Below are 72,089 nucleotides of genomic sequence, written 5' to 3'. Positions count from 1 at the left end.
TTTGTTTTGTTTTGTTTTGTGTCAAATAAATTTTTTGTGTGTTTTCCCTTTAAAACCCTTTCTTCCTCAGTGATATGTCACTTCTGAGAACTGTCACTTTTGGACCCAACTATATATGACTAGAGGAGAACCTAAAGGAGAACACTAGGAACAAGTAGAGACTTTCTGAAGTGCTGCTTATGCTAGTAGAGGAATGTGCATTGACTGGGAGTTCTTTCTTCTAGAGCTGTTTGAGAGGAAAATAGAATCTGTATTAAGGCAGTTGCCACAAAGAATGTAGTAGTGGGTAAAGAAAGTGTTTGGCTTATGTTGCAGCATGTAAAATTTAGGTCAGACACTGGAAAACACTTCAACAGTAGGGATGTTTGAGCACTGAGAGACATATCTACTAGAAATTGTAGAATTCTTGTGACTGAGGTTTACATAAATGTTTGAGTGTTTTAATAAGCACTGATTTTGATCTGGTGAGAGTGAAGTACAAGACCTTTTTGTCTTGTACAATTCTGATATCTCAAATTTGACTATGAAGGTGCAATACATTTATACACAAAGAAAAATATTTACTTCCTAATGACTATTTTATATGTGCAGTTTTCCTTCTAGCTTACAAGCAACTGTACATGAGCTGAACAGAACATCAGCTTATAAAATCAGAAGCATTATCATGTATACACTGCAAATCCTAGAGATCTGATGAAAAGAAGCCAAGCCCGAGCTTATGTTAGTCATTCTCTTTAGTGTAAACAAACAAGTGCTCTGGCCATTGTGCAGGTTTACAGCATGTTCATTTTATGACTTAAAGAGAAGAATAATATTAAACAATAGAACATAAGTGAAATTCTATCTTTTTTTTTTTTGCCTGTGAAGAAATCATTGTTGCTGAGGTATTTCTAGTGAGTCCCATAGGACATATTTCATCTAGGAAGATGTTGAGTTTTGTAACAGAGTCATAGAATGGTTTGGGTTGGAAAGAACCTTTAAGATCACCTAGTTCTAACTCCCTGCTATAGGCAGGGACCTCCCACTGGACCAGGCTGCTCAAAACCCCATCCAGCCTGGCACTGAACAACTCCAGGGAGGGGGTGTTATATAATAAACTCAGTGTTAGCTATCTTCATGATGAGGCTTATCAGAAAGAAATAACATGGCAGGGTAGAAGTTACCTTGATTTACCATGATTTATGTTTTTTTTTTGTTGTTGTTTTGGGTTTTTGTTGTTGTTTTGTTTTGTTTTCATGGTGCAAAGATCATAGGGCAGATTGTAAGAACTAGTCCCCCCTCCCCCCCAAAAAATAAAAAGAAAAAAGGAGTAATCTTCTTCACAGGAGTACAAGTGTATTTGGTTAAATCCTGTAACAGACTGTATTCCCAGAAAGGCTGCACAACATAAATAAATAAATAAATAGATCAAGGACTGTAATTAGGGTTTGTCCCTGTGAAGTGCTGAGCACAACATTTATTTGTCAGTGCAATTCAGTGAGTTTGAACTTCTTAACCTGGGATTGCCATGTGCCAAAATCGAGGAGTTATAGCACTAGCAATTGGCAAACTCTAAACACAGAAATGTCATAAAAGTGATTGGATCACTAATATGAGGGTGGCTCTGAAAGTAACGCTTCCTGTTTCATGGTGTTGGCCTACAACATCAGAAGCAGATGTTGGTGGTATGACAGTAAGGGCTAAACCTTCCCACCAGTACCCCAGCACATTTTGTTGCTGTGTGACAGATGGCAGCACAGGGGCAGCCTGATAGAATGGTGTCTGACACAGAGGTGCGTGTGAAGCAAAGGTGTGTCACTGAATTCCTCCATGCTGAAAAGAAGTGTGTCCACTGACATTCGTCAACATTTGCTGAACATCTGTGGAAAGCAAAGTGGATGTGAGCACAAAGAGGCAGTGGGCAGTGTGTTTCAGCAGTGACAACAGCAGCTAAATAATGCCTGGCTCTCTGAGATGAACTCAGCATTTGGACTTTTTGCAACATCAGTTTTCATGAGGATTACAGTTCTGAATAAGGTGTGCAATATATTTTTCCAGTACAAATATTATCTACAGAGCATACAAATATTTATCTCTTATGCTGGAACTGTTTTGCTGTTTTACTGGATAAATCAATTGAAATAATGCAGTGACACCATGATCTTTGCTCAAATGTTATCTGTGGCTTTTGCCTTTGATTTTGACAACATGAAGAGAATTTAGTTATCTTCAAGGCCAGAACTAACATTGTGTTCCAGATTTATCTCTAGCATCGCTTGAGAAAAAGTATTGCGAGTCTCAGACTAGCACGTGGACTGGTTTGGAATCTAATTCTTAAGACCTTCCATCTTCCCATTTCATCTTAGCAAATTCATGTTTCTCAGACCTCCTCAAACCATAGTCTTGTGAAAGTGTAAAAGACAATGCATCCTGGTCTACATGATACTTTTGTTGTGTCTGGAAGTTGACACTGATCATCCTGCAGGTCTGCCTGCCTGAAGGAGTGCAGTTCTTTAGTTAAAGCTGTGCAAGGACTTGGAACATAGATCTGACTGTTGCTAGTATCTGTCTTCTTCACTATAAAAGAGCAAGATTAAGGACATGTATGAATTGGTGAGAAGAAATATGAAGTGTCAAAGCAATTGATTGAACAAGCAGTTCAGAAGCAAAATGAATTGTATTTTGCTTATGACCCTGTATTTCAAACTTACATTCAACGTGTCGACCCACCTTGTATATTTTAGTTTTGCATCTTCCTTATGTTGCAGATACTGTATTAGGCGTCTGGCGTCGAGATCGGGATGTGACGTCAGGAGTAGGCATTAACGAGGCGATGTCAGGATGTGACGCGTTAGGACCTCCCCTGCTCTGTGATGGATGTATGACGCGTGCTTTAGGGGCGTAGACGAAGCACATAGGGAATATAAGCTAGAGCTCACTTGTAATAAACGCCATTTTGCTGTTCACCATATTGGTGTGAATGTCCAGTGATCTGGCCCTGGCCCTATCATGGCCGGTATCATAGATCCTTAACACTGCATCCTTATGAATTGCATGTTTGAGAAAAACCAACGTGCCTATGAACTTATACAACTTAATTTTTTATGCAGTCAAAATATAGCATTTATTGAGGATGTGCTCAGCCAAGTTTATGTCTATCAATGGAAATGACCATTTCATCTCTCCTCAGAAATAATGAACATAGTATACAAAGCTGTGGATGTTTCTATATTTTAGCTTGCTCTCTGGGGAGACTTAAATGTAAGTAAGAGGTAATCTGTTGATATGTATCTTTATGGAAGAAATGAAGACAGAGCTAATCTATGTAACATATGTTAGAAGAGAAATTATGGCATAGTAATACTTATGTTAGAGTTTGAACTCCAGTTACCACTTCATACAAGAATAATGCTTTCATTTTGTAATTCATGTTAACTAATTGAAGTTTTGCAGGCATGTGAAAACAAGTCATGATTAAACCTGCAGTTTGCTGTGTAGTGTATCCTTAGGAGCTCTCGTGTTTCTTTAAAGCATATCCTGGGGTAGTACTGATTAAACTGTTCAGATGCTTTGTAGTATTTCTACTATTAATTAAAGTATGCAATTGATACCTAAGCATGCCCATCAGCATACAGCTGAAACAGGATTGAAAAGCAATATCAGAGCATAAGAATCTGGAAACAAATCTTAGCTGTAGATTTGAGGCCCACAGGAAGTAACAAGCCTTGAATTCTGTCAGTCCAGAAGGAGAATCCTGCACTGATCAGATTTGTTTACAAAAAGGATTATAACTCAACTACTTTTAGCAGACATGGAAAGTGGGAAAGGTTATATCAACTGCATAACATTTGAGAGAATTTCCATTTAGCATAAAAGTACAAGGAAAGTAGTATAAGGAAATATGGGCCAACGTACTAATTTCTGAGGAGGGGGAAAAAGGAAGAACAACCATAAACCAACCAAAAAATATGTAGTGTGAAGAAATTAGATACTGTGAATTAAAATCAGCAAGATACTTAGAAAGTCTTGGAAATCATTTAGCTCCAAATGATGTGTCTCAATTGCAACTGTTCCTAAGGTATGGTTTTATAGGTATAATTCTGTGCATCTGAAGTTTGAAGAAGGGACATGCCAAATGAATCCACGTGAATCAAGTTCATGCTTCCCCACTAGTACAGTAGATGTAACCTTAAACTGAAATATTAAGAAAATAGCAGTATACTAGAAACATGTCACTTAGCAGGAAAGCAAATTTGTGTAACAGAGGGCATTTACTTTCTGCTTTACATGTATCTCTGTACTGGGACTTTTATGTAAACAGTTTGCTTTTTCAAATTATTTATCTGACTCCTTGGCTTCCAGCTCACATATACAAATACGGATGGCATCTATATTGTAGAAATAACATGAATTGAAGGTAATAAAAATGTATTTGAAGTTCCAGGCCTTCTAGGTTTGGGAGCTTCCGCTATGTATTTTTGTAACTACCTCTACCTTCACACCAACTACTCATGTACAGTTAGTGCCTTTGAAATGTAACTGGAGGTATTCAGTACTAGTTATATTGTTTTCCCCATAAAGCAGACTGGTTGACTACTGTCTACTCTACAGATGCTTTATTTCATATAAAGTGGTTTCAGCACTGGGCCCATTTATGTGAGAAAGTTAGGGTGGTTTGTGTTGAAACAAGCTTCCTTAGGTGTCTTTTCTAAGGTTATAATGTATAGTAAAGGTTGAATGCAGCAGACTTTATACCTTACAGCCCTTACAAAAGCTGATTCAACAGATGCTTAAGCATGTAGTTCAGTTACAAGCAGACCTTAGTTTAAGTGTTTACAGAAACAGAATATCAAGTAGGTGTTTCGCTTCATCTTCCTTTTGGAAATCAATGGCTTAAATTCCCACTGTATGTTTTGGATCACAGATTAAGAAATTATTCTGATAGCATGAGTGTAAGTGAAAAGAGATCCCTGGGGATGATCCCTGCAAGTATGAATGGGTGCTTGTTCTGAAATTATGTGCAGAAAGCTACTTATAAGCAATATTGATATCCTCAGAATAGTCTCTGCAAATTATAGCAATAATAAGAACATGTATTCCATTGCAAGACTGGACTGTCTCAGGAAAAGCAGTAAGTCTCTGTTTGCAAAGGTCCAAGCACTTGCCTTGAAGACCCAAATAATTTTCCTAACAAAAACAATAGCTTTATTCCTTGTACTTTCAACAAGAGCAAGACATTGATTATTTGCCCTTTGCATTTGCTTCAGAGTTCTTCCCAGTAACTGAGCTGTAATCACTCATCTTTACAGTAGGCAGACTATCACTCTGAACACGAAATACAGTTCTTGAATTCCTGGCTGTCCAAAATTTATATATTCTTGAGTATTCTGAGCCATGCTGTATCATGCACGTGTTCCCTCTAATAGTTGTATACCTCATCCATGGCCAAGAGGAAAATGCAAAGCAAACAAGTGAAGTAGCTTTGATATATCGGTCTAGTCAAAATTACATAACCAAAGTGACATGAAGCAGTTATTTACACATCACATAATTAATCAGGAAATGCATTTCACACTTTGAAACTAATTGTGTAGCCTGTGTGTTTTTGGAATATGTATCTTACTTTTGATTTTTGGCTAAATTAACGCTGCAAGACGCTGTTAGTCTGCATGGGGAAGTTTCCAGTGAGAGAAAACAAAACACTGTCTGTTGGGAGACAGCCAGCTGACCCTGAAATACTGTCACTCTGACTGCTTTCTGTACTGCGTCTTGATCTTTGCTCAGAAGATCCTTCCAGTAATATTGTTTCAGAATAACTGGAAACCACAATCCAAGAGTGAGAGTGGATATTAAAGGCACACACTGGGGCCTTGGTATATTTTATATATAGGCGTATGGCAACAGATCAAAGTGTGATGCTATGTGCTGGGGTTCTGTCTGTTTAAATGCCCTGACTTATTGAATTCCAGAGGAGGAATGCGATCAACATTTTTGTTTTCAGGCCAGAATAGGCACCTGGTGGGAGTCAGAAATAAGACTTTTCTGGAGTCTCAGAAGCTCGCAACTGATCAGCAACAAATAGAAAAATCAATCTCACGTTCTGGAGTGGTGGAGAAAAGAAGTGGAAGGGCTCGGGAGGTATTTTTGAGGATTTTGTTATTTAGAAGTGATTAAAAGCAGGAAAGAGAAACTGGAAATGAGTCTGCAGGGCACTAAATAGGAAGGATGACTGAAAAATCATATCAGTCTGTGGAAAGAAGTGAGACTATAGAAAGAAGAAAGAGAAAGACCAGAGAAGTTCTGAGGCATCGTGTAATTTCTCGACACACTCACCATCGTGCCTTCAGTTAACAGGACGAGGAAAATTCCACCTGCCTTCCTTGCTTCTTCCTCCTTGGCCTCTTCTTCCTATGCACCTACCTCCTCGACAGGAGCTAGGTGCTTCTTCCTTGCAACTTTCTTCCTCTGATTCTATGCTTGTCCACTCTCACCCTCCAGAGAGGCGTTGACCTGGCCCTGCACAGACTGGATGGGAAGGATCAGCTGGAGCAGCTGGACGCCAGTTCTCACACAATAGCCCAACTCTTCACACTCTGCAATTGTTTCACCTCCAGCAGCAAATTCAGTTTCCCTAGATCTTGCAAAACAGTTATCAAGGTCACATGCTATTGTTTACTTTGGCTGTGCCTAGAAGTTAAACTTGCCAATGGCCACTGCTATTGGTGAAAAAAGCTGCTGATTTCACTGAGTAAAACTTGAACAGCTTCTTAGCAAACCTCATTTTCCTTGGGTGTTCAAACAAGGTCAAAGAACTCATTACCATTTTCTTGCAGAGCTGTTTGGGTGTTGGTAGTATTTGTACAATTTTAAGATGCCTGCTTCAGCTTTTAGACAATACAACAATATATACATTGCTAGGTTCTTCTCTATTGCTCCCTGCACATTAATTTATTTAAGAGATTTTCCTTCCCCTCTCAAACAAAGCATAATTACAATCAGGATAAACCACATGTAAACCTTTTGGGAACATTCTGTTGTAGCAAGAATTAAGGACATTATTGACTGAACCAGATGGGCAGCATTATGCTATTTGAACAATTTCATTTGCATATGTATGCTGTGCAAAATTAGGTGTAGAAAACACCTAGAGGCAAAGCTGGCTGTAACCTTGTAGTATATTAACTGTCATTCAGGCTTTTTAAGTGTAATAAGCACATAATGAATTCTTGATATGAAAACATAGGCTGAGGCTTATTGCCATTTAACAAAGGGACAACAACTTAATTGCCCCAGAGCATAGTTCATTGTCAGATAAGTGTTCAGTCTAGGAAGAACAGAGTGTGCTGTGCTATCCTGTCTTGTTCATACTGGAATATGTACCAATTTAATAAAGATGTTAATCAGCTATTGTAGCAAATGTTGAATTTGACCTTTCTGTGGGCAAGGGCAGATCTGTGTTAACTGTTGGTGTATGAGATAATTACAATTAGCCACCATATTTAAAAAGATACGGTGTGTTACTACATTAAAGGATAAGTTCATTTAGTATCTTTTCACCAAAGAGATTCAAAGGAACGCAGGGTTTCTCAAATAGCTGACTTTAAATATCAGCAGGGAATCGTAAAAAAGATATTCAGTTGGAATGCACAAGTGAGTTGTCTCGAATCAGGGCATCTGCTAGCACTCCTCACCACTGCCTCTCACTCTGTTAATCTGCTTTGGGACTAACAGTGGAGAAACTTGTAACCAGTTTTCTGTCAAGATAATTGTCTCTCCTGATGGATCTTTTGCAATGTGTCTGTATCATTAAATATTCATTAATAAATTGGAGACATTAAGAAACTAGACCAATTCCCTATACTTTATAGTAAAACCTAATTACAAACTAAGAATAGAGAGAATGTTTATCTCCTTTATGGTCTCATTTTATATAATCCATAAGCATCTAGCTACTATTCCACGTTATTACTCAGTGAAAATTGCAGGCATGTAGTTAATAGAGAAAGTATCAGTTTTTATGTCAGCTCTACTTATTGCAATCCTGGATAAAACATTTGTTGTACACTCTTCAGATGGCACTCACATTCTATCTTAGCCTGAAAGTTCCTTATAAACCAGTTGTTACTTAAGTTGTTGTACCTAATCACAACACCTGTGCTTCCGTTCAGTATTGTTCTGTTTTGTATTGTATTGTATTGTCAGTTGCCGACAACAGTTCTGTATTGAGTTGCCCTTAAATATAAATGCCAACATTTTTCTTAGAGATAACTGAAAGCATAGATCTACATATTTCATTGACATCTGGGACATTTGCCTGGTCTGATATTATGTCACGCAGTCTCTTCTTTTGAAGAACTGGAAAACTTCTATCTGGGAGTAAATAGTATAGGAAGAGCCACCATTACCAGCCAAAAGAAGCACTATGAGAGTTTTGATTTCAATTAGTGTGGAAATTTTGTACTACCACTCAGCTATTTTGACTCTTCTGCATGTAATCCGGAAAAAACATCAGGGCAATCCAAAAAAGTTACAAGACGGGAAGGAACACGGTTTTTTATGCATGCTCCTTGGAGAGATTTGCAATATAAAAAAAGTAGTAAGCTTTTGACCATTTGGTCCAAAGACATAAACAGACTCCCACTGATTTTAATTAACCTTTGATTAAGTCCTGAACTACTGTAGCTTCTTACTGGTTAATGAGGTGGAGTTAGGATTTTCCAGTACTCACAATATGTTTTATGAGTAACTTGTAAACCAAATGAGTATGAGTAACCTATGTAAACCAAAAGAGAATCTATGCTTTGAAGTCTAATTTTTAAGAAACTTATTACTGAATGAATTTCAAACACCTTATCTTTTCAGATTTGACTTAAAAATAAATAAATAAAAAAATAGAGTTATTACAATCACCAAAGATGTTTTGGGAGATAATCAGTGTTTCCAAGCATGTCAAATAATCAGTGCAATGGAAACAACTACAGTAGAACAGGAAAAACTTTGTATCTCCTGTGACAAAACAAAAAGCCAACAAATTATAAACTTAAGACAAAGACAAAATCTGAGATGTAAGGAAAAAGAGATGCAAGATATAAACAGTAATGTACTTACTAACAAAGATTTTGCTTGGTGGGGATTGCTTATCTGAAATCCAGCTTTTGGGGTTTTTCAACTGAAACAGCTCTATTTATATAATCTGAATGGTAATAACAACAATCACAGTTATATCTGGGTGCATTTCATAAAAACAGCTTTGTATTTTCTTGCAGTTTGTACTCATGTCTGAATTTATTTTTTAAACCTTTGTTACCTTTGTTACTCAGCAGCTATCATATACACACATATATGTGTGAGTTATAATATCTGTGAAATGAGCAGTGTATGTAATATGCAATAAAAGAGATTTCATTGCTCCTGACTGCTTATTGTGCCTCAACCATGCAGGACAGCTGAGGGCTATGCCTAGTATCTGATGTTCTGAGGCAGCTTAAAAAAAATTAAGTTCATCAATAAATTTATTGTTGTGCTTGCATGCTGGCAATTATCCACAAATATACTCAAAATTTTTTACACATATAGCTCCACTCAAGCTGAGAGGGTTGCAATTCTAAAGTAGCACTGGCCCACTTTCCCCACTATTCCTAAGTGTTTTAAGGATGAGAATCCAAGGACAGCAGATAGATTCAGCCACTGCTGCACATTTCTCTATTTTACATGTAATTAATTAAGAGCTACAAAGGAAAAGCAGGATAAGGGTGTGAATATTCTGAGTCCATCTGGGAGAACTCTTGGTTAGGAATAAACTGTATTTCTCCTTTGATCTTCTTTCATTTATTTTTTTAGAATGGTGAAAAATCGTAATTAGCTGAACTGTAAAGGAATGAAGGGAATAATAATTTAAAAGTCAGTGAGTGAGAGATCCCTCAGTCAAACTGAGTCTCAGATCAGGTAAATATTTTTTGAAAACTCATTGACATCTAGGTACTCTGTTGCTAGTCCATAGATTTCAGCTATAGGAGCATGTCCAAACTGTGCTTCATAGGGTCCTTTGACTCTACCTAAAGTGTATTTCTTTTATTCCTTTGGGGGAGAGGGTAAGAAGCCAAAGTATAGGATTCTGCTCTTTAACTCACCTGAACAATATGTGGATAGCTGCTCTATCTTATTTCTATTTTACTTTAACATGAAGAATAGATTTAAATTATGTCTGAATCTTGCAGTCTTGACTAAGTAAGAAACTAAGGCTTTCTTTATAAGTGACATAAAATGTTATCACTTGCTTCTGTGGCAGAGTGTAAGAAGAAAATAAAGGCGTGTTAATTCATCGATATGTTACTATTAATACCTGCTGAGAGAATTAAGGGCAAGTATTAACTTTACTCTGAACATGTCAAAAATCCTAAGCAATGGTACTAAAATAATTAGAGGCTGGAAGAATAATTTTAAGTAGATCCTACCAGCTCCCACCTACCATTCCTGATATCATCCCTGCTAAAGATCAGGAAGCTGCAACAGTGGGCAGAACATACGCTACGGAGTCAGTCTCCAGATGGGGAACTGTCAAGAGTTTTCAGTATACCACAGCAGATGATTTATAGTTCTCATGCAGAAGGGATAGATGGGAACTACAGCGTTGTCAGTTCTAATTTCATTCCAGATAATGTTACATTACTACCTGAATTACTTTCCAAATGTCTGTTTATACATGTCACATCCTCATAGCTAATTATGTATCCTGCTGAAAAAAAAAACAGTTGTAGCTTTAGAGCTATAGAACAGTAAATGGTCAAAACACAACATTAAATCACAGCTGAAATCAGGCACTTTAAAAAATGACAGATATAAGATTTATTGTGCAGCTATAAATCAGTCTGTATGTGCCTATCTGTTATGACTTGCTGTCTAATTATACAACTACGATATATTTTCCATTTGATTGCTATCTTAATCAGTATTCAATTTTCCTTTTTCTTTACTATTATTATTTCTGTGTGTGGCCTCATGTATTATTGACTCACCACTTGTCAAATTCTGTCTGAGACAGAATTATTCATTGCTTTGGCATGTATTTTGATTCTATCTATATCTTCACAGTTATTATTAGTCCATTTTCATAACAATCACACAATTATAGAATCACAGAATCATAGCAGTTGGAAAGGACCTCTGGGTATCATCAAGTCCAACCTTCTGCTAAAGCAAATTCCATACAGGATGTTGCAATCCTTTCAGATGAGAGAATATTATCACATTCAGAAGCAGGAATGAGGCAGAAACAGTTAAAAGTCAAAGGATCTATAGATTTGGGGAATCTAATCTAAGACAGACAGGATTCTGCAATATTTAGTGTTGAGCAGCATCACATCCAGACTGCTTTCACTATTACCTTCAAGAACAGCTCTGAGTGCCCACACTGATGTAGGCCAGGCCTCGACTTTCCAAGTCAGACCTGTTGCAGTTAAACAAAGCTTATGGATTCAGGCACTTCTTGCCTTTCTCCCCACATCTGGAGGTAATGACTGCAGGGGAATTGATTCTGATAGCACAAGGGATCAATCTAGTCATTCTGTAAACGAGGGCAATTAACTCCATATAAGTTTGTGCAAAGGGCAGAGCTGACTTGTAGCAGACTCCTATGGCAGTCCATTCAGAGGCAGAATGCCACCCCTTGGTTAACTGACACACATGTGAGATGTGGACATGAAGGGTAATGGGTTCTGAAAGACAACTGGCAGCATTACATACTGGAGACCTTTAATATCTTTTGCATGTGCAAATGAGACTGAATTTTGCATATAGGCATCTGATATGAATGAGTAGTTGATACGTGGCAAGCATCTTTTTTAATCACATTAGCAAGGTGTCTAAGTGTTTATGTCACACATCGATGCAGATGAAAATAAGACTAAAATAGCTGAAATCAAAGCTGGATCAGTAAATTAAAATTATTATCAGTATATGCAAAGTGACTTCAAGGGCTGAAAGAAATTACATGTCTACTGACTTGCATAATCACAGTAAAGAGCCACAGTAGAACAACTATTAATCAACTCCACAGCTGACAGAATAGTTTTTACATGTACCTTTAGGTAATACTGTCAAGATGCTTCAGTGATTGGGGAAACAAGTAAAATTATAAGAACAGGAAACTGAATGTGATCTATGAAAACGTGAGAGTCCTCTTGCACAATTTAAGTAGCTAACTTTAGAGGCTGCTGCCTTCCTACAGTGCTAGAGCAGTCTCAGAATTATGGGACTACCAGTCATCTGTGGGTTAGTCCCAAATGCCTATTGCTATGCAGTCTTTTCACGTTAGCCCTCCCAGAATTATGGTTCATAAAAGAGCTTAGTTCATTACTGTTGTTTGCTCACTGATTACTAGCTGCTCTCTATGGGTTCATATACCCAGGAAGCATGAAGCATGGTTTGGCAACTGAGGCTTTAATTCTTGCTCCGGAGCAGAAAAGGGGTCTCTCTCTAAATTACAAAGATTCAGGCAGGAGAACTAAATCAAAAGCAATGAACAGATGGTAGCAAAGTGGACCGTGCTACTTTACTTCCCAGGCAGCAATTGGGAAGCACCCCTTTTTCACTTAGGTCATGTGCTTAACTCTGAAGTATTATACATAAAAAGCACAAAACCACTGCCAAAATGAAATCTAACATTGCACCAGTGGAAAAAAAATGTCATAGGCTGTAAACCACTGGCATGTGACTTAATAGTCTCTCATTGTTCTTAATCCTGTTATTGTTTTCTTTGCTATTTTCAGAGCAAAAGTTCAGCAGTGATAGAAAAGGAATAGCAATGAGGGGCGGTGGAGTCCACCCAGAATTGCCTGGTGGTTCTCTCTCCTGGCTTGTTGCTAGAGCAACACTAATTCCTGCAACCTTCTCTTCTCTGATCCCCACTGCATGCTTCAGGGATAGTGCACTGTAGCAAGCAGATGAACCCGGCCACTCATTACTCAATAACCAGCTGCCTTTGGCAGCTGTCAGCCAGTATGTTTTGCTGACTGTTTGGACACTAGTAATCATGTATCGTCAGCTTTAGAACATTCCTCTCTATTCATTACATCTTTCCCTTCCACCTTCTGCCTCAAATTTCTTTACCATCCGTCAGACATTCCTTGTGTAAATGAAAATATTTTGAATTGATAAAAAATGCCAACAACACTAATTCATTTGACCCTGTGTCAGAGTCCTCTCTGTGGCTGCGGTTCTGCTTACAGTTAACTCTTCTGAACAGCCTTCCTCTGGCTTCATCCGTGCCTCACACAGAGAAGCCCTACCTCACTCTATAAACAACAGACTCCATCTTTTTGGCCTTCTCTAAGCAGCTTTGAGTGGCCACAGAAGGAAAACAAAACAAAACAAAACAAAAAAACCCTGCAGTGAATATGAAATAGCTAGTATACTTAGAAATGCCAAGTAAAGATCTGAATTATTTCTGAAAACTTCTCTCCAAGAACAGGTAATCACTTTAAAATCCAGTATTACAAATATGACTTATGAACTATTCTCTTAGCCTGCACAGACCTAATTAACCTAATCAGTATGGCAAAGATTAATACAGAAAAAAGAGCTTCTACTGTGAAAATAGAATAGTTCCTATAACATAGGAGTTAAATCTGACTTTATAAACATTAAAGTGCTCTCATGATCTCTCTACAAATATTTTATTTCTTGCACAACATATTATCTAAACATAAACCTTGGCACAATAAAGTTCAAGTGAGAGTCTTCTGACCTTCAGTAGAACAATACACAAGGAGTATACCTTACACAACTTGAGAAGCAATTCTGCTCTATGAAATTATTTTATTGACAAATATTTGTTGGAAGGAAGGTATTGTAGTAATGGAAAGGAGACACACCTAACAATGAGGCGTCTGGATGAATTTTACAGATGTTTGCAAGTACATAGATCACTGCCTTCAGGGACAGACACAGGCTGAGTGAGATCCTGCCGGTATTGTTGCATGATATTATGATTTTTCTCAAAGGAAAATTAGTCTCCCATCACTTTTTTTCTAACCTGTGTGGCATGGTTTTAAACTGGTGGGATCTTTGCATGTACATCAGTGTACAAAGCAGGACAGAAAATGTTTTGAGATTTTATGTGATCAGAATTTTAAAGTAGGAGAAATAACACTTCTGACGTTTTCAGAAATATGACATTTCTGAAAGTGTAGACTACTCATGACTATGAAATATTTTAGCTGTCTGAGTCTTGTAAAGTAAGACTCAGTAACCTGTGGTATTCACATGTGGCCAGGTACCGTCTTCTGAGCTGAGCTGAGTCTGTACTATAAAAGAACACTCACTTTCAGAACTTATATGGATGATAAATTTAAAATTATCATTGTAAATTCTGCACTGATGTACACATCGTACAACTCCAATAAAGATAAAAGGATTGTGTGGTTCATATATCAGAATTAGGTGCTCGTACATAACTGAAAATCTCTCTACAAAAAAGAACTTTTTACATCTGAGACTTTATATCCTCTGCAACCTTCCAAATACCTCTAAAGTCAAAAAATTAAGAAAGTCTGACAATATTCTTCTACTTCCAATACTGAAAGAAGTAACAATCCTGACATGGAAGCCAAATTCGGGTTGGCTTTCTCCATGTGGATGGGGAAAGTAGTATTTATACAGCTGAATTTTCATTGGCTTTCCTGCTAAGACTGAAGAATTGCAGGAGCTGACTGTGACAAAAACAGGTGGCACACAGAATTGATATTTGACTACCACTGAATTTCACGTCACCCACTGAGTCAGCATACGAAGACAGCAGAACTGGGTCACCATCAATCTACTATCAGCCAGTACAAAATTGTGACTTTGGGGCAAACCTTCAGCTCTCACTTTTTATCCCCTCAGCCTCCAGCAACTCACTCCTTGTCAGTTACAGGTTTTTATAATTTAAGTCAATAGCCAAATACCTTAACATAAAACAGTAAATTTATGCCACTTCAAAAAGGAACTGCTCACCAACCACAGCAAGCTCTTCCTGTAAATCCCTCACACATCACAGCAGTTGCTCTTTATGGACTTTCTGAATGAAACACCTCTACCCTGGAATGAGTGGTATTCAGAGCAATGTGTCAACTATCAGACTTGTTAAATTTAGGACTTGGAGATTCCTGACTTGGCCCTAGAGCCATATTGGTGATGCATGGTAGAGATAACTTTCATAGTATTTGGAGGTATTTGGAGGACTTTTCATGAAATTTGATGCTAAAAAAGAAACTCATGGGACTGATCTCAGTTGTGCCTATAAGAAAGTATGCAGGATGCAGCAACGCAGAATGCCTAAATCGGTGACTTCATTTACCATCCAGTGCCAAAATCAGAAACATTATCTAAAGCCACAAGCTGCCTTCATATCAAGTGCTGTTCAGCTGGTGTTTCATTGTTACCAAATATTCAGAAAATATTGCCTATAGCTCTAAAATGTTCTGCATACATAGGAATTCTCATTCCATATCACAGCTTTTTAGTTTTGAATCCAGCAGTCACACCATAAGAGAATGTTTAAATTGTATGTGCACAATGATGTGTTCATTTGGACCTTTGGTCCCTCCCAACAATTCAATATATTGAAATTTTTAAATCTCAAAACTCAGTTAGCAAGTTGAGTTATCATCTTCCAAACAAATGTTTTGATAAACATACCGAGAGCTTCAGAACATCGTATCTATTCAATTCACTACAGCTACTTAACTTCAGCACAAACTTTGTTTTTGGGAAAAGACATAAAAATTGAGATCAATTTTTCTCTGTGCTATTTATAGGTTAGCATGTTTTGTGTGTAATACAGCTTTTAGATTTACCAGTTCTTATCCCTAGAATTCCTAGACAGTACCTAATTGTAAGCAATGGAAATGTTCCTACTCCCAGGACTTCATAGGTAAGACTTTCAGTACTTCTATTACTTGCAACAAAGTGGTCATCTTCTAAACATGAAATGTTGAAGATCTGATCCTTGGGTTAGGAGCTTCACATTCTACTGAAGACAGTGAGCACTTTCTGTGGAGTTTAAACCAATACAAAATACATTAACCAGCCTTTCTGCTCTAGAGTTATGTAAGGTTGGCAATCTTGTCCATGGCAGGCAGGTTGGAACTAGATGATCTTTAAGGTCCTTTCCGCCCCAAGCCATTCTATGGTTCTGTGATTCCTATTAAGTCTCAAGGCAAGACTTCTCTAAAAGAGAGGAGCAGGAAATCTGAAAATTAGCATTCTTCTTAGAACACTAGTTAATATTTAAGTGGTGATAATGTTCCTCCACCAAGAGTGCATTAGATCCCTCCTTTTAATGGAAAAACAGAGCTTTCAATCCTTAAGCTGCATTATTCTCTTTTAATTGTTCATTTCCTCTCTACTATTTTTCTATATAAAATAACTCAAGAATTTTTGACACAGAGATGCATTTGCCCCTAAGATGCATAAAAATGTAAGCCATGTGAATAAGAGAGCAAATACTTGTGAAGAGTTTCGTGAATTCACTTCAAAACAAATTTTATAGTAACTTGAAATTTAAAAAAAATTATCACACAAGTTACATTTTTATTCCTTCAGTGTTCCATATAGAATCTGTTCCAACAGAAGCATCTGTTGTCCTTTTGTCCTTCATCTGCCCCTCTTTCATCTCAATACATCAAAAAGAAGTTTTGTAATAGTGGATGTAGTGTGTCAAATTAGAAAGGACTATCTTTCTATATGAACAATATTTTTACTAGTTTCCTAAAAAAATAAAAAACAATCAAGTTCTTGAACTTGATTCTTGGTGCAAGAACTGAGATAAGCTTTCCACTTCTTAACAAGCCCCTAAAATCAGGAGATGAAGTTTACAGTTACAAGTGGCATCTGTGCCCTGAAGAGATTTTCCAAGACATTGGGCAGACCCTGTCTTTTCCAGGTTTTGAAGGACATGACTTACAGACCGTAGCCTTCTTTCAGTTAAGCTAACCATGTAACAACATAGCCCTTGTAACCTGCAAGTAGTTTTATAACAGAGCATGACGACCTGCTGCAGAAGATTATGTTATGATTAACTGCCCAATGTAAATAATGGGTGATTACAATTAATGAAAAGAATTATTCAGTATTTCTTGTAAATAGAACATTTGATATACGCTGATGACGCAGTTGCTGTAGTTGTAATCAAGTTTTTGAAAACTTCAAAACTTAAGTATACCCAAATCTAACAATCCAGTTAATAGGACAACTCACAAGTTCGAGAAGTATTGGACTAAAAGTGACAATAAACAAGAGACAATATTTTTCTCACTCTACTGAAATAAATCAAATACCATGTAGAAAATTGGTCTTTACCATATGGTTTCCATGTGTGTCACTCCAAGTTCCTTTCTCCCACACATTTTGTTTCACCGTGTACATTTTCAAAATCACCACAAAGCTTGAACTCCCATATTGGATGTAAGAGAGCCAACAATTCTAAAGGCTGGATAGTTCTGCTTTGTCTTAGGTTTCTTAAGCATTGCCAGGTTTAGTGACAACATCCTTTTTGAATAATGTGTGATCACAAGGGGCACCCTTGATGACTTTGGGTAAAATTAATTGCATTACTCTGTCTAAATCCACTTGGATAATTATATAATTGCATTCGAAGTTATCACATTAGCTTTTGTTAGAAGAGTTCTTTTTCAGTTCATTCTGCAAGGCTTTCCTCTTTTTTTTCCTTTCAGCGATGACTGAATTTCAATGTAGTTGAAGTACATCTCTATGAGAGCTCAAACATGCAAGAGAATTGAAACAAAGCACTCTATTACATTGAAGTTGTTGTCATGTCTCTGTTTCTTTAAAATGTGCACCAAAAAAACCGCTGTTCTCATGATCTCAAGCACATTATGTTTTTCAGTTTACTATAAATCTCAATCAGGATTTCTGCTTTCTCCATTTTCCATCAGTGCAACAGCAATCAAATATTTATTCCCCCCTTCAAATTTCCACTAAACAAACTTATATTAGCTTGTAAATACCCTGTTGTAATTTTAAATCTTGTGGGCTTCCTTTTTTGTTTTGCCTTCTCATGCCAGTATTTCAGACTGGTCTTTTATTTGAGCAGCTGTTTTCCTGTTTCACCACAAGATGTCGGTGTGACACACTTACAACTGACGCTATTTTTCTCATACATAGCTGTTGCAAATTGCCAACGGATGTAATATTTTTCTTCTCTAAAAGCCCGAAATATATATATATATATAAAAATATATTATATATATATATATATATTTCGGACTTTTAGAGAATATATATGTATATATATATACATACTGATACTATACTATATGTATACATACTGATACTATACTATATGTATATATATATACATACTGAAGTTATAAACATGTGCTATCAGAAAGCAAGCATGACAAGTGCAAGGTATCTGTAACAACTTGCCTCACTTCAAACCAGTTTTGCACAGAGCAGTTTTGCAGTACTTTCCAAATCATTCTGTGGTTTTCTGTGTCATGTAAATCAGGCATGATGTGCTCAGTGTGGTAAGTGACACTGGGCAAGTTGTTCAGATTCACCTCTGTGCTTTCTGACACACCTAGGAAAGAAAACCAGAGAGGTGTGAGTTACTGAGCTGGCAATGAAGAACATCCATCCTCTCCTTTTTGCAATTGCTCACTCCCTGCAATATCCTGCTGATTTCTGTTTTTCCCCTCACTTCTGTGCGCTTGCTGTTTCCAAGAGAAGTGTGCCGTGTCCTCTCTGCAGCCCCATTTAAGGTCTTTGGCCCCTGTTCCAGTGGCACCTCTAGGCCCCCATAGGCATTGGCACTGCTTGTGGGCCCACATCATGACTTGTCCCTGTCCATCCCTGTCACTGCCCCACAGTTTCCTGACACCTGGGACTGCCTTCGATGTCCACTCAGTCTGTCCTAGCTCCTTTCTGGTCCTGCTTGGCCACTTCCATCCCTCTCAGGGAGGTGAGTAAGATGGGATTCTGCCATGGGGTGGCTAACTTATGGAGCATGCAGTACCAGCCTCGCACACAAGAGAGCAGGGATGTACTCTTCAGGATGAGGATTTAAAATCGAAGGATCACAGAAGCACAGAACAACAGAATGGTTCAGGTATGAAGTTTGAATTCTCACCACTGTGGGAAGGTTGCTCCCCACCAGCTCAGGATGCCCATGGCCCACCCAGCCTGGCCTTGAGTGCCTCCAGGGAAGGGCACCCACAGCTTCTCTGGGCAGCTGTGCCAGTGCCTCACCGCCCTCTGAACAACTGCCTAAGATAATCTACCCTCTTTCAGTTTAGAACCATTACCGTGGTGTCCGATCACCACTTGCCCTTGTTAAAAATCCCTCCCCAAAATCACCTCAGGAGTCAACTGATATGGATATAAATTGCAGGACTGGTGTGTACAGTGCACATTATACATATTTGGCCTATGCATCAGAAGTCCTTCAGTGTTGTGTAGTCAAAACTGAAAGCCTGGAAATGTATTCCAAGTTAATGGGATGTTTGTATTTTAGGAGAGAATGTTCTGGTTGATGCACTCTCCTCATTACCAGTGAAGACGTGAGAAAGATGGAGTTAATTCCTGAGGCCCTCAGTGGGAAACAGAAATAGAGATTGGAACATAGAAGAAACAAGGATGAGAGAGCACAAAGAAGTGAGGCTACATTACCAAAATCTTTCTCTGCCCCTTAGAGTAGAAAAGAGTCGTATAAAAATTTGTACAGCTTTGCATAAGACATCGATTTTGTGGGGTATTCAAAGCATCTTTCATGCTAATTAGACCAGAAAGACAGTTCCAAATATGCTTAACATAGACATCTGAAGGGCTAACACAACTGTTTCTGGAAACAGATGTAGCTGTCCCACATTAGTTGTTAGCTGTGCTGGAGTTGTTTCTCTTTGCAGCTGAAGCATGAGTAAAGCTTAACTTTTCTCTGGAGAAAATGGGAAAAATAAAAGTAATAATAAAAAAATTAAACAGAGAATGCAGTACTCCTGCATAGTGCATTTATTAATGAAAAGTAAAGCCTAAGTAAAATAAGTGTATCATCAGAGAATTCAGAAGGGACAGCATAACTTTCAGCAGTTTCTAAAAGTATTATATCCTAACCAACCAGGCACACCACTGCACGTGAGGGTTAAATTTTCCTCATCAAGTGAATCACCAGCTTGCAAAACAGAAAACAGCTGCTGAACAGATAATGGGCAACATCCCAGGTTATTTTTATCCCTGCATAGGAAACCATATATTCAGAATTGCATTTTTAAATGATTTCTAGAAGACAGTTTGACAAGACAAAAGCCAGTAGTTGCATAAAGCAGCATGTCTCACTTCCTTCTCACAGTACTCAAATCAATGAGTGAACATTAAGAAAAGTTATCTTGAATGCTTGACCTACCTCTGAAAATTTCCTTACAGTGCAATGCAGCCTTCATGAGTCAAAAATACAACTGCAATCTCAGAACCTTAATTACTGATACATCCAGTATTCCTGCTCTGTTATCTACTCAATACAGAAGCTCATTTGTGATATTGAAATTCAGCTGCCTAATTCTGCATAAACAAATCCATTAGCAAACAAATATGGCACATAAATTGGCTTGCCACTTGCATGATAATCAAAGAGGTAAGATTAAGAGAGAGAGCTCTGAAGAACAAAGCCAAATGAGAAGGACTGAAAGTATTCGAGCATCAGTGCAATTTAGGAAAATAGTGAAGTTTCTAGCAAACAGTAAATTTGAAGGTTCAAGCCAGTAAACCTCAGAAAATTAAAGCTACTGAAACAACATGATAGTATTAAGGATTTGAAGTTTTCTTTATATTCTACCAAAGAAAAGTATCTGCCTTCTGGAAGCTCCGAAACACATGCCTTCAAGCTCCTGGCACTCTAGAGTCTGATTCCATGGCATGCTGTGGAAGACTGCTGTGTTTTTAGGCTACTACAACTGCGACTGTCCTTTGGCTCCCTAGGCAGGGATGGTTATGTTTCCCTCCTTCCTCCAATGAAGTTGTGCACAAAGCACGTATTTTACCTACGTACAACCTCTGCAATAACATCTAATGCACTTTAATTTATAGCTTGCCTAACCAAAAATTTACACTAACAGCATAAATGCTGCTGTGAAGCTAATTAAACTCCCTCCCTTAGTATAATGCAATAACTATGTATTTTCATTAGAAGAAATGTATAGTTAATCTGTATTGCAACATATGCTTTAGAAAAACTGAATAATTAAATGCCCATTTAAATGCCATTTACATTACTTCTCTACTCATTGTTTACAACAACGAAGAGCACTATTGCATTCACCAGAAGAGCACTGCTTTTCTGCTTTTACTACTTACACATGGAAGCACATATGAAAACTGTTGATGCCACTCAAGACCGAAGCACTATAAATAGTTCTCTGTTGTTAGAGGATAGGAGATGAAACAGGTCTCATGGCACTGGAGCACAGCATGTCCTATCAAGTGCCTGTGCTCTGCCTGTGCTAAAAGCGAGAGGTGACATCAAGTGATCAGTTAGCCTGCGAGCAAGGCACACGCCTGGGGAGAGTTTGGTCTAACTGTAGGTTCCCTTAGGCAACAGGAACACAGCAACTTGCCATTTTGCCTCAGCAATGGCAGAAGCTGTTATAAGACACTGGGTGGAAACTCCTGTACGCTATCAAGAGCAGTTTGCTGCCGAGGAGCTGGAAGAACACAAACTGAATCACTCTCTTTATGCCTTGCCGGGACCTTTTACAGCTACCCTGAGCAGAGGAGGGCAAATTACAGAAAGTACAGATGGGGCTGAGGCAAGTGGCCAAGAAGAAAAAAAGACGGGCTTTCAGGTCTTGCTGGATGTTGTGCAGTTTCGCCCAGAAGATATCATTATTCAGACTTTTGAAGGCTGGCTCCTGATCAAAGCTCAGCATGGACCCAGGATGGATGAGCATGGCTTCATATCCAGAAGCTTTACCAGACAGTACAAACTGCCCGATGGAGTGGAGAACAAAGATTTGTCTGCGCTATTCTGCCACGATGGCATTTTGGTTGTTGAAATGAAGAACTCGATGGGAATTAATTAGTCTTGACAATTGGTGAGATAAATTTATTCTTAATATCACAAATGGTATTATTCAAGCAATACTGTGGAGTGTAGAAAGCATGTGGCTGCATTAATATTACAGAAAAGGAAAATAATCGTATATATTTTTGAGTATGCTGAATTTGTTGTTCGATGTGAATGTTAGACTACTTGTCCCCAGCTAAGTATATGCTGAATAGCCAGATTTTTTGAGCTGTAGAAAAGTTAGGCTAATCACAGCATGAGAAAAAAAAAAAAAAAAAAAAGATATATTTGATAATACTGAAAATAAAGCATATTTAAGGGTTCATTTAAGGATTTGTATTTCTAAGCAGTAACTGTTTGTAATATACAATCATAATCATTAAAGAAGCAATGAACAGGTTGTGAGTTTTATACCAAAAATGTGTTTTATAGTTTTTTTAGATTAGTTTTCTCCTGCAAAAGCACATAAAATAAACTATTAAAAAAAAAATCACTGTTCGAATTTATAAACAAATTATCCATGAGAGAGTACGTTTTACATGTGTTACATATTTGAAAGTATACAAAAACAAAATAAACACTGACTACCTTTGTTTGAAAATGCAGTAAGTAGAAGCGATATTTTCTGTCAAGGACAAAGGAAATACTGTAAAAGATTTGAGAAACTGTTTTTGTTTAACACATTGAGATATCTGTTAGCAACTAAAGAAAAAAATATACTGCTTATATAAATCAAAAGGACCAAGCCATTATTTGTGAATCCCTGCTAATAAAAACACACAACTGGAGTATGGATGCCTTGATTATTATTCACTGTCCATCAATCAGTTGAATATTCTTTGTGTTGCTTGGCAATGTAAGCTGACACACCTCAACTATATATTAAAAACTTTTCTGCTAACCTTTTCTCTCACACTCTCTATGGGCTCTAAATGGATCCAATTTTAAGGGATTTATTACAGACACATGTCTAATTTCTCTCCTTGTTTCTCTCATCTAAAAAGAGTGGTAGAAATTAAAAAACATCTGTCTACTATTCCTAGTATCTAGAGTGCTCGACCTTTATAAAAATGCTGCATGTGAATTTGCAAGTGCTCAAATATTTGAGAATATCTGCAGTTGCAAATTGAACTGTCCCACATATTCAGGAGATAAGTCTGACTGCTGTGCTATGAATAGTAGAGGAATGTGGAAAGGAAGGTGCCAAGTTAAATACAGACTCTTTTTGATAGCCATCTGCTTTATGGCCAAATGAAAAACATACTCTAATGAAATTGAATATCAATACAATTTGAAGACTATGAAAAAAAATTTCATGAACAAAACTCTGGCTCTCACCAGCTGAGAGTTCTTTTGAGTTTTAAACAAAAGCCTGAAGTGTGTACTTCTGCACACATCCATTCATTGAAGATTTATGTCGTGACTGCTTAGACTTCAAGGCATTTGAAAACAGTTCACTTAGAAAAGTGAGGAGTCCGATTTCTTGTATTTTATTTCATATTTGTACTAACACGAAATTCATACAAAAAAAAAAGAGAGCAATTATTTTATTGTTGTTGTTGTTTTAGTAGAAGTCAGAAACAGTTGTTTTCTACAAAACTAGGCTAAATAAAATCATATGTCCGTATATTTTCATTCAATCCACGCTTCTAATTTATATTGCCTGTGTTTAATTTAAGGCAACAAAAGGACAATCATATTAGAAAATTAGGTCTATATTTAAATGCTTCAGAGTCAGGAAGCTTCCCCAGCCAGGGATCCCATGGAACACATAGCATGGATTAAATGAATTCTAAATGCAGGTCTGGATTTAAATTTTGCACAACTTTATAAAAGCTCAAATGTTCAGAGCCATGGTTTCCATACAACCTTATGGTACAACTGTTGGGCTGCAGCTCAAAGCAACTAGTTAGTAAACTGCTTTGGTGGCTTTTGTTTACAGAGAATATTTGATCATTTAAAATCACAGACATATATAAAAATGACTCAACTTGTGGTGCTGGTATTTATTGCCCTAGAGATTTTTTAAAAGTATTTTTAAAAGAAACAAAAAACACATAAGTGACTTAATTATTTTAAATTAGATCATGATTAAACTACTGGAAACTTGGCAAGGAGTTTGGTGAGAGACAGCCAAAATCGCACCGTTTGCTCTCTGTGTGTAAATGCCACGGTTACACACACGGCTACACAGCTCTGCTCACAAAACGAGAGAACATTTGACATTTGCCTGCCTCTGTTGTCTCTTCACATCACTCCGTGTCCAGTTCCGTACTTGCTGATGACACTGTCCATCCAAACCCAGAGGAAAGTGCTGACCCAAATGCACGAAGGTTTGTACACAGCTATGTTTCATCTTCTTCATGAATGTCCTTCCTCACGTGTGGGAATAGCAGCAGCATGATGGCAAACTGCGACTATGCTGTAATACAGACCTGACCCTAACTCCCATAACACAAAGCAGAGGGAAGTGTTTCTGTCATTTGTTTAGCTTATTGAAAGCTTTGGGACAAATGATTTCTATACGTTTGCCAGAACAGCCTCTAAATACCTGGCAGAGCTCTTTCTTCTGAATTGTCTGTGAGGAACTGTTTCCATTCATCAAATGTGATGTTTGACTTTAATAACTTGATTACAACTGAATGCAAACATCAAGGAGAGAGCTGTAAATACTGTTCATGCACAGTGAACAGTGAAATTTGTACACAGCAAAAAGATTGCAGAACAGTTACAGCTTACGGCAGGTTTAAGCCACACTGATTTGATTAAATTAAGGATCCTGATATTGGCTATCTGCAAAAAACTGGCCCAGAATAACCAACATAGGCTGTTGCAAGCAGTGCAGAGCAAGTTACTGAGCATTCTTTGCTCCCATCAGTGAAGGATTACCTTTGTAATTGATTGGGCTATTCTTCCAAATTGAGTCAAGATGATTTCATGCATGAATCTAATCACTGTGATAAATGCTCTCATAGAAGAAAATGTCTCAGTATCAGCACAAGTTGCCAAAATCAAGGTCACAAACACATTTCTGGTTGACCCCTATGAGCAAAAAGGCAAAATGTCTTGGGCTTTCAGGAATCACCTTGCCTTTTTATAGAATCTGCCTTTTCCAAGTCATGTGAGACAGTGCTGCACATCCCAATACTTGCAGTGCAGGGAATTGAGTCTGACATGGCACTCATCATCCACTCAATCACAAGTCAGCTACAGCTCTCAATATTGGAAGAGAGGAAAAGAAAACCCTATGGTAACTGTGGTAACAAAATTCCCTTTAGGAGGAACAGGCCTTTCAATCCTTACTCAGTTCAGTGCTGGAAATCAAAATACACTTTTTATCTGAGTCACACAAAATTTATCTTTTAACAGGAGTGGAAGAATTTCCGAAAAATATTAAGTGTGCCTTCTCAGTTGAAAGAGACATTTGCTTTAGTCTTACTAACTGCCATGCATAATGTCTGCCTCCGGTCATCCAGAGGACAGTATCTCAGCAGCCTTACTCTGAAAGAAGGGGAGAAGCCTGAGGGCTTAGACATGTGCCTTACATCTGAGAAACCTGAGCTGGATGTACCCATGTTAACTTTGGGGCCAGAAGTACCACCAGTCTTTGCCAATCCAAGTCCAGAAAGCCTGGATCATCCATTGCTGTGCATAAACTGCAAACAAACAAATAAATAAAATCCCTCATTTTAAATATTTTCATGGATGAAGAGACAGAAGAATCATGGTAGTACAACTTAGGACCCCCATTCAGGTTGACGCCAGATCAAGGCTTTCAGTCTCAGCTCCACTGTGGGTTGCAGCCTTACCACAGTTCCCATCAGTCATTGAAATGCCTTCCTAACCCCGTTAAAATGTTAATTAAAATTAAAGGCTGGTATTTCTCACATACACAACCACACAGTAATAATGCTGATGATCATATTTTCAGGGAAAAATATGTCCAGTAGCCACTTACACACGCAGAACTGATACAAGGAGAGAATCATTTACAGTTTTCCTGACTTCTATTTGCTTACTGTACTTTGGGCTGACACTGGTGAGCAGTCCTGCTCTGCTGATGAAGCATGCCATTCCTCAGCCCTGTAAACTACTATAGAAAGAGAGTGAGCACGCAAAGAGGAGACAGAAAACTGTAGGACATGGTGGGCCCGAAAAGTTCACCAGAGCTGTGTTCAAGAGGGAATAAGGAGCAGGAAAAGCCCTCCAATTAATATGAAATATATATTTACATATTTTAATATTTTAAGGTACAATATTTCAACTTTCTGTGAGAAAAATCTGACTGTTTTTAAAAAGAATGCATCTTTAAATGGCTAAAAAAGACATTTTGAAATGGCTTTAACAAATTTAGGTTATTAATAGAACCAGAATGAGAGAATAAGGCATCCACTATCTTCAGCTATGTTTCCTTCCAATCGCACATTCTGATAATTTTTCCATCCATTAATCCTCCACTCTCTCAGATAATCAGGGATACCATAACACAATCTCCAAAGGTTTTTGCTTAAGTAGAGCTGTATGGCACTGTGGTTACAGTGTGAGTGCCCTATCTAAACCAGCCACTCTGAAGTTATTACTACAGACATAACCTCACCATTGCAAGCTGGTTTGCCAGCTTACAGTAAAGCAGAAAACATGTGCACCTGTCCTTCCCAGTTCTGCTTAGAGGAGCTTTGATCCAAAGCGATGTATCACAGGTGCCACTACACAGCCGACAGGGCCATCTAGTGTCTAGCTCTCACACCGTGATAGCACTGCTCAGACAGCTAATTGAGATATCCCAACAAGCTTCCACAGATGAAAGAGCAGGGGAAACACGACACCAAATCAGCCAGCTGGTGCCATTTGGAGGCAGCTGATATACCACAGCGTTCAGTGTTAGTGCTGCCCGCATTAGTGAGACTCTGACCAAGAGGCAAGACAGGATGAGAAGATATTTTGAGGTTCACTGGCAATAATTACTTTAATATTTTTCCATTTGCCATTTTCAGAAGATGGTCTTGCTCTCTTTTCCTGGATGCTTAGAGCAAAGTGCTCTGCAGATGCTGCAGCAAGTACTAGAAGCAGACATAGCTTTTGTTGGATGTTAGGTTTCAATAAATCTGTGTCTTAACTAAAAGACCTAGTGAGACTGCATCTGGAATACTCTATCCAGTTCTGGGCCCCTCAGTTCAAGAAGGATAAGGAATTGCTTCAGAGAGTCCAGCATAGAGCCACAAAGATGATGGAGTGGAGCACCTCCCTTATGAGAAAAGGCTGAGGGAGCTAGGTCTCTAGCTTGGAGGAGACTGAGGGTTGACCTCATTCATATTTATGAATATGTAAAGGGTGAGTGCCAGGAGGATGGAGCCAGGCTATTCTCAGTGACATCCAATGATAGGACAAGGGCTACAGGTGCAAACTGGAACATAGCAGGTTGCACATAAACAAAATCTGAAAAACCTTCTTCATGGTGAGGGCAACAGAACACTGGAGCAGGCTGCCCAGAGAGTTTGCAGGGTCTCCTTCTCTGGAGACATTCAGAACCCACCTGGATGCATTCCTGTGTGACCTGATCCAGGTGCTCCTGCTCCAGCAGGGGGATTGGACTGGATGATCTTTCCAGGTCCCCTCCAACCCCTGACATTCTGTGATTCTGTTAAATTTATCATTTTGAAAATGTCAAAGTGAAACTGTCTCAGCAATTTGAGACTTACTACTTACATCTTTAATGTAGGAAAATCATCACATCAGTCAAATTTCAGTGCTGATTTCGGTTAAACAGCACCTTCTGATATTGATGATTAGTTCTACCATTTACACTAGCTTCCTTGCATGTGCACATGGAACAGACACATTTCTTTATATACACAGGAAGTCATGCAAACCCATGGAGAAATGAATGCATTTTTTACATAATCTCATTTTCAAAAGATGTTAGTGAAGAACTTTGAGCTTCAGCCTGAAGTGACTACAGTGTGGATACAATCAGTGTTTCCAAATTCATATGCTAAAGGTCAGAATGATTAATAGTGACCTCCAGTGTGATCCCCTGAACAGCTAACTCCACATAACCTCACCTTCTTATTTCCTCATTGCTCATACTGTTTGAGCAAGAACATTTATTTAAAGACTTCAGATGTTTTAAAAACCCATTACTCACTTTCCTAAATTATTCAAGTGTTAATAATCATCATGTTGAAAAAAAGAGTAGATATTCCCCTCCCCTCTTAGATTTGCTCAGTAAAATAATTGTTTCTCCAAAACTGAAAGTATTAGCTTCAATAGCTCCTAGGGCAGTGTCTGTACTATCCTGATGTTGTGATTTACTTTGTGAATCAGAAGACACAAATATGTATTAATACATGTTGCTAAAAACCCTCTTCAGTTGCTAACAGAATTCATTTTCATTAAGAGGCGTGAATGTCACTTTTCCACATAAAAACCAGAAATATTTAATACCTTTGGGTATACATCTCTCTCCTGCATCACAACTGATAATTTTGTTATCACAGAAGCATCTGGATTGAAGCAGGCCTTCAAGATACATGGAGTCCAACCATTAACTCAACCCATCAAGTGCTGTCTTCATGCCACACTCACCTAAACACTGCTAGGGTTTTGTTAATTCCTGAGGAAGTTCTGTCTGTTCCCCTGGCCATAGAATTTTTAGTATACTTATAGCTTTTTCTCATAATGATATCAATATCTTTCTATCAGCTTCCTAATTCTTCCATTCCCACTTCCACATGTCCTTTCAAAATAAAATATTTTAAATATTCCTCTTACATGAATACAATTATGTATGTATGGGTACCCAGTAAAAACTTATAAATGCTTGCAGACCAGAACGAGGTTCTGACACTGCTTCTGTTAGAAGACAATGATCCCTAAAGTTTCTCTAATGGTATGGGATGCCTGGTATGTCTTCCTTTTAGAAGGGTATGAAATCCCTTCTAAAATAAGGATTTTATAATGAATGTACTTGATCCAACAGATCAAGTACAAGAGGAACCTTTCTCACCATCTGCTTGTCAGTATTCAAGGCCCATCTCCTCCAAATCCAGAAGCAGTGCATCCTGAGAAACAGGAAGGCAGATAAGAACACCAGGAGGCCCCTGTGGATCAACAAGGAATTCCTGGACTTACTTAGGCACAAAAAGAAAGTCTACAGGGAATAGAAGCAGGAACGGGTCACCTGGCAGACTACAGAGAAGTTGTGCAAACAGCCAGAAATCTGGTTAGGAAAGCTAAAACTCAGATAAAATTAAATCTAGCCAGGGACATAAAGGACAGCAACAAGAAATTCTACAGCTATATATATCAGTGATAAAAGGAAGGTCAGGGAGTATGTCTTTATCAGTCTTTATCAGCAAGGGGTTGAGTTGTACCACCTAATCTGCAGAAAGCAAAGTTAATAACTATCCACAGGTTCAAGACCATCTAAAGAATCTGAATGCACACAAATCCATGAGACAATGACAGCCATCCACAGGCTCTGAAGGAACTGGCAAGTTAACCACTATCCATCATATTTGAAAGGTCATGGCAGTCTGATGAAGTTCCCACTGATTGGAAAAGAGGAAACCCCCATTTTCAAGACAGGAAAAAAAGAAGATGCAGGCAACTGCAGACCAGTCTCACCTCTGTGCCTAGCAGGATCATGCAGCAGATCCCCTTGAGGGGGATTAAGGCACATGGAAAATAAAGATGAGGTGATTGGTGGTAACCAACATGGCTTCACCAAGGACAAGTCAACTCTGACAAACTTGGTGACCTTTTAGAGAATCAGTTACAGAATCTGTGGATAAAGGAAGAGCAGCTGATGTCACCTACCTGGGCTTATGCAAAGTGTTTGGCACTGTCCCACATTACATCCCTGTTGCCAAACTGGAGAAAAATGGATCTGCTGGATGGACCACACACTGGATAAGGAATTGGCTAGATGGTGGCACTTAGAGAGTAGCAGTTAACAGCTCAATGTCCACATTGAGGTCAGTGATGAATAATATTCCTCAGGAATCAGTGCTGGGACCAGTGCTGTTTAACATATTTGCAAGCAACATGGATCAGTGGGATCGAGTGCATCCTCAGTAAGTTTGCAGATGACACCAAACTGAGTGGTGCAGTTGACACGCTAGTGGGAAAGGATGCCATCCAGAGAGACCTGGACAGGTTTGAAAGATGAGCCCATGCCAACCTCACGAAGTTCAGCAATGCCAGATGCAAGATCCTGCACCTGGACTGGGGCAATCCCAAGCACAAATGCAGGCTGGGTGGTGAATGTCTTGAGAGCAGCTCTAAGAAGGATTTGGGGAGTGTCAGTTGATGAAATCTTAGTATGAGCTGGCAGTATGTGTTTGCAACCCAGAAGGCCGTATCTTGGATTGCAGCAAGATAGGACCAGAAGGTTGAGGGAGGTGATTCTGTCCCCGTACTCTGCTCTCATGGGACCCCACCTGAAGTACTATGTCCAGTAGATCCCCGGATTGGAGCCCCTACACAAGAAAGACATGTTGGAGCAGGCCCAGAGGAGGGCTGCAAAGATGTTCATAAGGTTGGAATATCACCCTCATGAGGACAGACTGAGAGATTGTTCAGCCTGGAGAAGAGAAGGCTTTGGAGGGTCCTTATAGCAGCCTTCAGGTACCTGAAGGGAGCCTACAGGAAAGGTAGGGAGGGACTTCTATAAGGGCATGTAGAGATAAAAAAATGAGGGGAAATGATTCTAAACTGGAAGAGGTAGATTTAGACTAGATATCAGAAATAAATTATTTACTGGGAGGGCAGAGAGACACAGGAACATGTTGCCCAGAAAGACTGTGGGTGCCCCTTCCCTGGAGCTGCTGGGCGGTCAGGTTGGATGGGGCTTTGACCAATCAGGTCAAGGGAGAGATGTTCCTTCCTTCAGGAGGGTTGAAACTAGATGATCTTAAAGGTCCCTTCTAATCCAAACCGTTCCATGATTCCGTGCTCCGATCTCATCCTGTGGAGGCCTTTATATTTGCCAGAAGACCATTAAAGAAAAAGCCCTCCCTGAGAACCCAGAAGCTAAAACATTGTCTAATAGTAACTTTCTGTTGTTTTTAGCCACTGAGCTTCTAAGAAATCCATATGTCTCGAGCTAACAGACAATAAGAACATCTATCTCATCTATCCCAGTCTTTCTGCATACTGCATGTCCTCAGTGTGAGAATCCTTCTGTTTTTTTGGCTCAAAGCTTGCTTCCTGAGGTATTTCTTGTGATAAGACCTATAACTGATTTATTGAGGAGGTAAGTGATGGGTGCTACCGTGTGACAATCAACATTGCTTTGTGGACATTTGGAAGCCCCTTCCTCCAGAGTTGTTTGCCTCCAGAAGAGAGTGCTCAAGACTGTTTACTGGTGGAAGATCTGGCCTGTGACTAAATAGCTCTAGGGTGGTATGGGAAAACTGGGGAATAATACCATCGTGTCCTGTGAAAAACAGGATGCAGGTGGGCATCCCTGCTCCCTCTTATCTGCTGACAAGGCCTGGAAGATGAGAAAAAAAGGAGTTTCTGCTGAGATCCCAGAGCCAGAAGCTGCCTCTTCAAGGAGAGCTGACTCAACCACTTTGTATTTGAGCTGTTATTTCCAAGGAGAGCTGACTCGACCACTTTGGACTTATAAATTGGTACTACCATTGAAAATTGTCGTCATCAACGGAACGACAAGGAACAACAACACCCAACGACCCACCACTACTGAGGATCGATGACTGAACTACGAACCACACTGCATCCATGGTGGTGACTATCTCCTTCTTGCTTCCTACAAAGACTCCTTGCTTTTATTTCCTATCTTTTCTATCACCCTTCTCCCCTTCCCCATTTCCCTGATTAAGATTTGTAATAAACTAGTTGGACCAACATTTGAACCGTTGTTTCTTAATCTCACACCAGGTGTACAGATATCAAAGAACCTCCTCTCCCTCCTATAATTTGGAATGAGACACTCAGTAAGAAAGACAAGGTGAAATTCCTTTGAAATGTGATATCAGTATCACTTAAATTTAATGTCAGTGCTTCCTGCTAGCAGAATATGCTGTCTCATACTAAAAGCAAGTGCTAAGGTAATGGAAAATACCTCTGCTTGATGCCAACTGCTTGTTGCCTAAGTTAGTGAGAACTTCCTTTGGTTTCAGGCTGAGACAGAGAAATCATTCTCAAGATTCCACAGTGGCCAGGGAAAATCCACAAACATGTAAGGTTAAATTTAAACTCATCTATCTTTATCAATGGAGAGGTACAACTGAAGAGCTGCTGGTGACTCTAGCTCTACTTTCTCATGCTGGCCTCTGCCAGCCACATTCCTGCACAGCACCAGAGCAACTTCAGTTCAATGGACCCAAATCTCACAGATTTCCAGAACTCGTGGCACTTATTTTCCCAAGTTAAATGCCTGTTGGGAATGCCCAGGGTTAGCAGAAGTGCAGAACCCTATGAGGAAGTCCTTTGTCCTTCGCCTTGAATGAATGCTCAATTCTTCATTTTTGCTATGCTACACTTAAATCATTGTTTACAATAGTTCTACTGCTGAAGTTATTCTATTTTCATGTCATATTTATGACACAGAAACATAATGCTGGCTTTACCTGGATTTCCTTGGCTGTTACCCATTTCATGGCTCAGAGTCTTGTTTATTTATACAATCTTTGTCACATAATGGATTGCTATATACTAAATCAGACATTACTCCTCAAAGACTTGTGCAGTCTGGGCTAAAGCCCCCAATGCCACAGCATGGTGTCAACGTTTTACGGGCTGGTTCAGCCCAGTTCCATGACCAGCGGGACGGAGGCATTTCACAAAATCCGCGCCTCCAGAAAAAGGGAACAGGGGACCCCAAAATAATTAAAAACAACAGCAAACTGAGGAGAAACAAACTAATTTATTAAACATAGTATCGGAATGCGATATAACACACCATAATACAATATAATCAGAATTGAAGCTAATAAATCAAATATAATGAGAATGTCTGAAAGGTGGAAAGGCCTTACCATAACACTGAGGTGAGATGCGCAATCCAGTTGAGCAGCAGGGAGAAGGGAGCAGTGCCCACGATGAAGAGCAGACGAAGAAGAGCCCATCAGTTGACCTTGCCAGGAGTTGTATCTCCTCTCCGTGACTTCAAAGTCCCCTTGGGAATGTAGTTCTTCTTCTCTTCTGGGCAGGTACCCAGGACTTGAGCATTAACAGTTAAACTCCCAGTTTCCCATGTGATGTTATGATGTGGAATACCAAGAACCAAAAATCAAAAAACCATGACACATGGAAAGACTCATACATAGTGGATTTATCTTGAAAGCATATTTGTATTTTGGTAAAATGTTATCCCTGCAAACAGAGAGCAAAGGCATGTATTCCAAGCAAAATCAAATGCAGGACTAAGAATTTCCCCATAGAAGTCATCTTTTAAGCAGACAGAGGCTGAGATAACTAACACATACTGCAAAAAAACCCTCAATTTTCTAATCAATTATTTCTGATTTTACACAACATAGCTTAAGAAAAAAAGAAAAGAAAAAAGAGAAGTTATGCAATTTCTGATGAATTTATGTTACTGTTTGAAAACACTGTTTTATTTTCTCCTAAATTCCACCATATATTTTTCCTAAATTCTATAGCATGGTATAAAGCGTCTTCATTTCTCTTAGACCAATGACTTGTGTTTAAAATCATTTCGTGCCCTCTAGTGGCAGCTCTGTTTGGCAACGGCTGATCTGAGAAGTCTCTGCCTGCTTCCACCTAGATGTTGCAGTTACAGATGAAGTAGAAAATGGAAGAAACCCATTTCATATACATTTTTTAAGTGAAATTTACCATGCATCTCTACAATTACAAAAACTGAAGTCATTTCTAGTTATGACAAGATAGTACCGCTGGCAAAGCAAAATCATAGAATCACAGAATCATAGAATGGCTTGGGTTGGAAGGAATTTCAAGGATTACCAAGCCCCATCCTCCATGCCGCAGGCAGAGCCATCAACCTCCATATTTAATACCAGATCAGGCTGCCCAGGGCCGCATCCAACCTGGCCCTGAACACCTCCAAGGATGGGGCATCCACAGGCTTTCTGGGCAGCCAACCCGTTCCTTACCACTCTCTTGGTAAAGAACTTCTCTTTGATATCCAGCCTAAATCTTTCTTCCTCCAACTTAAAACCATCTCCCCTTGTCCTGCCATTATTTATCCTTGTAGAGAGTTGACTCCCCTCCTGTTTGTAGGCTCCCTTTAGGTATTGAAAGGCTGCAATGAGGTCACCCCACAGCCTTCTTTACTCCAGGCTGAACAAGCCCAGCTCCTTCAGCCTGCCTTCACAGGGGAGGTGCTCCAGTCCCCTGATCATCTTGGTGGCCCTCCTCTGGACCCTCTCCAACAGCTCCCTGTCTTTCTTGTACTGGGGGCTCCACATTTGGACGCAGTGTTCCAGATGAGGCCTCACAAGAGCAGAGTAGATGGGGACAATCACCTCCCCGTCCCTGCTGGCCACCCCTCTTCTGATGAAGCCCAGGATACCATTTGCTTTCCAAGCTGCAAGGGCACACAGCTCATTCATGTTAAGTTTTTCATCCATCAGGACCCCCAGATTCTTCTCTGCAGGGCTGCTCTCAAATACTGCTCCTTCCAGTCTGTATGGATGCCTGGGATTCCTCCAGCCCAAGTGCAAAACTCTGCACTTTGCCATGTCGAACCTCATCAGGTTCACACGGCCCACTTTTCAAGTCTGCTGCGGCCCTCTGAGTGGCATCCCTTCCTTCCGCTGTGTCAACCGCTGAGGGTGCACTCGATTCCATCACTGATGTCATTGATACAGATGTTACAAAGCACTGCCCCAAGAGAGTCCCCTGGAGGACATCACTCATTGCTGGCCTCCACCTGGTCACAGAACCATTGATCACCACCCTTTGCCTGTGGCCTTTCAACCAACTCCTTATTTACCAGGTGGTCCATCCATCAAATCCACGTCTGCAATTTGGAGATAAGAATGTGGTGGGGACCACGTCAAGGGCCTTGCATATCCATGTAAATGACATCATCTAAAATCATCTAAAGATGAAACATAAATAGGAACAATAAAAACTCACTCTGTAGGCATTTGACTCAGTTTGCTCTCAGAAATGATATTTGGCCTATTTGTATCCATTTCCTACCACAAAGCACTATCCTGTGTGTTTCCTACTAGGCATTACACAATAACCAGACACATCGTTTTTCCAGGGAGGAATCCTCATAATGGTAAAAGTGAAAAGGCTAAACACTACCAGAGCTTCATCTTTGCTCCTGGAAAATCACTGTGTTTTCCTTCCTAAAGGAATGAAGTGATAACACAGAGGAAAATCAACAAAAGAAAGAAAGAAATATTTGAAAGTTTTGAGGAAAAAATATATTTGGGTTGATACACACATTATTTTTGGTTGTAGGGTCTCTATTCACTCACATTTTTAAAGAAGGATAGCTTAATATTCTTACCTTCTCCTTCATGTTCTCAAATTGTTGATAATAAGCTTCTGACCTGAGAAGAAATTGAATTACAATGCTTCATACACTTCTTTCAGCACAGATTATCAGGAGTCTTGAGATGCTCAACTCCAAATGAAAACAACAGATTAACCCACACTTAGACACTGCATATTTTCTTTTTCACCCCCCCATAGAGCATGCAGTCCTCTTTACTGAGTTATGGGTTCTGAGCTCAGTTGGATCAGAGCAACATAATGACATTCATTTTGACTCTGAAAATTTATTTCAGATTGAAGATGGTAGAAATTCCCTATCAAGCAAAGCATTCAGGTACATGTTTCAGGCAGATAAAATGCTATAAAACAGTATGTGTGATTCTGATTTAGAATCCCTTCCCTCTGGTACTCTGAAGAAGAAAGAAAGCTCAATAAATCCAGCTTTTTTACTTAGCAGTACAGGTGGTTACTGAGGTCCTCAGAAGCTGGCATTTTCAAACTTTCAAAAATATTTATAATGGGTGGTTTCTAATTTTGCAGGTTAGTTTTCTGGAAAACGATGTTTTGTTGCTGTTGCTTTGTTTTGTTTTTTTAAACATTGATTTTAAAACCCACAACAGTGTGCCTGTACACACAACTGCTACCAGAGCTGGCTCACTGATGGAAGACAAATAGAAAATGTAATTTCATGCTAGTTATCATTTTAAGTTCTCCTCTTGGTTTTATCCACTAGGGAAATAGTTTTTCTTTTCATATTTTTGCTTCATTGTTTGTTTAGAGCCTGAAAAGCCATGAGAATTTCATGTAACTTAGTTTTGGTTAATATCAGAGAGCTGAAATACTGTAGAGAATAACATGTAAAAAATATTATTTTTATTAGCTTTGCAGATGTTATGCCTTCAAAACCTAACTGTGTCAGTTCTGGCGCTTTCTGAAGTTGATACCTTCGCTTGTGTTCATTTAAGTTACAAACAATGAGCCAGAAATTATTAAGAAAAAAGCAGTGGGTGGATATAAGAGAATGCAGGACAGCTCTCCACAACTGGGCATACTGAAATACAGTTTGACCCCTTCCCATCCCTTTCCTTCCCCCTTCCCTTCCAGGGACAGAGACAGACTTCCCGATACTGAAAGCACAGCTCCTCTCCACTTGGGGCAGCAAAATCCAACTCCTCAGCTGGGTTTGTGGCAGGGAAAGGTATCTCTCTGTCACTCCAGGCTGTTCAATGAAGGCAAATTTAAAACCATCTATCTAGTAGGTCAGCATTATTTCCAGTATTGATCGAATTATGTAGAAAAATTTAAAAAAATCAGAGAAAACAACAATAACAGCTAAGAGAATTGAAAATTAAGATTAAAATAAAGTTCAGGAGAGAAATACAATAAGATGCAGTAAAACACATACAAAACAGTGGTATAGAAAAGGCAGATCAGGAACTATTTTCCTGTAGTTCAACCTGTCAGGATTCCTCTGAATGCAAAGTTTACCCAGACCAAACTATGATCAGTTTTAGGAGTGACTTTGAAGGAATATAAAACCCTGACAACTTCTCTTGATTTGCAGTGAAAACCAGGGATGAAATCTGAGACAGAGATTAAACTGATCCATACCTCCTCTTACTGTGTTCAGTTCTCACTCTGAGCTGGCCACAGGCTGAGGACAGCACAGTGGGCCTCCTGCATACTATGAAGTTTCTGTGTTCAGAAGATGAAAATCCTGACACTGACAGCAGGTTCTGAGTGTGCAGCAGTAAGATCACAATGACCAGCTCATGTGGAACATCAGCTGCAGTTCTCTGATCAGTACCAGAATGGGGTAAAATTAAGGCAGACTTCCACAGCCAGGCGGGAAGGAATGTTGGGTAACATCTTGGCTGGAGTCGTGTGATGCATGCAGAATATACTAAGCAGTGGTAAATGAAAGCACTGTGACAATATGTGCAGTCAAATGGGGAAAATGAAGGCCAGAAGAAAACAGCAAGCAAAAGCAAAACCCAGGTGCCAGACAACATTAAGTACAGTATTGAAAGCAAGCAGTGAGTCAGTAGCATCACTATGAATTGCCCACATCATCTGACACAACAATCATTGAGAACTGACATAGACTTCGAAATAAGAGAAATGTTAGAACTCAGTGTCTGACCAGGTGATGGTGGAGGGTCAAGAGCGGCCACCAAGGCCTGTGAAAGCAGCTCTGCCCTCAGGAGAAACACAAAGGGTAGGAAGAGGTACACAGCCAGTGTGTAGACCACTTGCTTTCTTTCAAATGGTGGCACAGAGATGACCCACTAGGAAACATTCTTACCACATCTGTGTCATATCCTATACTGGAAAACTCAAGGACTGATGGCATAAAAAACCTTCCTTCTCACAACACCCTGTGAACACTCTCCCCTTCTGCAGTACTGCATCCAGGCCTGGGGCCCCCACTACAAGGACATGGAGCTCTTAGAGCGGGTCCAGAGGAGGGCTCAGTGGCCTGGAGCACCTCTCCTATGAAGAAAGGTTGAGGGAACTGGGCTTGTTTAGCTTGGAGAAGAGAAGGCTCTGGGGAGGTCTCATTGTGGCCTTCTAGTACTTGAAAGAAGAGTATATAACTGGAGGGATAACGGCTGTTTATGAGGGTGGATAGTGATAGGACAAGGGGGAATGGTCTTAAACTGAGACAGGGGAGGTTTAGGTTAGATACTAGGAGGAAGTTTTTCACACAGAGGGTGGTGAAGCACTGGAACAGGTTGCCCAAGGAGGTTGTGGATGCCCCATCCCTGGAAGCATTCAAGGCCAGGCTGGATGTGGCTCTGGGCAGCCTGGTCTGGTGGTTGGTGACCCTGCACATAGCAGGGGGTTGAAACTAGATGATCTTTTAGGTCCTTTTCAACTGAGGCCATTCTATTCTATGATTCTATGATTCTATGAATGAAATACAGGCTTTGGGGAGCTGCATACATCTGGCCTGACCAGGTGGAGCACTGACACCTTTGTGAAACAGTGCTTGTGCCTGAGTTCCTGCTAGTGTAGGTACCTCACAGGCCTAGGAAAAATCACTGAGGGATTCAAGAGAGTGAACCTGGGAGTACTAAAGTCTGTACAGTGCAATAGGTGGCATTCAGAATATGGAGGTTCGTTTTATCAATAAGGAGATGTTACAAAATCACAACATATTCCTATCTTTGTTGGTTGCTCTGAAATTAAGGCCTTCTATTTATTTCCATGAAAACTACAATGGATGCAAAGAACATAATAACACTATTTCATAAGAGGAAATTCTCAGCTATAAAACAATATTTTGTAATACTCACCACCATCACTTATTCGTGTTCACCAGCAATGAATACTTGCAGCAATCTGCACCAGCAGAGGTGACCAACTGTCACTGTTGCCACGGCTGAAATGCACACCACCACCTCACTGTGCTCCCATTCACTGCTTGGTCTCCATCAACTTCCACCCCTTCATTTCATGATTTTCTGGTTCATATATACTTGCATGTCAGACGCCATTCTGTCAGACTGCTGTCATCTGTCATATGGCAACAAAATACATCAGAATCAAAGAATCACAGAATCGTTAAGAACAGAAAAGACCTCTAAGATCAACAAGTCCAACTGTCAAGCCATCGCCATCATGAACACTACGTCCCTCAGTGCCACGTTCACACAATTCTTGAAAACCTCCAGGGATGGTGACCTCACACCTCCAGCTGAACTACGACAGCAGAGGTCCAATCTCTCCCACACCACCATACCATGACCATCCACCTCCGATATCGTGGGCCAAAAGATAATCTAGGAGGCACTATTTTCAGAGCATCTTTCTTAATTACGTTCATAACTTCAAAGTGTGCACATCACATCTCCCACTCTGTCTCTGCTGGTAGCACTGAGAGGACCAAAAATACCTCCCTGAATCATCAAAGACGCGAGTCTTCGCACAGCGAGCACAGCCTGGCCCCGCAGACGCCACTTGCTTCCACCATCGCCGGCAGCGCCCCAGGGGCCCAAACGGCGCGGCTGACATCGCCCGTCTCGCGGGCAGCCCCGCGCCAGGACAGAAGGGAATGGGCGGGAAGGGGCGGGCCGGGCCCATCGATGGGGGCGGCCGCTCTGCACTCGGCTCCTCCGCCCTGCCTCTCGGCTCTGGATTAGCGAAACTGGCGACGTGGGACGGTCCCCGGCCCGGCCCCGCGCCCTGCCTCGCCCGCCGGGGTGAAGCCGGGACTCGCTACCCGCCGGCCGAGCCACAGCGCAGTGCAACGCAACGCATCGAGGAGCCGAGGGCCACCGCACCGTTCCCTACGGGTGGGACGCGGGGTCGGCGCCGGGCGGCAGCGGCGCGCTCCTCCCGCAGCCCCGTGGGGTGAGAGCGGGCGGCGGGTCCGGGTCCGGGTCCGGGTCCGGGTCCGGGTCCGGGTCCGGGTCCGGGGGGCGACGGGCGGGCGCTCCGCGGGGCCATGGCGCTGCGTGCGCGGGCGCTCTACGACTTCAGGTCGGAGAACCCGGGGGAGATCTCGCTGCGGGAGCACGAGGTGCTGAGCTTGTGCAGCGAGCAGGACATCGAGGGCTGGCTGGAGGGCGTAAACAGCCGCGGCGACCGCGGCCTCTTCCCGGCCTCCTACGTGCAGGTGATCCGCGCCCCCGCCGCCGAGCCGCCGCCGCCCGCCCGTTACGCCAACGTCCCCGCCGGCGGCTTCGAGCCGCTGCCGCCGCCCGCCGCCTTCAAGCCGGCCGCGCAGCAGCCCGAGCCCTTCCCGCTGCCGCCTGCCGCCGCCGGGTACCCCTTCCCGCCGGCGCCCTACGGCGGCTCCTACCAGCCCAGCCAGGGCAGCGATGACGACTGGGACGACGACTGGGACGACAGCTCCACGGTGGCGGACGAGCCGGGCGCCCTGAGCAGTTCCTACCCCGACTACGAGGCGGCGGGCGGCGGCGCGGCGCCGGGCCGATACCGGCTGTCCACGCGTTCCGAGCTGTCGCTGGGCTCCCGCGGCGGCGGCCACCCCGCGGGACACCCACACCCGTCCGGCGGCGGCGGGGCCAAGAGCTCGGCCACCGTGAGCCGCAACCTCAACCGCTTCTCCACCTTCGTAAAGTCGGGCGGGGAGGCCTTCGTGCTCGGAGAGGCGTCGGGCTTCGTGAAGGACGGGGACAAGCTGTGCGTGGTGCTGGGCCCCCGCGGCCCCGAGTGGCAGGAGAACCCCTACCCCTTCCAGTGCTCCATTGAGGACCCCACCAAGCAGACCAAGTTCAAGGGCATGAAGAGCTACATTGCCTACAAGCTGGTGCCCAGCCACACCGGGCAGCAGGTGCACCGCCGTTACAAGCACTTTGACTGGCTCTACGGGCGCCTGGCTGAGAAGTTCCCTGTCATCTCTGTGCCCCACCTGCCTGAGAAGCAGGCTACCGGCCGCTTCGAGGAGGACTTCATATCCAAACGTCGCAAAGGCCTGGCCTGGTGGATGGACCACATGTGCAGCCACCCCGTGCTGGCGCAGTGTGATGCCTTCCAGCATTTCCTCACTTGTCCCAGCACAGATGAGAAGGCCTGGAAGCAGGGCAAGCGCAAGGCCGAGAAAGACGAGATGGTGGGTGCCAACTTCTTCCTGACCATCAGTGTCCCCACCGGCCCTGGGGCTGTCCTGGACTTGCAGGAAGTGGAAAGCCAGGTGGATGGCTTCAAAGCCTTCACAAAGAAGATGGATGAGAGCGCCCTGCAGCTTAATCACACCGCCAATGAGTTTGCCCGCAAACAAGTCACTGGATTCAAGAAGGAATATCAGAAGGTGGGGCACTCCTTTAAGTGCCTCAGCCAGGCATTTGAGCTGGACCAGCAGGCCTTCTCTGCTGGCCTCAACCAAGCTATAGCCTTCACTGCAGAAGCCTACGACACCATCGGGGACCTGTTTGCAGATCAGCCCCGACAGGACCTAGATCCTGTGATGGATTTGTTAGCGCTGTATCAGGGGCATTTGGCCAACTTCCCAGACATCATCCATGTCCAGAAAGGTAACATCCTTATATATTTTATAAAATGGTAGTTACATAAATTGGTGATATGCAGACAGATGTAGGAACCAGCAGCTAAACATGCTGCGTCTGGCTTGCTGGCCTTGGGTTAAATGTTTATGTGTTTACTCAGGTAAGCTGTTGCTAAAAAATACCCAAAACACATCAGTGACAGCTTTCATTCTTTGCCAAGAGGTGCACACTTTGTTGGGAATTTTATTGGTCAGAGGTTACTCAGTTTGGCAGCGGGTCACTGAAAGAATCCACATCTACCTTTATGGCTGATACATTAAGGATCACTGAGCTTGTTTATAACCCCCAGTATTAGAAAACATCTCTTCCCGTTTGATGTGCGTTAGGTATCTTAGATCTCCAATGTTGCAGATAGTAAATCAGGAGCAATCTAAAGATGCAGATACTGCAGTTGAGCACCTAGTCTGAGGTATGCATAGTATTACTTTCTTTTTGCAGCATCAGATGTTTAGATGAGATGTTGAAAGCTGTTGGTATTTGTCAGTTTAGCCTTGCATTAAATCTCTTTTCATGCCTTTGGTGGGGATAATGATCAGTGTTCATAAGAGTTTTTCATACGTTGTCCTAGTTATCATGGAAAAAACATTGCTCACCTGTTATCCTGTCAGCAACTTTCTGTCTCAAACTTGCTTCTGAAGTTCACATTGCTGTTCTTGTAACACCCTGTGATCCATCGGAGGGAGAGAAACACCAAGCATGAAAGAATTGTCTGCTGGATAACTAGGGTCACGTGTTCAGAAAACAGAAGCGTGGAGCACTGTGTATGTGTAGGTGATAACCCTGCTGTGAACTTAATGCTATTCATATCTTTGTCACCATTGTGAGAAGAATAGCCCATTGTTCATTCTTCTTGCTGTTATATTCTTGACCTGTGGCTTTCCAGAGGCACAGAGACTTAGAAAAACATCACCTATCATGTAAAGAAATTGGCATGCTTAATATTTATATGACAAAATGAAGAGCTTCTTTGCAGGAATTAATTTTGTAGATTTGTAAGAGTTGGTCTGTATACTGAGCAGCAGAGCTTTATCTGTGGCCCATGTCTCTGGCCCTTATGAGACTTTTTCAAGTGCTAGGAATCTTGAGTTTTATGATAAAATCATCAGAGAAATTTTTTCAATAGATTAAAAAGGTAGACTTTCTGGAGGCATGCATTATTGCTGGAAATCTGAGGAGGAAGAGTTAATAAAATGTATACAGTTTGTTGTTTAAGAGAATGTTTCACTTAAAAGTACGTGCATTAAGTTCAGATTTTTGTTCTCCTGTTGAAATTTGAAATTATTGAGTGGAAACTTCAATAATCCTGACGTTATTTTGAGGAGAAAATGGAAGAGTGCAATCTGACCTTTCATGATTTGTTGTGCTAGCTGGTGTGTCATTGTATTCTGATAACAGCTCTTAAATATTTTAAATTTGGAGAGAAAGGGGACTTGGCAATGTCTCATGTTTGGAAGTAGACTACTTTAAAGTGAGATTTCAAATAATGGTAGGATTGTCTGTAAGTTTCTGCAAGGAAAAGATTATTTTATTGGGTCAAATAAAACAGTAGAAGATATATACTACTTAAATCCATATCCTAAAGTTGTTAGATACTGTAGAGGTTCACACAGTAGGTTTTTTTGGAGGCTTTACCTTGAGAAGAGAATGGGGAATAATATGATATGTGCTTGACTCAACCCACATTTCCTACAGATTGCATATTGCTGTTTCTTTTTCAGTTCTGTTTGAATTTACACGTAGTGGTTATATTTACCTTCTAAAACTGGGGAAAAATCATCTAAATGAGCTTCCACCAGAGCAGTGCATGAGCGTGACATATGTTGAGTTGATGTTGTGCCAGAAGACTGTCCTGGAGCTGGTTGGAGGAACGTACAGCCAGTCTGTGTGCGTGTGTTAATGTTCCAGCACCCCTGGGCCAACGTTGCCTTCGACAGAATGTTATCCCTAGTACATATTTGTTATTAGGAAATGGCTTGGGTTTGAAAGGTTGGTCTCCTGAGTATTCATAATCGCCTCAAGAATAGGGTTAGAACTGGGTTATGCATGTGTTGTTGTTCCCTGTACAAGAGATAAACTGAAGAAAAATTGAGTAAAAATACTTTTTTAACCCAATTTATTGCTGTTTTATTACTCTTAAGAGTTGTTTGTAACAAGGTATAGCTTCTCAATTTCAAATTGTGAACTCTGATGAAAACACGAACCATTTGGTCTTTTTGCAATAAGACCTTTCTTTTAAATTTAAATAAACCTGGGATAGTTGCCAGTATTTGAGAATTATTATTGTCTTTATGTACCAAACAAAAATCTGTTGGTGAAAATAGATGAACTGAAAGCAGAGTTGTGTCCTTTCAGTATTGTATTTTCTGTTGTACAGTATTTGTGCAGTGAAATGTCCCAACAGTGACCTCTGAAGTGGTACACACAGCAGCCTTTGGATTGATACATTGGCAACGTGGGCATGGCTGTAGAAAGAATTTATGAACGCTCCTCCATTTTTTCCTACCTAGTGCAAATATATTGTTCATGTATATGAAGTTGTTTGTAGATTCCATTTCTGTATTCGTTTGGATCTAAGAAGGACCAGAAAGAAAGGCAGCTGTGCCCAAATCATATATTAGAATGCATTGCTTATTAAGGATTTGATTTACTGCAGATGAGCAGCTGCTTGATGTGATTTGGACGTGTTTTGTGCTGTGAACTGAGAAGTCTGCATGTCTGGGTTGTTTAATAATTTCTACAAATTTTCTTCTGCAAGAAGGCCAAACAACTTTAACTGAAGGCAAGAATCTTCCTCCATTTGGTCTTTATGTATTCTAGAATTAAGAACCAAAGCCCCATAAACCCACTGTTGCTTTGTCTGTGCATCAGCAGGTAAATATATTATCCCTTGTGCTTATAACTGCTCAAGGATCCAGATCTTTATACATCTTCTGTGAGTACATCATGCATTGATCTGAAATCTGCAAAAAGAGATTGTCATTTTGCTCACTTCAGTGTAAACATGAAATCCAATGGAATATTTTCAAGTTTTTGTTATTACTATATTTTAAGTATTTAGTTAAATGGCAATAGCTTCAGTGAGGTATTTTTTAAGGCTCCTCTTTCTGTGTCTTCTTGCTGTTGAGTACCCAGTATTAAGGGATTTTCTGTGAGGGAAGGAGGAGTTAAATTTCCTGCTCCAAAAGAAATGGAGGAGGGATTTGAACTTCATTCTCCCATCCTCCAGCTGAGGACCAGCTTGGCAGTGCTTTATGAGAAACCTTAACCCATTTTGTGTGTGCTCCAATCCAGGTCTAAAGGTTCATTGGATTGAGCCCTACAGTGAAGAACGTAATGGGATGGAAATGCTGCAGTTCCATCTGGAAGTGCTCAGGAAGAACTTCCCACTGAGACTGGAAGCAGAGCATTTCTGTCCCAAGACACAGATTCCTTACAAACAAGTTGTTGAGATACATTTTATTTTGAAAACTAAGCGCTTATGGGAAAAGTGACCTTTGTAGGAGGAGGTGGTGGTAGAGTGTGGTCTCTGAGCATCTAAGCACCCAAACTTCTAAAAATCTAGTCCTCAACCCCTCATAGGAAAGTTTGTCTAGCATGCTTATGTGAAATATTCCTGTGCATACCTGTGTTTTTTGGAATGGAAGATGCAAGTAGTTAGACAGATGTACTTAGTTTTCTTTTGCCTCTGGCAAAACGTTTGTAAACAGGAACATTAAGTTCAGTAGGCATGATAACTGATCTGCACCTTTGCTCATCATTGTCATTTTGCAGAATTAGCGTGTCTTTCAAGAAGTAATACATTCAATTGCTTTAGTCTTGAGAAGAAAAACATCCTGTCATCTTTATTTATGTGTTTTTAAGGTCTACTTGTGGAAATTCCCTAGGCAATTTTGGCAAAATAATTCCTAAACAGTAATTACTGTATCTTCACTAAACTGATGAGATTGCTTTACTTCCATAATCTTCAGCACATACGCTCACTGCAGGCTGGTGCAAGTTTAGGTTCAGGAAATGTATGCACATGTAAGAATTTGAAATGGTGTATGTGTGTATGCAGTTGGTGTAGTGCTTTCTTGTCTGGCTGTCTCATTGTGATACTTGCATAGTGAGAGTAGAGAAGTTATTGGGGTTTGTTTGTTTCCAATCCTCTTTGAGGAATTACTATAATCAGACTTTTTTTTTTTTTTTTTTTTTAATTTCTGTCAGTGGAAGAAACACTGGCTGACTTTGTTTCATTTCTACTTTCTAGAACCATTCTTTATCGTATTTTGTTAACACTAAATAAATTTCTGGTGACAATTTTTGCAAAACGCACTTGATATAGTGGTTTACAAACTCTCTGAGATGTAGGTGGTACACCAGGATCTAAAATAATTATTTTAAGAATATCTGAATGATGCAATTACTTTTTGATCACTGTTTGTGAAAAGTAAAATAAAGCAAATATCCTTATTTGCTTGAAGCAAATTTAATTCTGCACATTGGCTCTAAAAATGTGCTGGGTGTTGTTTTAGAATAACTTTAATGGGGTGAAAAAGCATTCCGGCTGTTAACACATTGAAATTTCAAGCATGGAAAAGCCCCAAACAGCACTGAAACCTGGAGTTCTCTATGATGTTTTCTGCAGTTCTTGTGGGACGGGGAGGAGGGAGAGGGAAGAGGGCTTGGTGCATCACTGAGCGAATAAGGCTGGTCAAAATTCATGCCTAATTGTTAATAACAATGTAAAAGCAGTGCCCATTTCTCTTGCTTGCTTTCTAGCTCATTAAATTTGTTGTAGAGACTTGTTCTTTTCTCTGTCTCTTATTTTTCCTTTTATCCACCTTCTTCTGTCTCTGGTACACAAACACATACACCTTGCATGGAGTTCAGCTCGGTTAACTTAAGTGCCTGAAAGCGGGGCATGTAATCCTAGCCAGATGACCCCTATAGCAGTAAAAAGAGATGGATACCAATGTTTCAGGTGCTTAAGGACTTTGATGAACAAGAATGGATTGTCTTAGGATGTCTGCTGCCATCTCTCTCAGCTTCCCCATTGTTATTACAAGAAAGATGTGGCATTTTTATACTTGCTGCCTGAATCACCCAGTTTCAACCCCCCGCTACTTGAAAGTGGCCTAGAAGAAATAAATGTTTAGGTGTCTAAATCCTGAAAGAATCCTCACAGTTAGTATCAGTGTAAAGTTACAGTTTCCTTTGTGTGTGTAAATCACACATCAACCAAGAACGGGCAAGACTGAAATTGAGCAATGCCCTTATATGAAGGGGCTTAAACAGAAATCAGAACTTTTGTGTCCTATCTGCCAAAAAGTTGCATTTGTCTTTTTAAACTATTGTCTGTTTGCTTGTTTTTTTTCTTTTTTTCCTTCCTCTCCCTTATCTCTTCTTACCTTATCTTTCTGAATGAACAAGATTCATGCAAGTAAGATGTTTCTCTTTCCCGGTACCTTTTGGAACTTCCTAGCCTGATATCATTCAAGTTTGATGGTTGTGGGACATTTCAGGAATGATAAAATCTCAGTGATTATTTTTCAGCAAACAGCTGGTAGCACAGGAAGGACTGCATGCGTTACTGCACACCCCCAGGTCTGCATGCTGCAGGACAACCATTTAATACCAACAGGCTAGAAGATGTTGACCCAGGCTCACACTTTCAGTTTTGAATGCAGGCGGTGGATATTCTTGAGTTCTTGCTAAATATATGCACTAGAGCTTTGTCTACTGGAAAGACCTTGAGGACAGCTAGAGAGTATCGGGACAATGCAGAAATTAAAGTAGAAATTATTTTGTGAAAGGTAGAAGCAACTTCATTTCAAAGGCTGTGTAATAGCTTTTCATCTTGAAGTTTCTAATAATCGTGATGGTGAGAAAGGATTCCTTGTCTGCCTACAGCTGGGAGGTTTTCAGGTCATGTTAGGACTTCTATGAATACAGAAATTAACAGAATTGAGATACGGAAAACAGAAAGCAAGTCCTAGAGCTCTCCCAAGTCTTTGTAAGTGCATTATCAATACTGAACAAGCTGGCTGATTTTTCTATTTTGTAAGTCACCTTTGAAACAAGGACACGTTTCAGCCTTTCCAACATCTTTTCCATGACTTCATCGTTAGAATTTGTTTGAACAGTTAAAATGCCAAGTTAAAGTGTGCAGACTGTATAAACTCATCCAGATGGTACCTTTTTTATTTTGAATTGCCTCATTCAAACAGCAAAGATTGGAAGTTTTAATAAAAAAAAAAAAAAAAAAAAGAAATCACATTTGGCGTAGCCCCCAAAGCTTTTACCTTATCAACAGACTGGATCAAATAAATAGCAAGTGCTTACTACACAGTGTAATATATATCCTTCATGAAGGCCATGAGGATGAACTTCAATAAAATTTATTTTAAAAACATTAAAAATGCGTTTTAAAATTTTGAGTCAATGCCTCGTGAAATCGGGGCCAATATCTGTAACTTAACAATCTGCTCAGGCCTTGTTAGTATCTTTGGGCTGTCCAGCCTGTTTTGGGTAGGTATACATCATATTTGGGCAGCTTCTCAGGTTGTGATGAGCAAAGCTGCCCTTTTTATGTTTGCATGGAATGTGAAAAGCAATGCAAAAAGCAGATTAATGCTTTGGTTTGCCTTGGCTGTTTGCATTGCAAGGAAGAGTCTTCGCTTTGTCCTCACAGATACGCTGCAGCATGCAGGTTTCTAAAAGAACATTTAGATGCACTAGGGAAAAATGGAGCAGGATCTGCATTTGATTTGCATCTCTTCTCGTATGAAGTTATGTGAATGAGCCATGCATGTTATATTTGCTCACCCTAGGACTGTTGTAGAACTATGCAGAAGATGGTGGGCAATCAGACTCTGTGAATTGTCCTCATTTTTAGCATCTCTTTTGCCTTTTTGGGAGAAAACATCCACAAGCAGGTCTTTCAAAGCAGGGATAGGTGAAATCTGCATTTATACTTTTCTTGATAACATTGTAATATAGTTATTGATATATTTTGTAACCTTTGTTCTCCTTTCCATACATATCCTATAAAATCTGAGAAAATTTTGAAGCTACTGTGTAACACTATGTTGCTTATATCAGATTTGGCAATACCTTATATTCATCTTCTATAGATCTGCAGTGCCTGTTGTTACTCTTGAATGTAGGCTCCTAAGACATGCTTAAAGTCACAGAGAAGTTTCATCTCAGTACTTGTGTGAGTTGCAATTGCTTACATTTTTAAGTGCCTGTCCAGAAACTGTTCAGTCACTTACAATGTTACTTGCTTTTTGAAGGGCAGATGTATTGCATTTCTAACTAGCTTGATTTTACAGTTCATGCCTTTATGTACTTCTAGCATCAGCTGAAGTGCTTTGGAAGCAAACCTCCTTAAACTGGAGATAGCTTGTACTTTCCTACATTTCTGTCTGAGAACTGGGTAAAGTCTGTTAAGGAATGTTTGCCTCAAAAGCTGTGATGCGAAATGCTATGTTTGTGATAATAGAAAGCAGTGGACATCATTTAGCTGGATTAAATTTCTGCAGACAGTCCTTCTCTCTGGCATCTTCATAGGTAATGTACAGTGAGAGAGAACACTTGCAAGCACATGCTACAGTGTTATAGTCGTTTGCTGAAAATGCTGTCTGCATATGATACATCTAAAATGTACGTATTTTAAAATTGCTGCATGCAACCTTTGAAAAAATAACCTTTCAAAAAGTTTTCACAATTTTTACCTAGCAGTGTGTGTTCTGTTAATGGGATTGTGCAGAGCGATAGATGCTTGTTATTCAGTTGTGTTTGTGTCCTTTGTTTAGCTATCTTGTTCTCACCTCCTCTTATCAACATTTTTAAAGGCAAACTGTGTCATGTGACTTCTTTTGTCCCCTGCCTGGCTTACTGTAACATCCTTGCTGGAGCTGCTAGATTCTTCTGGGGGACTCTAGAGCCAGTGTGCACCTTGACAATGTGATCGTGAGCACACTCAAGTATGATAATGGTCATAGTTTCACTGGATAAATAGATGGGCCATACCCTTCCTATATGTGCACACCAGTTCGCAGCTGTATGCGTAATAACTTAATCAGATCTTAAATAAGTCTTTTTTTTTTCAAGATTGCAGTTAGGCATGTATAGTATCCATTAGCACTGGCACTTCATTTAAAATTGAATGACATTTGACACTGTGCCTTCTAAAACCATTATTAATCAGTTAGTAGGAATTAAATCAATGTGCATGCTAAAACCACCAGAGACTGAAATTTGTCAAGTTTCTGAAATCCATGGAAAAGACTGCTTTATTGTTGCATGATATCTGCATTGTGTAAACCAGAGCATGGTTTTATATGAACTGAAGAATACATGTAAGTGACAGCTTTCAGTGAGCTTTGCAGCAGGGTAGCTGGAAGAACAAATGGTTCTGTCTGACATTAATAATGTGCAGTCAGTCAGCGTTAGCCTGGACATTAGCAGAACCCTGTGATTTGTGAGCCTGAATTTATGGGACAGTGTTATTTGACTCTGATCTTTTTGAGCAATGGCATAACAAAAAATATTTCCTGCTTATCCTTAACCATTGACAAGCTGCATTTTCTAAAACCATTAGAGCAACTTTCCCATATCTATACAAACCCCTTTAATACTGAAGTAATCATCATTTTAAATATTTTGCTTTAAATTTCTGACTTACTTTCTGGATGAAAAATAGGATATCTTTAAAAGAGTTTTCCTCCATCAAGGAGAAGAATATGAATTAGAAAGTTTTGTTTTGAAAACTGTTTCATGTTGACACTTTCAGGAAAGACAAGTAACTTCCTCATTTTGCCTTTGATGTTGAAGATTGCTTGTTGGGTTTTTTTTGGTTTTTTTTTTTTTTTTTTCTTAAAACTCTAAATCCAGATTTCAAAGTAGGGGGTTGTTCCTTCATTAGTTACAGTATTGCTGCATTTTCACTGTGACCTTCTTTTATGCAGTTAAGTCTGTATTGGAGGATGCTTCTGCTTTTAATTTCAGGGGAATTCCCATTATACTGCTTTCCATTCTAAATCTCTGCCAGAAAATGTAAAGAATTTGCAGAATCTTAACTTAATGTAGGCTCCTTTTGTTAATCTGTGCTCACAGCATTCTTAAGCAAATAATCTGTCAGTGTAATAAAATCTCTATTCTACTACACATTATTTCATCATTTTGATTTGAACCAAGAGGGGGAAGTTTCAGAGCTTGCTTCAGAGTGGGATTCCAAGTGAGGTGTAATCCCACCTGGTGCTGCTGCTCGTTCCCGTGTTTTGGAGGTCATCACTGCATAGCCGAGAGCGAGCTGGCTGGAAGTGCTGAGGCATCAGTAATGCTAAGCCCCATGGGCTCCTCTCCTCCAGGCCCAATGCGGGCTCTATGGAGTTACTGATGGCGGCCGGCCTCATGCAGTGATGTAAGCGGGATGCCCATGTAGGTAGCATCAGCCTGATGGTGGGAGACCTGTTCCTGACAGGGTTGTTTGTTTCAAAAAGAGAGTAAATCAAAGCTGCACCTACATGCGTGTGGGCTGCCTGGGGTTTGCTGCCAGCCTTTCAGCAGAGAGCTGTAGTTAAAAAAACCTCATTATCAGGTTCTGTGGTAAGGGAAGAGTAAACTCATTTCTTGTTACTTTTTCTGTTTTTGCATCCTTTTATGAAAGCCACTGAAAGTTATGTGAGGTATTTCTCCCTCTTCTTAGAGATCATGCCTGATAAAGCAAAGGGAGTTGGTGTTTGAAGTTCTTACTTCAGTAGTGAGTGGTGTGCTTCAAAGGCCGCTGTAGACGCCTATGTTGTACACTTTAATATGATGGGTGGCTGAATGGCATGGAAGCACAAGTTATTTTGCTTCCTAGCAAGTGATGCTCCAAATCTTATTTTGTTGTTTGCAGACAGTTGGAAAGCAAAACTGAATGTATTACATAGGTCACTGGATTGTCGCAGGACTTCTCAGATAAAACTGCTGAACAATCCTCTTTGTTAAACCCCTGAGTTTCTGTGAAGAACACTATGTTTTCTGACTTCGGCTTTCTTTCCTCATGAAGAAGTCATCCTTCAGAGGAACCTTTGTACTTTGACACAAATTCTTGAGGGAGGCTGTCTCATCAAAGCTTTTTGGCCAGAGGACTTCTCAAAGGAGGCATTCAGGAGCCTGCTGCTCTTTGTTTGTGCCACACTTGCCACTGATACAAAAGCCAGAACAATCACGTTCCCCAGATTTTCCACCCTGCCATTTCTAGGGCTACTCTCTTTCTCAGTGCCATTTATGAATGGAATCAATGTGGATTTGTTTTTGGGGTGGTTGATGTTCCTGCACTGCAGTTGCATTGCTTCTTCTCACCTGCAGCAGGATCAGCAGCTCCTACAATGCTGGCGGTGAAAGAGCAGCACGTGAGGAGAAGCATGTGGCTTTTTCCCCCAGCCACATTAGAGATATAATTCAGAAAACTCTTCTCTGAAATGTGTCAAGAAGTACCACAGGGCTAACTTCTTTCTTTCTATATCTTCTTTCATTCATTTTGTGTTTTGTCTTGTTTTTCAGCATTTCTCTAGCATGAGGTATAAAATAAAGAATAACAAAAGTATAGAGTTTGAAGGAAAGTTTTGTAGTATCATAACAATTTACACATATGTCAGTTACTTGTGAAAGAAAATTAGTTGTTTCAGTTTAGCATAGAATCATAGAATCTAGAGTTGGAAGGAACCTTTAAAGATCATCTCATCCAATTCTGCTGCAATGAACAGGGTCACCTACAGCTACATCAGTTTGCTCAGAGCCCAGTCCAGCCTGGCCTTGAGCATCTCCAGAGACAGGGCACCCATCACCTCTCTGGATAGCATGTTCCAGTGCCTCACCTCCCTTATTGTAAAAAACTTTTTCCATATATCCAATCTAAATTTCCCAACCTTTAGTTTGAAAATAATTCATCATTAAGTGAAGGAAATATTTGAATATATGTGATTACAATTTTAGTATCTTAAAAGTTAACTTCCTTTCTTCTTCAGTCTCAGTAAGTTTTTAAGTTCAGTATTTTGGACTGAAATACCAAAGACACTGGTGGTATACGTTCTAGAGCATGACTGTGAGACACAGACCTGCCTAAATTCACAGACCCTCACTGCTGCTTTCATATGTTGTATTTTAGCCATCTCATCTCACATGGCAAGTCCATAGGTAATACTGCTGTATGAAGTTAAATCACTGCTGTTTAGATTGAAATTTCGTAGATCTTTTTCAGAAGAGAGGTACAGTTTTGAGTAGCAGTGCTGACTGCTTCTATTTTCGAAGATTTGAGCAAGCATAGCCATGAAACAGATGTCAATTGTACTAAGCACTGTACAAAAACAATGCAAAAAGGGGCACCTGACCCAGAGAATTCCCTTTCTTGAGGTTTTTCTTCATTTGAATTCATGACTCCAGGTGCAGCTGGAGTTTCCCTGCTGTCTACTGTATGCCCATTCCAAAGTTGACATTCATGTGCTGCACTGAGGAGTGAAGCTGGGCCATGGGAAGTTGTTTTCATGAGCTCTAATCTCCGAGACTTCTGCATTCTAGTGACAGTGCAAGCTGCAGGCTTGGCCAGCGTTGCGCATGCTAGACTTGAGGAGCCAGGTTAGGGCTAGTTGCTGGCAGCTGATCATATGTCATTTGCTGTTACCCATTCCCCATGGATAAACAAAGGCTTAGAGATACGTATACCTCCATGTGATATGATCTGCATTTTGGCTTTGGCACATGCTTACAGAATGGAGGACAGCGAGTATGTGCTCATGTGTAGGTTTGAACCAATCCTTGGTTGACTGCTCACACTATCTCAAAGCATTTTTGAGTGTGATAAAACTGTAGTTGATTGGAAAATGTATTGTTTGACCCAAGCCTGAATGCTCTCAGGTTGGAAAAAATGTTTTTTTAAATTTTGTTTTCCTGAATGTGTTTGATTTCTTCTGCTTGATTGCAACCTCACGCTTGCATGACCAACTTCCTTACTCAATACACTTCTTTTTTTTGCCTAGTAACCCCTCTGAGCCTATTTAAATTGCTATTTGTATAGCATGTTTCACAGCTTGGGACTATTTATTTTTAGCAGAGTCTTTGTTGTCTCTGTCTTCATGGCTGCTAGCACATCGCTATAAATGTTCCTTGTTAAACATGTTCATATCATCTAGTGTTGTCTAATCTCTTACTTCAAAGCAAGTACTGAAACCTGTGAGTTTCTAAAAGCCCATAGCAGCATTCAAGAAGCAGAATTATCTATTTAACATCAGGCTTTGGGGAGATGAAAAATAGCATTCACATCTGCTCTTCCTTACCTTTGGGAGCAGAAATAGATGTAGCACAGCCTTTTGCAGTGTCTGCAATCCAAGCTGTTTTTGCTCATTGAAAGGTAGCCCTGATCCCTGAAATCTCCTTTCTGGACAGAGGAGCTTTTAATCAAACCAGAAGGTTTTATGCGCAGGGAAATCTCTACAAGTTTCAGCAAGCATCAGTGAATGTCAGCAGGTGCCATTTTTTCCACATGGAGGTATTAACTTCTTTGATGCCATTTTGTCAGACTGCCCCTCTGCTGCCACCTGTCCTACGGCAACAACATGTAACAGAATACTGGCAGGAAGGTTCAACCTCTACTGCCACACCACCAGCATCTGCCTTTGATGTCGTGGGCCAACAGGATACAGCAGGAAGCATTACTTTCAGAGTAGCACTCATAAATTAGGAGGTGCCTGTTTTGATGCTTTTTCCCTAAAATGTGAAAAAGCCTTTTCTAGAGCAGCCAGAATTCTGTTTGTTTGATTTTATTTGTTTCTTTGTAAATACACCTTTCTGTTTTGGATCATCCAAACCAACACTTGGTGTTCAGATTTCTGAATCCAGGAACCAGGAGATTGGAATGGAATACTTGGAAGGGACCTGCAGAGGTCATTGATCCCACCCTCAGGGACTGTTGTTGGTATGCTCAGCCCCGGCCACATGACCAGGAGGTGCAGGTGTGTGCGAAAGGGTCAGGAGGGGCTGGCCAGGCCAAGGAAAGGTACATATATCAGTGTTAGTGAAGCTGCTTGCAAAGCTGTGCAAGCAAATAACACTTTTTTCTCCTAAGATTTGCTAAACTAAAGCTTGCAAGCTTCAGTAGATGCTGAATTAGTTAAAATTTATATTTAAATGTTTTTATGATTGATTTTTTCGTGATTGCATATCTTTTTAAATAAAGCATGGGGTTGGTTTTTTTTTTTGTATTTGGTGAAGGTTCAGTGATTCTTGTACAATAACTTAAGTTTTTCTCTTTATGAGGTTATCTTAAGGTTAATTTTTATTTTTTATGGTTAAGGTTTTACTGATAATACAAGTCATTTAAAGGTACATGATGAAAAAAAAACAAAAGGAAATCTGTGCTTAAGCAGATCTGTGATCTCCAGTTGTAGTCTGTAGATTTTAAAGGAAAATCCAATGAAATACCTGCATGAAAACATCTGTGTTATAAGAACTGTATTAATGGCTGCAAGTTTTCCTTTTGGATTCCTTTTCCTAACTGTAAATCCCCTCTCTCCCCCCCCGCCCCCCTCCTTTTTTTCCCCATTTTAATTGGCAAAAAAGTCATAATGTATAATATTTGTAGTCTGGAGGGAATGTTTGGTAATTAGCATGGTTATTATTGATGTAAAATATTCAGAAGATTCATGAACTTCAGCTGCTGATGCTGTCAATTTCAGTATTTTTTCTTCCAGTTTAGTCATTCTAGAAATAACATCTAATGTTGTTTCCCACATCACAACCAAGGAGTTGTCATATTTATTTAACCAGCTCCATCTGGCTCCCGGTAACTCCCAAATTTCATTTTTTTCACAGCCTTGCACAGCGTCCTCCAATGCAAACAGAATGCAGAAGGAAAAAAAAAATTACCAAGTGGGTTTTTGTTTGCTGAAAGAAATGTCTTTATTGTCGAAGAGAGGATTCAATATTTTTTACATTGTGTCCTGCCTCATGGATTACTGTCTTTGAAGGAAAAAACACAGTCTTCTGGCACAGATTGATGCTGTGCTACTTACCTGTGGGTTGTTTCTTGGTTTTGTTTTTGGGCTGAAGGCGATGAGGTCCATGAGCTATAGCAGCTGGTGCCAAGCTTTTAGCTGCCATGCCTGAAGGCCATGGTTCTGGGGAAAGTGTGGGTAGGTGAAGTGTTACCAACCAGCCTGCAGCATCCTGGGGGCCATTGGTCAAATACTTGCACGTTAGGTGACTTGCAAGTCTTTGTTCTAAACTTGCTTTTCCTGCCACAGTGGCAGAAATGGTTCCTGTGGTCTTACTGCAAACCAGGGAGTTTCTGGAGCTCCTGAAGCACATACCACGTCTGAAACTTTTTTAAGGTCCACCATATCATCAGGCACTTTAACTTGTCTCTAGTAAGGATACACAGTGGTCAGGCATTGCAGCCAGATGACAAAGAAGGTGGTGGAGTTCCCATCCCTGGAGATATTTAAGGGACATGTGGACATGGTGCTTAGGGACATGGTTTAGTGGTGGAACTCAGTGGTTAAGCAGCCTTTTCCCACCTGGAAGATTCTGTGTTTCTATGACCTTAGGGATAGGAAAAGGAGCAAACTGCACTGAGCTGTGAGAAATGCTGAAGCAATGGGTGTTCAAAATATCTTGTTAAAAGCCATAGGAAGGAAAGGGTGGAAGACGATGTTACCACAGCAGAACTATGTTTTTATTTGTGAGTGGCGTTTAGAACATAAGGCGATTCAGGCTGATAGTAGACAAAATCACTCCTCCCACAGAAATGGTGGAGGTTACCCTTTCAATACAGAGGTAGAGAGGCTTCTCTGTTAGCTTGCTGACTCCCTTCACTGCAGGGAGTATAGAAAAGCATTTCTTCAAGGCAGTGTAAAAAGTCCTGTCCATGAACTGTAGTCATTTGTATGATATAAAGTATAGTACAAAAGAGAGTCATTTGAGACATTGCAGCTAGAAACAGTCACAGAGCAGCTTAGGTTGGAAGGAATCCCAAACATCATCCAGCTCCAACCCCCATGCTGTGGGCAGGTTTGCCAAAGTCTAGATCAGGTTGCCCAGGGCCCCATCCAACTTAGCCTTGAACACCTCCAGGATAAAAGTTATGACAAATACGTATAATGAACATTTTTTGGAGAAGTCTAAAGCTGCATTGGTCTGACTATTCCTAGTTTTATGAATAAGTATGTTGTTCCTAAGGATAATAAGTTGCTTTTCTGGGAAACTGAGCTTGTGAAAATTAATATTAAGATTCATCTTGGTGTTCTATGTCACTGCCTGCTTTTGGTAAAGGTTTTGTGAGATGTGTCCTTTAATCAGCTGTTTGGAAGAGAAAGGTTCCTTTGCTCTATTTTTTAGCATCTCTTGCAAGGCTGTGTTATTTCTGCCTGGACTTCTGTAGCTTTGAAATAAACTTTTAGATTCTCCACTCATCAGTAATATTTGGGGGTATCTGTACTGTAGAAGCAGAATGATGCATTGTTATTTTGTGTATTCAGATCTGCTTTTGGTGTTTCACGAAGCCTGAAAGAGTTCAACGTTTCAGGACAGACTTCTGAATGATGTTACTTTTTTGGTGTTAATTGAAGCCTAAATCCGTTTTTTTTACCTTTTTTTCTCACTATCAGTGTATTTATTGATTATTCTCTGAAATACATGAATAATCTGATATTTTAAGATTGTGAAATAGGCGTGTTTTCTCTTACTGACTTTTGCAAACTAAAGCCTTGCTTTTTAAAATGATACAGTATTCTGTGATTTTTTAATCTGGAAAAGTTCTTTATTCATACACATAAATGCACTCAGAATAGGCTTTGTATGCACTGTTGTTATTAAATCACTTTGAAGTACAGCAAAGTGTAGATTGTTCTCACAGTTAAACTCTTCTGTTCTCTTCTTTACACAGGAGCCCTCACCAAAGTAAAGGAGAGTAAGCGGCACGTGGAAGAGGGGAAGATGGAGCTCCAAAAAGCAGAGGGCATTCAAGAACGCTGTAACATTATTTCTTTTGCGACCCTAGCAGAAATTAATCATTTCCACAAAATCCGTGTGAGGGACTTTAAATCACAGATGCAGCATTTCTTGCAACAGCAAATACTCTTTTTTCAAAAAGTGACACAAAAGCTAGAAGAAGCTCTTCACAAGTATGACAGTGTTTAATCTCTGGACTTCAGTTTGTGGACTTTGCTCAGTATGAGCATGACTTAAGCAGCGGAACAAACTCTGTTGCTGTTAAAGAGCTATTACCAGTGGTAGATGTGGTACAAGAATGTTTGTGTTCACTTGGAATCAGGATTTTATCAGAGTATGTAGGAAGGAAACAGTTATAGGGCTATGTAGTAGAAACAGTACCACGCATTATAACTAAGTTATACTGTGTATGCCTACACTACCATTGTAACTTTTTTGAAATAATGAGTGTACTATTTGCCTTATTGCTTTTTGAAACATGGTATTTTAGTGCGTACTTTGTAGACCTCAAAACCCTTTGGGTCTTTAAGGAAGTTGGCTAGATAAAAGCCTGCTTCAGCTGCCTTTTTACTTTCCTAGATTTGGATTTCCTAAATTCAAACGATTCTCTGTTTACAGACTCCTACTAGAGCAGCTATGTGATTCTGTGCCTTTAGACTCTATTTTTCCTTTTCTAGTAAGTCACATTTTTACGATTGAATGAATGCCTATGACAAGAACTGATTATAAAACCTCATATTAACTGGAAATAAATGAGCTGCCATCCAGTTTGCACAGCAAGTACTGTCTTATGATAAACGTTGGCTCAAAAGTAGAACTTAAATCTATTCAGACTTTCCCTGAAAGTGGAGACTACTTGTTACATGTACTAGGATGTTAAGCACATATACAAAGTACACCACTGACCCCCCTTTCAAAAATGAATATTACGCTGAGGGGATTTTAGTATAAAGCATTACTGTGAGTGGAAATTTGAACTAGCCTAATAACAGGGATGCTTATCATGGGGATATAAATGCAGGCTATGTTGATAGAACTTTTGTAAGTAGGAAATTATTTCCTCATTGTTCAGTTGCTGATTCAGTTTAACTTCAGACTTGCATCTACATTGCCTGTTGTCTAAGTTGGGACTCCACTGTGATTCATTAGTCTACTCTAAGGTTACAAGTTTTCAGGGATGTTCAGTAGTACAAATTATCTGAAATAAGTCTTGGCTGAACTAACCTGGAAAACAGGTGGCATGTTTATGTTTATAACACTTGTCTTAATTTTTGTATAAATATTTTTGACAAGCAGGGTGCATTTATATATATGTAAACACTATATTTTAAAGAATTTTCTGGCTTATTTCCCTTGATTTAAGTCTGAAGTCTGTTTTTATAACCTATTGGTTCCCTTCTTATCGGTCAGTATCAGAAGGGGTTTTTATTTATCCTGTCCTTTTCTTCCTAAACAAAAATAACAGAAACTTCCAAGGAGGCAAAATGTTTCTTCCCTTCCCTTCCCTTCCCTTCCCTTCCCTTCCCTTCCCTTCCCTTCCCTTCCCTTCCCTTCCCTTCCCTTCCCTTCCCTTCCCTTCCCTTCCCTTCCCTTCCCTTCCCTTCCCTTCCCTTCCCTTCCCTTCCCTTCCCTTCCCTTCCCTTCCCTTCCCTTCCCTTCCCTTCCCTTCCCTTCCCTTCCCTTCCCTTCCCTTCCCTTCCCTTCCCTTCCCTTCCCTTCCCTTCCCTTCCCTTCCCTCCCCTCCCCTCCCCTCCCCTCCCCTCCCCTCCCCTCCCCTCCCCTCCCCTCCCCTCCCCTCCCCTCCCCTCCCCTCCCCTCCCCTCCCCATTCCCCTCTCCCTTTTCTTCTCTTTCCTTCTCTTCTTTCCTTATCACAGGTAGAATAAAGAAACAAAATCCTGGAAAACAAAGTTAAGCAATAGTTACCTTAAAGTACAAATCATTCTTCACCTATGCAGAAGAAATGTCCAGTTATTTCACTTGATCATGTTGGGCTCTGTAGCTTTAACCCCACACCTCTGTTTCACATGTATAAACATGTTGGTTGCTTTGAAAGTAATACCTCCTATTCCATGGAAGCTACAACAGATACAGAGAGCACAATAGCACTATTTGATAGAGGAATTTCCAAGCTACAGTACACTATATTTCAACTCGGTCACCACTGCTTGGCATGCATTTTCAATAGACAGGATGAGAGCCTTCATGCTGCATTCATGTACATTGACACAAACAGAGATGACCAGATGTCACTGTTGCCACTGCTGAAATGCGCCACCCAGTGCCTCTGTATGCTCACATCCACTGTTTAGGCTCTATAAACATTCTGCAACCACCGATGAATTTCTGGGTGCCATTTTTTCTGCATGAAGAATTCAGTGACACACCTTTGCATCATCCACACTTCCACGTCAGATGCCATTCTGTCCGACTGCCCTGTGTTGCCATCCTTTACATGGCAACAACATGTAACGGAGTACTATTGGGAAGGTTCAGCTTCTACTGCCATACCACCAACACCCACTTCTGATGTCGTGGGCTAACACAATAAAACAGGAGGCATTACTTTTGGAGCAGCCCGTATATACAAATGTGGTTTTGGTTTTAAGATTCACCCCAGAGTGTTTGGCAGATTGCTATGTTGACGACTTGCATTCGGCAGTGCACCTAATAATCAAATACAGAATGATGGAGAGGGAAAAATCACACTGCTTGTAAAAGAAAGGACAATCAGTGAGGAAAGAAGGCATTTGCAGGCTACTGAATGTGTGCTGCAAGCATTGATGTTGACTGTAACATAAGGACCATAATCATAGGGCTGACTTGCTCTTTATCTTCCTCATGGTATTTCATTCTGCATTCAGAAATCGCCACTTCCTGTAACAGCTCTTCCCACTTCTGCTCCAACTTCCTGAGTCATTTAATTACCTGAGCTGTCAATGAGCCAGGTTTGAGCTGTTACGTGGCTTATGGTTGCTTAAGCCAGATACTGTTTTGTTAAATGATTTTGCGGTAATTAGATCAGGCTACAATCAAAGTAATTATGTGTGATGGTATTAAGACCTGATCAGAAATCGATCTTGGTCCAGTTGAAGTATTCTAGGAGGTTAGTATTAACGAAATGTACATGTCCATGGGGATATTAAGCTGTGATATGTATACAACATTATGAGACAGGTACAGTTTACCCAAATAAACTGTCATGGCCTTCACCATACTTTCTCATTTGTGATTTTTTGGGGGCGAGGAGGATGAGGATGTGCTAATTTGTTAAGCCTGAGTTACCGAAAGAGCCTGTCAGGAATCCTGGATCTGAATTGTTGCACTCTGAACAAATAACTCTCATTCACATTAGCATCTTCTCACACAGAGCCAGGGTTAATCTGTAATGGAGCCTGAGTTCCATTCATGCTTAATGCACTGTGTGAGATCTGCAGTTGGAAAAAGAGTCACATTGATCTCCTGTGACTGACAAAATGGTGTGCTCTGAGGTCTGAAGGTACTGTGCAGGGAGGTGTACTCATTGTTGATTTTGGGGAAAGTGCTCCATCCAGTGAAAAATGCAGAACAAACCCATCAGTGGAACATAGCTACACACAACCTGCAAGCAGAAAGTGAATTATGTTTCTGTTTAAGTTTCAGGTTTCTGACTTAGACATTAACAGCCTGCTAAATAGATCTGTGTCTCAGCCCTTCAGTTGTATGGTGCTTGCAAAGTAAACAGTTGCCTCTGTTTTGTGCCCTGTGTGCATTTTCTAGGTTCTTCCTACCAGAGTCCAAAGGCAGATTACATTTGATTTGGAAGTGTTGCATGACCCAGCTTAGAGAGATCAGCAGTAAGGTTGTGATGATGAAACATTTAAGACAAACACCAGCAAAATCTGTAACAAAAAAGATGAGAATGGAAGTACATGTTGCATATAAAATTGATACACTTTCAGAAGACATGAACTGCCCACACAGAAAATACCTGTTTTGTTTAGTTCTGTTATATTTTGAAGCAAGGACTTGTTATATGGCAGACTCATTACCTTTTGGATCATGCACTGCTAGTGAAAATTCGCCCAAATATTTCTTGAAGTTGAAAAGGTTTCTTCAGAACCATTTATGCTGAAGGTTGCTATTTTTCTGTAGCTCCCACTTACTTCAGTCTGTCTTTTTTTCTAACCTTGGTTAGCAGCAGATTTCCTCTGTAACTGTTCTTTCCCCTTGTCCAGAGGGGGCTGAGCATCCCAGAGCAGAAGCTGAGCAAGAAGCTGCCTGTAGATCCTGGCATAGCTGCTCAGTACCTGGAGAAGGGAGGAGAAAGCAGGAGGCTGGTCAGCTGGGCTCTGACAGGGAGGGTGTTGCCTGCATCATCATTACCTCTTTTGCAGCTTCAGTTCTACTGTGCACAGTGAGAAACAGGGAGGAGGTTCTCCTGCAGTGTGCAGGGTGGTGCTCAGACAGCTAGGATTCATTCCTGCCTTTATCCCTGTCCTGTGCAATATAACCCACAAAATAAATTTGTACAACTTATACCAAATATTGTGTAGATTTGAGTTTAAAGCCAAGAACACAGAAAAGTGCTGGGCATTCACAGTTTTCATGGCACATTGCACACATTCTTCAAATAGAGAAAAAAAAGCAAAATGCAAAGGAATTTGTTTCTCTAAGCAGACCACAATTTAGAGGACACTTTTCCTCTATCAGCTGCAAAAGGAGAAAAATAAACTCAGCTCATGTTGCTAGTATGCTGCTGACAAGTTCCTTGAAATAGTTTTCAGACACTGAGTTATAATGTTTTTTAAAAATATGTTTGAGGTGCAACTACTATTTGAGAAATAAAACATTAGTCCATGTGTAGAACACCACTGGAAACTCACTCAGTTACTATTCATCTGGTGAACTGAAGGAAGGGAAGGTGTCATCAGAAAAAGTCCTCTGTGCTGCACAATATGGACATACATTCACAGGCAAGCTGAACTGAAGAGCAATGGTTGCCTTGCTTCTGACATTTCCTATGGTTTTGAGATATTGCTTCTGTAGTTTTGGTGATTTCTCAATGTAGGTGGTACACATAAAATTATAAGTTGGTAATACAGAAAAAATAGATGTGATCTCACTTTGCTTCAGAGTTATTCAGTTGACAGCAGAGCTCAGACACACATGAAGATAATACATAAACATTTTGGGTACAATAAAGAAGCTCTTAATTTCTAAAGCTAAGGGTATTTCCCATCCTCTGTCTGATAGCCTTGCTGCTCTGCAATTCTGTTTAAAACTGAGCAGTTAATGTGGTTCCACTTTGAAATCCAGGGGAGGTTTTTTTTCTGCTTGACTCTGCTGGGAAGAAGACCAGGTTCTCCCTGTTGAGCCAGGCAGTCTCCAGTCCAGGGTGTTCTCTCCTTTGCTAAGGAACCTCAACCTGAGCTACAGAATTTTACAGAAATTTAAGAAGTTACCTGTTACAAGGATCTTTCTTTCATGGCTGTTTTGAGAAATAAGAAATTGTCATTTTAAATAAAGCATGTGGTTTTTTCCCACTATTTTTAGTTTTAAGAAGCATTTCCAAGGAATAGAAAACCATCCTCTGCTAGAAGACAAAATCAGGAATTTTTAAGTCAATAATTTTCTCTTTTGATTCATATAATTGGCCCTAACAGCTAGCCTTTTACTAATGAAATGACACTGCACATGAGGAGAATATTATAAATACACCAAAAAGATAGAGGTAAAGTAGTATGAAGTTCTATTTGCACTGAATTAGGGTGGCTGTACCTCTCACAGTTGGATTGGATTCACCCCATATTATTTTTTAAGCTTTTTCTTTCTGGAAAAAGAAAAAAAGAAGTTAAAAAAAAAATAAGTAAAGAATTAGTTTTTTCACTAAAAATCTTGTTTTGGTTACTAACTCTTCATTAAGAGTAAGTTTCATCCCTCCTCTCCTCCTGAGGAGCTCCTGACTGTACCAGGAGTGCACCCTGGGGATGCAGCATAGCTGCTTGTTGCTCAGCACCAGTAGAGGAAGCTGCATTCAGCTGCAATATCGTCCCAGCTAGGTGCTGTGCTGTGAAGCTACAGTCCAGAAACACAGTGCATCTGCTGGATTCACGCTAACAAGGCTGGCAGTGCTGATGAAGGACTGTGAGCACCTTCTTTAGAGTCTTTAATTTGAAAAATTCAGCATATGCATTTCCTCTGTTTTGTTTTTCACCATTTCAATTTGTTTGCCACCACTTGAAATGGCACAGGTTGAACACTGAACAAAGCAGGGCTTTTGTATCCACCTGTGGCACTCATGGCCAGCACTGTCACCCTGCCCTACTGGTCTTTCCCCTGAAAGAATGGAGCCTTGCAGTGTCTTGCAAAGGTGGCTTTCCAGGCTTGGCGTTCCCCAGTGCAGAGCAGTGAAGAAGAACTCAGAGGCCATGAACTGGTCACTTACGCCTTGAGGCATAGCTGTGGAATGTGTCTGGCCAGCAGAAGGGTTGTGCAACATACACCCTGCGTCTCTGGGTGGGGAGGAAATCTACACTGGTGAGCAGATGTGGGGCTGTGCATCCTGAAGCACTGCTCAGCATATGACTGTAGCAAGAAATGGCTGGAACTGGTTAGGGCAGGAGGATGGGAAGGAGAAAGCCAAGTTCTTTTCTGAGCAGGAAGCAAGTTGGGAACTGTACTGATAGCAAACAGGTGCAAGCTGGGTACATAGTAGGTTTCCACATGGAGAACTTGGAGACCAGGAGTGCTCAGCTGGCCTCTTGCAGAAGGCAGTTGCAGACACCTCTTTAAAATCCTCTAATGAATAACTACCTAGTGTAAAGTACATAAGCAGTTCTGGAAGCAGGTGTTGCGGGCAGTAAGAGCACAGCACAATGGGCCTCAAGACCAGGTTCCTAGCCTCCCTCAGTACACTTCTCTGCACAGGGAGGCAAAAAGGGAAGGAGGAGTCCTCACTGAAATTTGATTGCAGCTATTTGCTCCTGGGATATACATGGTTGAACCTCTCAGAGGGGAGAATCTAGGATTCCCCTCCTGCACAAAGCTGCCTTACTGCCAGGGCAATAGAGCTTTCAACATGGTCTCAGGGTTGCTGCTCTCCAAAAAGAAACACTGAAGGTGCCCAACCGCCAAAGAGAACTCCAGGCGATGTCATGAGGTTATAAAAACATCCATCTGAAGCCATAAAAGCATGTGAGCCCTCAGAGGGGCAGGGTTGGCCATGACCTCAGTGCTTGGTCCATTTCTGGATGCTTCTAGATCTTCTAGATGTCCTTTTGCTTGTCTCCTTGGGGACTGTGTATGCGAACTGTGTGGGGAGCCAAGCCTGATTGTTGGTAGGCACCCCAAGGCTTTCAGGATCTGCATTCCTTAGGGGCCCTAGCCTTAATGAGTTATCTACTTGGGGACTTGAGAAATTTTGTCCATATGACATCTAAAGCAGATTAGCTAAACCATGTTAGAGCCTTGTGTTCATGTTCTCATTCAGAATTAATGCTATTTCTATTTGGCTTCATTTACTTGGCTAATGAACTAAATTAAATCAAATGAAGTTTACATTAATTCTGACCAAGAATGTCCACTGTTTCCATAGGGAGCTATGCAGCTCTAATAACCTAAATTCATATTGCTAATAGAAAGTGGTACACTGAAAATTCCTGCACTGAAAAGGCCATGAGTAGTTTGCCATGTATTTATGCAAAACTTGAGCACCTTTCCTGAACTGGAATTTCAGGCTAACATTCCTCTATACAGAACAGCCTCATATCTAAGGCATGACACCTGATTTGCCCTTCCCACCACCACACCGTGCTGCTGGTACAACTCCTGCATTCCAGCAGAGCAGTCACCATCCCCACAGAAAGTGTGTTTGTGGCACCCAGCAAAGCTGCCCACTTGTTTTTGGGCAGAGGTGACAGCTTTTTCCCTATTATTGGTGTACCAGGCAAGTTCTGGCTATAGCAATTCTTTTTTCATATAAATTTACTCATCAGTATCTCTTCTATATTTGCTATTATTTTTTTTCTCTCCAGTTTGGCAAGCAACAGTCTTAGAACTTACACTGAGTATTCACGAAACCTTTTCTCTGTCAGGTACTATTTTGTCTCTCGTGAATAACTGTCATTGAGAAATTGTTTCGGCAGTGAGTATGAAACCTTCTGTGGTTCGTTTTTCATTCCTGCTCGTTGACATGTAATTCTAAAGCAGTCTGGCAATGAGCAGAACCTATTTCCTATCAGTAAGAAGGAAGGTAGCACAGCTGAAGATTTTTTCCCTATTTCAAGGCATTAATGAGCACCAGACACCCAGAGTGAGGTGTGTCCCAGACTGCAGGGCAATGATGCAGCAAAGCCAATGCACAGGGATGAACTGCAGAACTAGAATGTTAGGAACAACATTCAAGGAGGCAATTAGGCATCTAATTCCCAAATTACGTACTTCAAAAATCCTCAGCCAACATTTGATTCTGGAAGCACCTAATTCATAACCACCTCCATTTTCAGGGTTTGAGCACTCTTCAGGCTGCTGCAGGGGCACAGTGCACCTCCCCAGGGGCCACTCAGGCCTCACAGGGCCACACAGCTCCTCTTCATGTGCTTCTGAGACTCCATCAGGTCAATTAGGCATTCCCCTGCAGAGGTCCTTCAGGCTGGGATGGGAATGCTGCCACTCTGTATAAGCTCTGGTCCCTGGGTGCTATGCCTGCTACAAACACACGGCAAACTTTGCCCAGGAGGAGAGCTGGGGGCTGCAGAGAGATGAGCCCTGAGGGCTGTGGGTTGGGCCTACAGCCTCTCTCCAAGAGATTCAAAATGCAGGGTGCATTGGAACTCACAGCCAGCTAGAAACACTGTTTATTTATTTTGCTTAAGATTGACTTTTTATTAAAGGTGGGAACAACGCTGGCAAGATTTCTTCCTTCTCAGGAAGTAACCTGATCAGCAGGGGAGCATGAATGAGACAGGGGAATATCTGTGGGCATCTGAAGCTGTACAACCCTTTGGAGATTGGTGTTTTAAATCACAAAAATTGCCTGCCGTATGAACCTTAATTATATCAGGTCCACTCCTTTGGTTCCAAGAGAGCAAGTGCTTGTACCAAATTTTTACTTTACCTTGTCCAGGACAAAACTCAGATGAAGACTTTTTGAAATCACTTCTCAAGGTGAAGAAGAAAAGATGAAAAGAATTAATTACTGTCAAATAATTATTAGAGCTGCCGACCATGGAGTGGTAGCTGCAGTCACACCCAGTATTACATGCATGCAGTGTGGTGATCTTGCCTCATGCTGACAGCAAATACATCTGCAAACAGTGATCAAAGTTTCAAGTCTTTCTAGAGGAGATTCTTTTTCAGAAACAAGACTTCCAACTACCCCAGTGCAGTCTATATATTTGAAATGTTCTTACAGAGAAAAAAAAACAATAAAAATCATCAGATGCAAAACAAACTCCCAAACAGATTTCCCTGCTTAATCACTGGTGTTAGGTCCTGCTTGGTCAGGAGATGCTCATTGTGATGGAAATGAAATGCACAGACTGAACAATTCTAATGGGCATCATATGTTTCATTGGCCACAGGGACACAGCCATTAGAAAATGAGTTAGAGTACAATGCAGACTGTCTTCTAGGTGTGTATTTTGTAAGACACCAGAGGGTTAATTATCATCACGATTTGATCTGGACTCTGCTGCTGTGCTAGACCTTTGTACGTCAGGAGGTCTCTGAGCTCCTCTCTGAAGTCCGCTTTGTGAAAAAGGGATTTTGTCCTTCAGCAGCAGGCAGCACCTCCACTTTTGTCTTGTAGGAAAATAAACAGAAGGGGCACACTTAGCTCTTGTACTCAATTATTTAGCAGCGCATGTTATAATGCAAAGTCCTTTGCTAAAATAAAAATAGCCAATCCACACTGACTGCAGGATCTGCCAGCTTGGTTTGTTGGATATTTATTGCTCACAGTGACAGTAGACAGCATATGCACAGCATGTTTCTATTACTGACTGCTCACTGAAAACGAAGACAAAAGGGATAAATGAAAAGAAAATGTCATAAAACATCTCCTCACTCAGGTGGCAGCTCCTTGTCCCAACTATATCTCTGCTATGCATCTCCATGTATATATTCAGTCCTGAAATTGTAGGTCACTTTATTACCCATTTCTGTTAATTGGTTTGCTGCTGGCAGGCTTTGAAGGGATGCATTTTTCTCTTATCGTACAAGCTGGAAAAGAGCCCAAAGCACGAGCTCATCAGCCAGCCACTTGTACCTGCTGCTCAGTCTGCTGCTGCTAACTACATGTTAATAGTGTGATCTGAACCTGGGGGAGATCGGGATGAATTTGTAAATTGTGCTCATGCCAGGAAAATGAATGTGACTTACATGGATAACAAAGAGAGCAGCTGCTTTTAGAGGAGATGAATCACTGCGTTACATATTACTCTGGGGTAATAAATTATATTTCCTCCCTTGAATTCTTTTGGAGGCTTGTGGTTATGTGGCAACTATAACATGAGAAACGTTTTCAAAGCCATCTTAGATGGAATAAAAAGTAACAGAGTCACTATTTTTGAATAGACTTATGTTTGAACACATTCAAGTCTTTTATGTGTTTCTTTTAGAGGTCATTTCACATTGAAAATAACATGTTTAAATATTTGTAAGTTTTTTTTTCTTTCTTCCAGCTGTTAATTATGAGGGTCTACTCAGCAATAGAGAGCAGAATTCTACATCTTAGAAGATTATATATTAAATATATCCAGAGCAACTGAATAAAATGAGAGTAAAACAAGACATCTTGAAATTCTAATTTGATGTGAAGTAAAGCAGACTCAAGTGTGTTTATTATGAAACAGTGATTGAAGCTTGCTCTAAGTATGGATGAAACTTGTGTGTGCTTTAAGCTTGTGGGAGAATGATTAAAACCTACAAACAACAGACTGAAGGCATAGGTTCTATGTTTAACAAAAATGCAGAGAAGAGTCAAATGGATGTGCAGTAGTGGGGATTAGTGCCCATCAGTGCCACTCTCTATAGCATTTCTGTGGTACCAGGGCAGGCAATGGTCTTCCACATTGCTTTTCCCTCTCTTGTCCCCCCCCAAACAAAGCCTGGAGTGAATGTCAGGGGAGGCTGCATCTGGCAGCACACCCAGAGCTGGGGACACAGAGCTGACCTCCCACACCAATGCCTGCAAACACAGTCCAAGGATTTGAGTCCTTTTCCCATGTTCAAAACGTGTTGGACAGGGCAAACTGATCTGGTGATCTTGGAAAAAATCTTTCTCCAAAGTCTTAATATTTTCTGAGTAATTCATACATTTTCTTTCATGTAAAAAACCACTGGTATTAGAAACTTTTCTGACTTGACCTCACAAGGGATAAAACAACATGAAAGGGCCTTAGCGTAGTTATATTTAACCACAAAAGACTTCTCCAGAAGCAGTGACCCAGACAACACGCTGGAGGTGTGACTGAGAAATGCAAGGAACGCCCTGTGGTGAAAACAGAGGGCAGCAGGTTCTGCAGGGGGGTACTGCAGCTCCACAACATCCCAGACCATGCGAGAACCACCACGGCATGTTTTAGGGTCATCTTAGCTCACAGTCATCTTCTCAGCAAGATCTAACTTTAACCTCTTATAGACACAGCAGTGAAATTCACTGTGTACAACTCATCAGTTTTGGTTTTTTTTTTAATTTAAAAAAAAAAAAAAAAAAAGGAAGGAAGAAGAAAGAAACCAGCTATTGAAATCCTTTATCTTTTTCTTCTTTTTAATTAAAAAGTTGGAGCAAAGGGAGCATTTAAGTATATGAAAAGTATGAAAAACAATAAAGCAGATCTTCATTAGAGATGGCTTTGCTCAGCACTATGAACCTGCCTCCACTTCCCTGCCACTGCAGCTACACCTCTTTGGAGGACATCTGTGCCATTCTATGCCATTTCTTCTGGCTGGAGGATGCTCCATTTATATAGAGTTCTTCCCAAGCCATGACTTCAGAAGGTGAGTTCTGTTTTTGCATTTCAGCATTTGGGTTCTGGCCACATCTGAGCAAGATTTCCCCATTCCTGCACAAACATTACAGCTGGATGATGATGCTCTGAAATGTTTCATGTACAGAAGGAACGTACTGCTATTGAAGAATTACTATGGAAACACAAGTACCTCCAGAGACAAGCATATTTTTTGTATACTTGCAATACTCAAAATACTTTGTAGTAGACTTGCAATGTAGTACTGCCTCCTAGTAAGAGGCCATAAGTTTTTCAGTTTGTCAGGTTGCTCTGTCTGAACTTCTCCTGTGCTGTTCCTGACTTGAGGGTCCAGAGGAGCATGGAAGAGTGAGCGCACCCCCAGGAAATGGAACAGAAAGCTACTACGTATGTTACAATGTTAATTCTATTACTGCTATCCTTGTGACCTTCTCTGTAATAACAACATCTAAACATCTAAACTAACAACAATTATTGAATTAGACTGAAGATTTAGTTTCAACAAGACCAAGTGCTGGGTCCTGCACTTTGACCACAACAACCTCAGGCAATGCTATGAGCTTGGGGGAGAGTGTCTGGAAGACTCTGTAGTGGAAATGGACCTAGAGGTATTGGTCTATGCTCAGCAGAACATGAGCCAGCAGTGTGCCCAGGTGGCCAAGAAGGACAATGGCATCCTGGCCTGCATCAGAAACAGTGTTGCCAGCAGCAGCAGGGAAATGATTGTCCCCCCGTATTCAGCCCTGGTGGAGCTGCACCTTGATTGCTGTGTATAGTTTTGGGCCCCTCACTGCAAGAAGGACATTGAAGCCCTGGGGCGTATCCTGAGAAGGGCAACAAAGCTGTGAGGGGTCTGGAACACATCTTGTGAGGAGCGGCTGAAGGAGCTGGGAATGTTCAGCCTGGAGAAGAGGAGGCTCAGGGGAGACCTTACTGCTCTCAATAGCTACCTGAAGGGAGGTTGTAGTGAGCTGGGGGTCGGCCTCTTTTCTCGTGTAACTGGTGATAGGAACAGAGGGAATGGCTCCAAGCTGTGCCAGGGGAGATTCAGCAGGATGTTAGGAAATATTGCTTTTCCAAAGGAGTGTTCAGGCACTGGAATGGGCTGCCTAAGGAGGTGGTGGGGTCACCAACCCTGGAGGTGTTCAAGGAATGTTTGGATGTCGTGATGAGGAATATGGTTTAGTGAGAACCATTGGTGATTGGTGGATGGTTGGATTGGATGACATTGTAGGTCTTTTCCAACTTATGTGATTCTGTGATTTACATTATAATAAAAATATGTTCTTGGCTCTACTTATATATATAAGATGCTTTCTCTTTGCCTACAAACAAGACTTTGAGCATAACGGTTTGTTATTTCATGGATAGGAAACGGAAGTTTTATTGGCATTTTGTGAGACAAGCCCTCCAAGCTCATAGTCCCAGTACCTAGGAAGACTGCATGGCTGCACCAGAGCTTGATATTTCCAGTTGTGAGCTGCCGTGGAAAGCTATGGCTGTTGGTGAGTCCACAGAATAGACAAAAAGCGACATTTATCTTTTATGTTTTGGCTAGTGAGCTCAAGGCCAGCAGATATTATAATAATCTTATAAAGATTTTTCTTCAGGAAAGGGGAGATACAGATTGAACAGCACAAGGAGGTGCCTGTCTGGGGCCTTGGAAGACAAAAGGTTTTGTCACTTCCACAGTTCTGCACTGTGAGCCAACATCCATGTGCCACATCCAGGTAAAAAAACAATTTTCTTACCACTAAAAACAAGATGTTTAAGTCTCAACAAGGTAATCAAAATGAAATTTTGGCCATAGGTGAAAGTGCTGTGCTTCCATTTGGGAAAATATATGTTTATACGTTAAAATGAGTCCAAATATAAGGAATACTATAGTGCTGCTGTAAATATCAGAGGACCACTGGCCTGTTCGAAAAGTCAGGGAACAGTGGAAAATTCATTATAGCTCTGGCAGAAGGAGGTGGATGTGGGAAGAGAGAGTTTTCATTACAGATACCCTCTGATGGTAGTCTTACCAGGAAATAACTGTAAATTCATATTTTTGAAGGCAGATTTCCAGACTAACAAAGCTACTGCTGCTGTCCTCTGAGAGCTGCTATGCCTCTGAGAGCACCATGTGCTGTGCTATGTGCCATAAGGGCACAACTGCTCTGTCATGCACAGTGAGGGCTTTGCTTAAAAAGAACATATCAACACACTCTGCACATATGGGGGTATAGTACACACACAGTGTGCACAGACAGGGTGCAGAGCAAGCTTATGGGGGAATGAACTTTCATTTCTTATTGTTTTCTATTGCCTGAAATACCAGGATGCCAACTGCAAATTATGAATTCCTGCACATTTATGTACACATCCACGTCACTTAAAGCACTTTGAAAATAACTGCACATACAAGAAGCTCTTCTCCATGATAATTGTCACAAGCAGAGGTTTTGTGCAGTGCTAACTGCCTCCACTGAAACATCCTACTGTATATCCACCCACCTCAAAAGTAAAATTTTCTTCTTTTTCTGCTTCAAATACGTACATAATTTAAATTTTGTCCTGATTTGCAGTTTCTAGATCCAATGTTAATTACAATTCTGCATGC

The 72,089-nt window shown here is 40.7% G+C and overlaps 2 protein-coding genes across 2 annotated transcripts; both read left to right on the top strand.

The window, feature by feature from the left end:
- Nucleotides 1-21,602: 21,602 nt before the first annotated feature.
- Nucleotides 21,603-22,052, top strand: HSPB3 (heat shock protein family B (small) member 3; the record flags this gene model as incomplete). The annotated part of the gene is made up of 1 exon (XM_079548292.1): nucleotides 21,603-22,052. The coding sequence occupies one exon, from the start codon at nucleotides 21,603-21,605 to the stop codon at nucleotides 22,050-22,052; it is 450 nt and encodes a 149-aa protein (XP_079404418.1).
- Nucleotides 22,053-39,953: 17,901 nt separating this feature from the next.
- On the top strand, nucleotides 39,954-57,702 carry SNX18 (sorting nexin 18; the record flags this gene model as incomplete). Its single annotated transcript, XM_079548212.1, has 2 exons — nucleotides 39,954-41,505; nucleotides 57,449-57,702. 2 exons carry the CDS (start codon nucleotides 39,954-39,956, stop codon nucleotides 57,700-57,702), a joined length of 1,806 nt encoding a protein of 601 aa, XP_079404338.1.
- Between the last annotated feature and the right edge of the window lie 14,387 nt (nucleotides 57,703-72,089).

Source organism: Tetrao urogallus (assembly GCF_951394365.1).
Source record: "Tetrao urogallus genome assembly, chromosome: Z".
Classification (NCBI taxonomy): domain Eukaryota; kingdom Metazoa; phylum Chordata; class Aves; order Galliformes; family Phasianidae; genus Tetrao; species Tetrao urogallus.
This window is presented reverse-complemented; position numbering and strand designations above follow the sequence as displayed.